Genomic DNA, 72,089 nt, shown 5'->3' on the forward strand with positions numbered 1-72,089 from the left:
CCTATGTCTCTGTACTGTAAATCATTTCGTAATTTGTCAGAGATGGATGACATTGAAATGTTTTGACAACAAATAGAAAAAAAAACAAAAGAGAGATAATGGTGGGTGTGAGAGAAAAAAAAAGAGATAAAATAAGTACCATCAGATGTGACATATAATGCATTATCACAATTACAGTATTTTATCTGAACTTGTTTATTTAACTATACATCTTAACAACTTCAAACCATAAGTAAGGATTGCTTAAAGTAATCCTTGTAATGTGCATATATTGCATATATGCTTAGTCCAGTTATACAGATTAAATTAAAAACGGCATTTATGCCACTTCTGTTGAAATTAAATTATGTAAAATATTTTAAATGATTTTACTATATATTTGCTACTTGCGGTATTTGAACCCACAATGTCTGACTACAGTATTACACTTGACTTCTACAGTTGGCTTGTGTTACAGACTGAAGCATGCATGCTTGCTTTTACAGTTAAGATATGCATGCTTACTTTGCTACAACTGCATAGAAAAGAAATACATTAGCTAAAATAATAATATTGTTGAGCTGCATACATACCAGTTGTTTCCCTCAGTCTGTTTAGAGCTCAGCATGGGCATCTGTATTCACTATAATATCTGTATTGGCTGTGGAATAAAGAGAAGAGTACACGAGAAGAGCAGCTACAGTATCTACTGTAAATTCTGTTTATCAGTATACGTATACAACTGTGGGATGTCACCAGTGCTGATCTCATCCAGCCATGCTTTTGTGTTTATCCCTCTTGCAATTTTTTTCAGGTCATTAAAATGATGACTACACCAGTGCATAGAATGCCAGTCAAATTGGAGACAGTCTTGGCCAGACTATCCAAGCCTCAGACTTGTACTGGGAGCCAGTATAGTCCCATTGCAAGAGCCTTCAGCTCTGGTACTTTACAAGGAGGCCAGTGAAGATTCTGGACTTCTCAACACCCCACCACTGCACCCTAAATTGGGTATTTTCCCTTGTACCACCAGCATGTCTGAGCAGAGAAAACAGCAATAGTTAAGAATGATTTCCCACCAATGCTTTTTATTGCATTAACTGTTATGGTGCAAACCTGAGCAAAGTTGCCAATCGGGTTTCAGAATGTTACACAGAGAGCAACAGTACCAAACAGAGAGGACAGCAGTTTTTGAAATTGGAAGGTTAACTTGACACTTGGCATTAGTTTGAGGGTTGTTTGCTGCTGAACCTGATAGGTGATTTAACTTTGCAGACATGCACTGGGGGCATAAATTTTATGACCTGACATATTTTTTGTGTGTCTTTACACACCGATAAAATTAAATTTTACAATGTGGGATTCAAACTTGTGCATAAGGGACAAAATATTTTTTTCCACAGCGTGATTTCTCATCCTGTCTACAGAAGAAGTGTTTTAAAGACATGCTCATTATTTACATATAAATACACATGACAGAATGAGGGGTTAACCATGAATGTGTTTGACCTGACAAGGTCATGGTTTATACATCTTTGTGTGCATAACATCCAAGGCCAGAGAGCACAATTATGATTACAGAAACATATTAGTCAGTATACCCTCACTCACACAAATAATTCATATGAGTTTAATAAAACTGAATGTGCAACCTTTAATAAAATTAGAAGTGTGTAATAAATTTTTTTTGTGAATTTTAATATAAGCTATAAGGTAAATTGGAGCAACAGTAAAAAATATTTGACATTTGCTGTATTAGACCCTAGAACCATCTGTACTGCAGTCCTACACTTACACCTGCTGCTACAGAAATAGTTAAAAAACAGCTGGATATGTTCATATGCATTATTAACTTCTGTGTGTTAACCATCACTCAAAAGCACTTAAAGTGTTTGCGTGATGCCCAACATAACTGATAGAAAGCATCGATTTTGAAATTGTTTACTGTTTGCTTCTTCTCTGCAATTGTTCTAGTTCTGCAGATATTGAGGAAGGTTGCTAACAGCCATGCAACTCTGCTTAGCTCATTTGCATGGTGGAAAGCAAAAGATGAATCAATGTATCCTTTTTTGAACACAAGAATGTCTGCATCCTGTTTGTAGACATTCTATATGCTTTATGCTTGGGGCATTAGTCCAGGTTTGCACAATGGTAGGCAAAGAACAAACATAACAATCAAAGTTAAACTTGTTTTTTCTAGGTGAGCAGTGTTTCTTAGGTTTCATCCTTAAAAGGACAAATGGGGGACTTAAACTGTGATCTACAGGTAGTATATAATGTGTGGATCACCATTTTTAGCAGATGTGCTGCACACAGACATGATTTGTGGGTGTATTTTATGTATTGATTATCATATAACTGCATTCCATGACATTTATTGTATTTATCCATTTCCCGTGTTTGTGCAAAGCCACACATCGTGCAAATGCTGTTACTAAAAAATTCTATAAAATAAACAATAGTACAAAATAAATGTTAGTACACATGAAAGAGTTTTTACACAAGTCTGGTTTGAACTCTCACACCAATGAATCTACAAAACACAGTAAGGGTGTCTTATCCCTCTTTGCCACAGAAACAACTTTGCAGAAGAAGTGAAAATCATTGTACATACATGCAAGTCCAAAATAATCCACAGTGCTAACAAGACATATGGCACTTCTGAGTTGATTGTACATGTGTTAATTTCAGATGTAGTGCAATCAGTGGTCATGCAACCACTTATGACTACTGTTTAAAGAAATGCAGCTCTGTCTTATCTTTGTATGCTGTTCACTCTTCTCTTGTCTGAGCATTAATCTGAGACATACAGTTTGTAAGGCATTTTGTATCATTTTCTTTAAAATGTGTGAGAATATTAGATGAAAATAATATACAGTTTTCAGCAAATGCAGGGGAGGTGGAATATTACTGAACTGAAACTGTGAAGTGTGTGCTGCTTACTTATGTTTAAACCCTTGATACAATTACTCCTAAACTTTGTAAGTCTAACCTGGCTGACACACCCACTGAAAGTAATGAAGTCTGAATTGTTGCTGTGTTTTCCTTCTCCCTACCACTTAGCATTCACAGTTGCAATCCATTAGCAACAAACACTGAGGGAGTGCTGCATTATGTTTGTATTTGCTACATGGAGACAAGAATTTGGGATTCAATGGTTCTTTTTTTATAGTGTAGATTTAGGTCTGTGAGCAAAGTGAAGATACACATGCGGTGTGAACTCGTTAGCTAGGGAACTGAAGATTAGGAGACTTGTTTATGTGAGTAACACTGAAGAAGATTGCTATTACTTTGGATTTATCTGCACAGAAAACTACTGATCTTGATAAGGTATGATTGCATTTTTCAGTTATATACTGGATTTGCTCACATGTCACTAGGACTATATATATATATATATATATATATATATATATATATATATATATATATATATATATATATATATATATATATATATCTATTACTGCATTTCTTAGACGTTTACTGATGGCATAGGCATTTTTGTCAGGGCATTTTACTTTCTCAGATGCACAACCTTATTAACTTTCATTACAAGTGTTATTGTTGCCACTGTTTCTCTTTACACTCTTATATTGTTATTCAAGTGACATGTAAATGTCCTATATTGTCAATGATATAAGGGTGTTAGCCTTCTTGGATGGCCCATAGACATCTCTAGGGAGTGAGGCCACAGGTTCAGATGACTGGCAATTGCATAAAAATGTATTTTCTGTAGTAAATGTGTACCCATGTTTTGGGACAGTTTGATAGAACTTCTAACAATTCACTGATGTTTTATTCCTTTGTTTGGTAAAAAATATAATTTGCCTGTTGTTTTGAGGTGGGGTAGCCAAGGTCCATTTCTGTGTTTGCACAATCAAAATGTTTCTACAGAGGTTTGCTTTGCTATCGTTACTCCTTGTTTTGGATCAGACCTTGGTTTGTATGTGACTGTGATATGCTACAACCACATAACCCTTTTTTATATTTGAATAACGTGAACATTTTTTGTTTCTCCAGTGGGTAATATTGCAAAACTTATAAATATGTGTCTCATCTAAGCAGAACTATTACTTATGTGATATTTATATAAAGTATCCTTTTCTGTTTTGGTCACCTGGGACTATGGCATCTAAGCATTCCAATCCCTGCAACCATACCTTCAGTGACTCTGAAAACTGACATAATCATTTAAGCATTTGGCAATGTGGTGCCTTTCTGCCTGAGAGAGGATTTGAGGATATGTCTGGAAGAATGCAAATTTGAAACCAGATAGTGAAGGATGTGAATGCTGTTGGGGGACACAGCAGGATATATGATCAAGTGCATCATAGGACCGCTAACATGATTTCATCAGGCCAGAGGAGAACAGCTGCAGTGGCCCATGGACACCTAGCTACTGGGGTGGGGTCTGCCACTATCTGAGAGCTCACTGGAATGTGCACAACAGCATATGATTAATGCTGGTGCTGCTGTTTCAGGGAGGACAAATATGTTATAGGATGAGCTTCCAGGTAAACTTACATATGTAAATTTTAAATATGTCTTGTATAGTAAAATATGAAAGCAATACTTCAGTTGGATTAAGACATTTTTTGTGTGTGGGGGGAATAGTTATAGAGTGATACAGTTAACAACGCATTCTGGTTCATTACACATGGGCTTGGGATGAGAGTGTCATCCAAGATTCAGTTAAATTTATTGTTAATGGCCATATAAAGCCCCACAAATTTTCCCCTGTGTTATTGTTATTGTGATGATGGTATCCTTCCATTTTGCTTAACTTTTCCAGGATCATACTCCCTAGCAAGTGTGCAGTCATCTGTACATGGTAAGCCAAACATTTTTTATTTCAGTACTTCACAGAAATATTCATTTATCCACATGTGTGAGGTGGATGTCAGGACTGTGTGTGTATTGCTGTACCGTCTGTGGTATTGGAACCAGTGGTAGTTTGTTAGCATATGCTGAACTGCAGTAGTGTAGCTATTAATTTCTTTCCTGTGTTTGTTGCTTATTATCATAGGTGATCCTGATGGTGGAAGTGTAGGACTCTTACCACCTGATGTAAGAGTATCGTCAGACTGTGATGATAATGGTTGTTAAACACAGGTACATTTGGGGGTGCAGAGGTTGAATCTAACACTGAGGTTGATGTTCAGCTATCCCCTGTAATTCCATCAGACATAGTTGGTAGGCCTATGCAAATCCATTCCAGTGAGGCCACAGATTTTGGACAGGTGGAGGGTGAGACACTCAGTCAGGGTAGTATAGTTACTGTGGCTTCAGTGCTTGTTGACTCTGGCTGTAGCCAAAGTGTGGGAGAGGTGTTACACAGGAGAATTGTTAGGCTTACTGGGAGGAGGTCTCCTGTCCATTCTCTACCTGATCCTGGTATGTCTTTCTGTGCCACTTTATGTATGTTAACGTCCATCGTGGAGATGCAAGCATGTTCTAATAGGGCCTACAAGGAAATGCTTAGGATTGCAGATGAGTCACAGGCTGACATTTATGACTGCCTCCACTGTGTTGCCGAATCAATGGATTGGATGAATGACACTTTGGAATGGGCAGTGTCTGTGATGGAATGTCTGCTGGGGGAGGGACGGCATCAATGTAGGTGTAGGTCAGCCACATCATCGCATGTTATCTGATGTAGCCATGACTGATAACACTCCCATAGTGGCACTACTTTCGCTGCTCTGTGAGTGGTTGAGGTGTCCACACCCAGATGTGGCCGGTCAAGGAGTCGTGGTCCTGGTTGTAGTTGTGAGAAGTATTCATCCAGCAGAAATCAGTCACATTCAGTTCAGAACAGTGCATCTGACAGTGGATTTGGTTGGTCCAGTGCAACTCCTGGCTGTGCTGGTTCTCAATGTCGAGGACGACAACAATGTACTGTCATTCCTACCATGCACAGCTCACACCTGTTTGATATACTAAGATGTACAGCTAGCACAGAGCTTGGCTGTGTTAGTGCAGACACTCACAGACCAATTTTACCTGCAATGCCTATACAAACACACACACACACACACACACACACACACACACACACACACACACACACACACACACACACACGCACACACAAACATACACACACATACACACACACACATAACAGTTACACATTTGTCAGTCATGAGGCTTAAAGCTCATTCTCTTTATCCAAATGTCTGCCTGTTTCTCTTACTTATTCACACACACTCACTACCTTTTTTGTCAACCTAGCCCCCCACCCCCACAAACAACACCCTGAGCAAATGATAATTGTGACATATCCTTGTTTTCCAGCTTTTGGATTCAGGGATATGTAAGTATTTTGTCTGATGCTCAGGGTGTATAGCTGACTTATTGCTTAGTATATCTGTTTTTGTGATGCTGTTTTGTAAACTGTACTGCTTTCTTATGGGGGTTTTGTAATGTGTACATCCTTGCCTAACTGTTAGACCTACAAAACTGGACCAAGTCCTAATAGTGTGACAAAGGCCCAGCCAGGGGTAGAGTTTTTAAACATTGTGCTCTTACAAACTTAGTCGATGGAAAAACAGGTTTTGCATTACTATTTTTAATTTTTTTTCTGAGGGATATGAAGTGTTCACCAATCGTGTATTGTTATTTTTTAACTTCACTCTTTAATGATTTGCCATTACAAAGACATGAGGCCAAAATGAAAATAGTAAAATATGTACATTTTAGATGTAAGGCCTATTACTTGATAGAGGACACTTGTATTCACATAAGTCAGTGCTGTCACATCTTGATGTAATTGTCGTAAAAATCACTCACCTTATACTTATTTACTTAACCAAGTAACAGTATGCAAGAATATGCCATTCATTTGTATTCCTAGATATTTATGTTTCTGTTCCAGGTTCAGCACTTACCTTGGAAGTCTAGCAGTTGCAAGAGTTTTAGTTCAGGGCTGACTCTGTCTGATGCTAGCAGTACACAACCATACATGGGTAACTAGGAAGAAAGAAATATAAACACAGCCTGAAATAAGTGCATAAAGCATGCATCTTACATTCTTACATACACACACACACACACACACACACACACACACACACACACACACACACACACACACACACACACACACACACACACACACACAAATGTACAAGCCCACATGCACACTAGTACACACAGAAAATATCATTATAAGTAGCTACCTTCAGACTGTTATAGGTAAATTACTTAATTTACCATTATGCCTTATGGACAACAAGTTTCATTTCTGATAAGTGATAGTAAAAAGCAAATTCAGCTAATGTCAAATGTATTCCTTGCACTAACCAACTACTAAAATACCACAGTGGTGGTGAAAATTGCATAAAGATAATCATATTCAGTGCTTGTATGCACTAATATATATAAATGATTTAAATAGATGCAATGCATTGAACGTGAATGTCTGCTTGACAAATATAGGGTTAGATCGCATGTTCATGTTCACTCTAGTAAAGGAGCTTATTTGATAGTTATGTAATGTGCATACGACTCAGTAGTGCACACACTGCAAAATGTTTGAAAGTAACAAGGTATGCTTCTAATAATGAGTTTAGATATTGAAATATGTTTTTTGGATGCAGTTCTGCTTCATTTTGATAATTTGAAACATTTATTGACGCATAAGAAAATACGATCAGCAAGAAATGCATTTTTAATGTATATCGCAGTCAGGGTTTTATGGATTTTACTTTATTCATTTTTAAATTAAAACGTTTTATATTTTTGCACAAGATGTCATGTAAAAGGGCATAGTATATTTTTAGAGTGTATAAATGTATACTGTATATTGCAGTCAGAAGGGACAATGATTGGGGACCCTAAGGTATGACAAAAAATTTAATATGTATGTGTCTTTAAGGCAGAGCTGTTGAGCATGTACTCACTTAATAATGCAATGAGCAGATATACAGTTTCATTGGATGATGGAGCTTTTAATTATATTTAATTATATTTAAATGTTGTGTTATCAGTATTGTGGTTTGGTCTGAAGAAGCAAGAATTATACTTGTGAAAGTGCTTACAGTTCATTAAAAAGGAACGTTTTACCCTGGCCATGTTTCGGTTCATTTGTTATTGTTTTTACTTTTATGATATTTGCTCGCATTAGTGAGTATTCATTATGAACCATTCATCTTAGTTGCTGGTGTAGTTTTGTGTTTGTCGATTATTTAATTTTATATGAAATTGCCAAAGCATTGTGAATTTATCTTCATCAATTATTGCCCGTGACACTCATACATACACACCTACATTCTGCTTTGTGTATCCTGTTTGGGACTTCTGGTGTAAGAGAGAAATTTGCTGTTAAAAAAATACTAATCCCATAGTTACAAACAAACATGCTTGGATTTGTAAGCAGTGGATTCCAATAATTAACTTTGTTACAGTCCTTATCTTTATCTGAAGGCACCTTTCCTTAACTTATGTCATCTTATTGGCCTTGTGTGCCTAGTATCATTTGTCTATTTGAGGTTGGGTTTCTAACTCTGGGAGTCTCAGAGTCTTATATCAAACCTGAAAATGTATTTATTGCATTCTTAGTTGACCAGTTTGAAAGAATATCAAAAAGTTAATAGTAATAATATAGACAGCTCTATTGCTGATGGAGGATAAGGCCTTGCCTATGATACAGATAAATCTAGCTTAATTAGCAGCAATGGTAATGAAGAAGTTGGCAAAATGAAAGACTGGAAAGATGAGTGTATATGGTAGACCACATAGAAGTGACACTGAAACTGTATACCCCTGAAGTACTTAATTTAAGGGGAGCAGGGATTTTGTAGAGATTACATCCTTTGCACAAGTGAATGACAGACCCTTGCTAAGTCAAATTACGTGTCAAAACCTGAAGTGCTACTGCCATACACACTGACGGTATTGTAGCTTCAATGCTAGTTCACAAATTGTAGTGCTAATTTGAAGAAGATTGGGCTGAAATTTGTAAGATTATAGGTCCATTTGTACTTGTGTTCTTTAACATGATGGGTGATAAATCTATGACTGTTAAGGGGGAAAATGTTCACTAAAGGTATCTTCAAGGGTTCCAGGAGGTGGTGCATTTTTTTATTTATTTACCCTTTGATGACCGGGTTAGTCCCATGAGGCTAGTAGCCTTTTTTCAGGGGAGAACTTGAGGTGGTATTCATATTACTAAGGGAAATTTGGACAGGGAACTTCCCCTTCTCTTTTCTGAGAATACTGGGGCAAGATTCTGTGTTACACTTCCTGTCTTCTGGTCTGGGCATGGAGGTGGCTCAGAAAAGCAGGAAGTCTGAAGATGGAGGAAAAATAAAGTTTTTTTTTGTATTTGTGAGGTGAAAAAAGCTGTTAACCAAACAGGTAAGATGTTAAATGTGGTAGAAGAGGAGTCAGAAGTGAAGCGGAGTGAGATGGATGGAGAGGAGAGTAAAGAGAACAGTGCAGTAGTGAGTAAGAGGCAACATGAGAGAATTGAGGTAGATATGGTAGATTCAGAAGTGCTTTTCCAGCAAAATTTGTTTGTATCTGAGTCTGTAACACCAGAATGTGTTGTTACAACCCTCCAGTCAGGAGGGTTGTGGGATGTCTACTTAAAATAATTAATTGAACAGAGTGATCCAGAGAACAAGAAGGCAGTGCCATGGGGAGAGATAATGGAGAATCCAAGAAGAAGTTAAGGAATTAAAGAAGGAGGAGGAGAAGAAATCCTATGCAGAGATGGTGAAAGAAGGCAAAAAATGAAAATAGAGAAAGGCAGAAGTAAGAAGAAAACATAGGGTAAGAATTAGCAGTAAGAGAGAGAGAGAAGGAACTGGACAAATATGACATTTGGGATAGTATCACTGCACCACTGGGTGTTGAACACAAAGAGGTAAGAGCATTTATATGTATTGATAAGGATACTTTCTGTGACATTTTCTTAGAGGAGGTGCAATATATGAAAAACTTTTAGACCAGTATGAAAAAAAGAAAGGATGAAAAATCCTTGGAAAATGTATGTGGTACAGACATTTAACAGAAGCCAAGAAAAGAATATTTATACAATTTTTAACTGAAATTGAAAGAGATGAGTTAAAAGACTATTTGGAAACTGTGTCTAGAGATGTTTTGGATGTTACAAAATTCTATGACAACAGAAGTTTATGGACTCAGGGTTGGGAATGTGGTGTTATATTGAAAATGCAAAATGAAAAAATAATGCACTTGCCAAGTATAGTTAATGTGGAAGGAAATAAGGGATTGGTTAGATACTGGGGACAACCAAAGACATGTTTTTGTGTGGTAAAGATGACCATTTAATTAGCAATTGTGATAAAATAAAGTGTTTCATTTGTGATACAATAGGTCATGAAGCACAAAAAATGTGAGCAAAACTGTATAAAGTGTGAATAAATAGGGCATTTATGGATGGACTGTATTGCTACAGAAAAGACTACACAGGTACCAATAGCAGAACATAATAGAGAGGGTGCATTAGCAGATAATACAGAAGAAACACAACAGGAAAAAATGATTGTGACTGATATAGAAATAGAAGTAAATGAAAATATAAAGGAATTAAAATGAAAATATAAAGGAATTAAAAAGTAAAGAAGGAGAGATAGAGGAAGAAGTAAGTAATTAAAGTGATGAAAGGGACGATAAATGGATAAAAGTCAAAGGTAAAAGAAGTTATATTGGAAAAAGAGTGAAATACAGAAAACATAAATTCAAAAATATATGTATTAGCAGAAATAAGAAAGGGAAAGGATAAAAGTAACAAACACTGTTTCACAAAGTGAGAATCCTAGCCATTAATATAAATAATTCAAAGAATGTTCAGCTGAGACTAGGAATTTTGGAATGGTGCAGAAGGTTGGAAATGGATATCATAGTACTAATAGATATAAGAATAACAACAGAATGCAAGTTAATGGGTTATGGAAAGGCAAAGTTATATAGAGCATAGAATGTGAAAATTTGTTTGAATATAGCAATTGTATGCAAATAATGTATAGAGATTCTGGATTATACACTAGTAGTATTAGGAAGAATAGTAAAATTAGATATAAAATGGAGAAATCAAATATATAGGATAATTGCACTCTATGCATATATTATACAAAAACAAAGAGAGATCATGTTTAAGAAAATACTTGATTATAAGAGCATAAATATGCAAGTAATACTAGTGGGAAACTTTAATTGTGATCCAACACATAATTGAAAAGAAAGGGTGGATATAAAAGTTATTTCTGATATGATTAAAACTGTAAAATGTTTTTGTAGAAAAGTAAACACTGGATAAACAGGAGCATACCTCTCAACTGTCCCTAATTTTTAGGGACGCCCCTGATTTTGACCCACAATTTAGCTCTGTCCCTCTGAATCCCTCTTAAAACTAGTGACTTTGGGCAGAATGGTGGTGAATTACACTTAATGAATAATGACAATGATTAAGAGTTATACACTTCTTTTATTTCATAGAAGGTGTATGAATTCATATGCTCTGATTCTCTCAATGATTCAACTTAATGGCACTAATATTTTAAAGGTGTCCCTGATTGTCCCTGAGTTTTTCTTGACTTTTCCCTGATTCTGTTCACGTGTACCTGACTGGTTGAGAGGTCTGAACAGGAGTAATCTGAGAATTGAAACTGATTACTTTATAGTGCCAGACAGCTTAACTATATTACATCAAGGAGTTAAAATTACAGGTTTCTCCGATCATGCTGCAATCTGAATAGAAATTCAAGAAAGAATAGGTTACATAAGAATAGGCAGAGGGATAAAAAGAATTAAGGAATCAGATCTAAATGAGCAAGTAAAGGAAATAATACATCAGTTATGGCTGGATCGTATAAACATGAGAGGATTTTATAAAGACTGGTCAAGTTGGTGGATCAGTTTAAAAGAAAAGTATAAAAAAGTGATGTTAGAATATCAAATGACAAAAAGAATACAAGATAATCACAAACATAAAGAAATTAGTAATCAAGTCTTTAGATGTATAGTATTCAATAAAGAAAAGTTTCTAGAAAAAGAAAGAATGTGATAGGAAATGAACCAAGAAAAAATAAAAACAAATGTTATTTAAATATATTTTTTTACAAGGAAGAAAAGAAGAAGTAGTACCCTATCTAATTAAAATTGTTAAAAAATAAGAATAATAAGGGAGTTAAGGAATGAAGAAGGATGTATAGTGAATACATAAAAAGAAATTATGCAGACAGTTAAAAGACATAGCCCTGGATTCACTAAACTTCCATGCAGGACTAGCTTAGTCCTGCACGGAAGCGACCGTTTAGGAGCAGCATGGCAGCACGCCATGCATAATAATGAAGGCGCACGGAGCGTGTATGGGTGCAGGGGGTGTGTCTGAGAGAAGAGCTCTCAGAATATACATGCCTCTGCAATCAAGAACACCAGTTTAGCAATAAGAATGAGCGAAACTGCTCATAAGTGGTTGAATACCCCCAGCAACAATCCCCAAGTGTATAAGAGCAATAGCTAAAATATAATAATATAAACAAGTTAATTTTTGTTATCAAACAGATAAAATTTAACCATAGGTGCGCGGGTTTGCCCATTGCTTAGCTACATATAATACAGCTTAAATGGCACAAGAGGATAAATATCAAGATATATGCAAATGAAGCAGTACTGCAATAGTGTAGTGGGCAGAGCATTTACCTTGCAAGCAGTCATTCCCAGTTTAAGTCTCACTCCGGTACATTCAATTTTCCAAGTCAAATCACTTTATGAACAATATTTTTGTTGCATAACCTACTAAATAACATACATTTGTGAACTGGAGGACTGCATTAAATGCAGATGTGAGGTGTCATTGTCATAATGTTGTAAAATCCACAGATAAACACAAATGCCCCATACAGTATATGTACACATGGATCAGGGATACAAATCGAAGGTATAATGTGTAATGAATGATAAATCCATAGAGTGTCCAAATCCACTATCTTCCCAAGACCCATTTTACATTTCTGTCTAAATTAATGCGGGGGTAAGCGTGAGTAAGCATTATTAAGCAGTAGTAAGTGGGAGTAAGCATATTTAAGCAGTAGTAAGTGGGTTTAAACCCATTTGCATGAGGGTAAGCAATGCACACACAGGTTAAGCAATATTGAAGCTAACTCTCTGTAAGCATATTTAACTGGAAGTTGGCATTGCTTACCTTTGCACAAAGCCTCGCAAATCAGCTTACAATTGCTTAAAAGTGCCTTAATCACTCTGTATGCAACAACCGCTGTTCTGGCCAGAAACAAAATAAACAGCCCTTGCAGGTTATGAACCCAAGACCCTATACATTTTAATCACAATAGTTAACCATTAAGCCACCACAGCAGTATATAACAATGAGGTATCAGAAAACAGATCCTCACTATAGGAATATTACACTTAACATGTGAAGGGAATGTATATACAGTTTTATGTTGTACAACCTGCTACATAACATAAATATGTGAACTGGAGTACTGCATTAAGTCCAGATGTGAGGTGTCATTGTGATAAAGTGCTGAAATCCCCTAATAAACACAAGGACCCTATACAGTGTACTTACACATGAATCATGGATACCAAACACATATATAACATGTAATGAATAATAAATCAATGCCAAACAGCAAATAGTATGCAAATTAAAATTTAAGCAATGCTAAGCTTTGCACAGCCCTGCTTACTAGGTGTAAGCAATGTGTAGGCCAGCTAAATCAGTTTGCCCATTGGTATACCCCTTTAAGCAATGCCAACCTTAGTTAAGCAGGTTTTCCCATAGCTTAGCATTTTCAAAATCGTCCTATCATGGCAAAGTGTGGAAATCAGCCCTATTTAAACCCAACAGGTGGGAATACATCTCATAACTGGTTGCAGCTTCCTCCTGTAGGCACTATGACTGGTATGGGAGAGGGAGTGCACTTTCGGGCACAGCGCTGGGGCATCCAGGAGTCCAAAGTCATGGCAGGACTCCTTGTTAAAGACCATGACCAGAGACTGCTGCAGGGCCAGTACCAGGGTTCCTAATATAAAGCAGAAGCCTGGGACCGTCTCGCCCATGACCTCACCAGTGCCACTGGCATACCTCAAACTGGTAAGGAGGTCAGGCATCACAATGCCAACCTGAAGTGGAGAAAGAGGGATCTCTTGGATCAGTGGATCCAAGAGGCTAGGAGGATCACACAGCCGTGTGTAAGTATCAGTCCAATACCTGCTTAATAATTACCAGCTCATGTATATTATGTATAGGTATGGTTAAATATTCCTCTTAAGTCTTTGGCAGTGGCAGATGAGTAGGCTGCGAACCAGGAAGCCCACGCCTGTAGATTGCAGAGGTTGCATTGTGAGGCAGGTTAGTAATACTCTTGCATGTACTGTCATAAGAAATAAATCTAAAAGTAGTAGTAAGTTAATTGCCAGTATAAAACCTGTATTGTTTAATCCATGTACTGAATACACCAGAGGATATGGCAGGAAGAGTCTCATATAGGTTGTCTGTAAATAAAAGGTTAACAGCCTGACAATAAAGGTCTAACTGCTGGACTACATGTGTTTACTCTGGTGTCATATGGTAATGTAGAGTTGCAATCTCTTAATAGTACTGTTGTATTAAGCAATGTTACCCACACTGTGATACATAAATAAAATGTGTAGGAATGTCTGTATATGACTGTTGTAAACACAAGAGATCATATTGTACAACTGGGAGATACTTAGACAAAAGCAATGAAAAGATAAACACCATAATCCAAATAGCGCACTCAACTGAGGTGTAAACTGCTGTATTTTAAGCACACATAGCCATGGTTCAAATCCTGGGAGTGGTAGTAAGTTGTATGCAGAATCATAACCCACAACTGTACAGATATGTCCAGAATGTCCAGTTAATTGGCCCATATCCACTGCCTGTCACCCTGTCCCCCTGGCAAATCAGTGGGATGATCCCAGACATTTAGGCAGCAAATAATGACATACAACTGATTGACAGACATCTATAAGAACAAACCTGTCACTCTAGCAACTCCCTAAAATGTTATGGGAGTAATAAGCCAAGTATGTCCCATCTCCACCCCAATGTTGTGAAGCTGTGACCAGAGTGCGTACAGTAACAGAGTGAGACGTATGTGTACTAATGTGAAATCTGGTAATATGTGTGGCAACATTCAGGTAGTGCTAACAAACATTGCCCCCACAGGTCTGTCAGATATGAAAACTGTGCCTAGAAATAAAAGAGTGAAATACTGGACTGGTGCTGTTTACTCTGGTATTGTATGGCATTGTTAGTATTGCAGTTGCTCTGAATAATGAGGTATTACTCATCACTGTCATCCACACCGTGCTACATAATAAAACTGTCTAGGAAACCCTGTATAAGAGTATTGTAATTACAAGGTCAGATTGTAAAACCATGGGAGACTTATAGACAGAAATCAGAGAAGAGATACACAGCAATATCTATATAGCACACTCAACTGTGATGGACACTGTTTTATTTTTAGCAGACGCAGCCATGGTTCAAATCCTGGGAGTAGTAGTAGTAAGCAGTATGCAGAATCATACCCCACAAGTGTACAGAATTGTCCAGAATGTCCAGTTACTTGACCCATATCTGCTGGCTGTCACCCAATCCCCCTGGCATATCAGCGTGCTTATCTCTGACATGTAGGCAGTATTTAATATCATATAACTGACTGTCAGGCCTGTACATATTTGGAAAATGTCAATGAAAACAAACCTGTCATTGTACAACTCACCAAAGTTTTATGAGGGCAACTGTCAAAATATGTCCCAGTTTCACCTGCATGTTGTCAAGACATGTCCAGAGTGTGTGCAATAAGAGATGGACAGATATGTGCATAACATCAACCTGGAATCTGAAAATATGTGTAGAAACAGTCAGGTAGTGTTAACAAATAATACCGCCACAGGTATACCAGGTAAGAGGTGTATACTGCAGGTAAAACTCAGTTCATGTATATAGTTGTCTACATCCATACCACTGTCCAAACTAAGGCCATAAGGTAGTATAATAATACCTGTAAGGTACAGATCACAGCACTGACTAGGAAAGTAATGAGAACTACAGGAATATACTAATTGTTAATTGACATATTTCTCTCACCCCCACCATATCTGCAACAAAAAACTAAATACAGAACTCAATTGGTATGTGCTCCATTTAATCTACTGTTGGGATATATGTCTTATTGTTCGATAAATATTTAAATTTGTTTCTATGCATGTGCTATGTTGAAATACTTCCACATTGGTGGCATGCTGCCATCAATGTACCTGCATGCTGTTGTAATGGCCACTGTGGTTATATATATGCATGTGTTCTGCTTGCTATGCAACTGTTCCATATCTGATGTTTCGGGTTAATGGGAATATCTATGCATGCTGTTATACCTAAACCTGGAATGTGTTGACTATTATTAACCCACATATGTTGTAAAATTGAATCACCATAGCACATTTGGGAAGGCCGGTCCCAGCGGGCCCACCTGTCCCATCTCATCTAGCCATGGCACAGGGCAACAGCACATCTGGGGCCCACCCCAGGACCTCCTTGTCCACTGATCCTGCACCACCTTAGGGTGGAACTGCCTCAGGGGTGGGGCTCGCCCCCCCTGGGAGTGGGTGTGGACAGGACATTGTCACCCATCACCAGGTCTGGGGCATGGTGCATAGCGAGCTCCACAGGGAGTTTGAAGATCTGCTATGCCAGCTTGAGGGCCGCATGGCACAACTAGAGGGTCAGCCTGGCCTTCCTACTCAGCCCACAGCACAGACACCTTCGGGGCTGTGAAGGTGCAGTAGTGACTGCCCATGAGTAGGGACCTCAGTCCCGTTGTTTCCACTAGGGGGCTCATGGGCTTCTGACTTCCAAACATCCCTCCCCATCCAAGGTGTTTACCCCCACATGTGTCATATACCACCCCTGTATGCTGTCTTGTCTGTTATCCTACCCAGCCTACCTCCCCAAATATACCTACTATCCCTTCCCAACATCCCACTCTCACCTGAAAAAATAAAAAAGGGCAATCTGTTCCCAAAAAAAAAAATCTTGCCTCATACATAGCTGTCCATTTCACATACGTGTCCACTGGACACATACAATCTGGTCTAATTGGCTTCCACAGCATATTATTGTTGTCATCACCCCTCTTTCAGGGGTATGAGTGTCCAAATCTACCTCCAAATCAGTGTATATGCACAGCTGTTGCTGTAGAAGAAATGGGGAGCTATAGACCTTCCCTACACCCGTCCTGCACAGCCCTAGCTATTTTCCCTACTGTCTTTCCCTCTTTGTGCCCCTTTTTCACCACTTTCCTATCAACCCTTTTCATTTCTTTTAAAGAAATTAGTGCGGGGGTAAGTGTGAGTAAGCACTTATAAGCAGCAGTAAGCAGGTTTAAGCTTGTTTGCATGGGGGTAAGCAATGCATACACAGGTTAAGCAATTGAGAAGCTAAATCAGTATAAAAAACTGTAACAGGAAGTTAGCAGTGCTTACCTCCATGCAAACCTGCATAAACCCACTCACAACTGCTTAAAAGTGCCTTAATCATTCTGTACCCTACGGCCCTTGTTCTGCCCAGCAACAAAATAAACCGCCTCTAAAAGGCTCGAGCCCAATACCATGGGCACCTTTGCCAAAGTGAATTACCACTACCATGTCAGATATACATACCCCTGATGTTTTCACAAACATATCATCCAGCACAGTCATTCAACAGTACAGAAAATGTATTTAAACATGTAGATGTATGTGTGTGTGTGTGTGTGTGTGTGTGTGTGTGTGTGTGTGTGTGTGTGTGTATATATACATATATATATATAAATATATACACATATATCTACATATGCATACATCTATAGATATATATGTCTACAGATATATATATATATATATATATATATATATATATATATATATATATATATATGTAAGCAGATAAATATATATATATATATATATATATATATATGTATGGGTCTACTTCTAATGACCGAAACGCCGATTCGCCGACAGTGAAATCACCGACACGAAACGACCGACAACGCAGTTGACCGACACGTTCGAATCCCGACAGACGGAAGACCGACAAGGGGAATGTGTAAGCGTGACCTGGTAAGTATGCGATAGTGAGGGATTTAGGAGTAGGGAGCGGACAGGTAAGTGTGCAATACTCAGGGATGTAGGGTTAGGGTGTGTGATAGGTGAGTGTGCGGTAGTGTCGGAGCTTGGGGTTCAGGGTGTGTAAGTGAGTTAGGGTTAGGGTGCAGGTAGGGAGAGTGTGCGGTAGTGTCGGAGCTTGGGGTTCGGGGTGTGTAAGTGAGTTAGGGTTAGGGTGCAGGTAGGGAGAGTGTGCGGTAGTGTCGGACCTTAGGGTTAGGGTTTGGGTTAGGGCTAGTGGATATGTGTTGTAGTGTACTGTGTTGTTTACGTGTAGTGTGTCGGTGTTATGGTGTTCGGTGTTTCGCGTTGTCGGGTTTGTGTGTTGTCGGTTTTCTGGCATCGGTGATTTCTGTGTCGGGGAATCGTTGGTTCGGTCTTTAGAAGTAGACCCATATATATATGTATGTATGTGTGTGTATAATATCTATAGATATAAAAGAGAACATAACAAATACGTATATGACCAAAGGCACCATTAATGAGCATGAGGGGGCCCAAGCTAAATACGTCTTGTAAGTATTGATATCACCCCCTCTCCCACAGTGAAACAGATCTGCCCTGCAACACAATACCAACTGTTACAAGTCCCATAAACAGGACCCTGCACAACATGGGCACAAGATGGTAACAGTAATCCATCCCACCTGTTTGATGTCAGGATGGTATCAATAATATATCATGCAGTACAGTCTGGCTACCATAGGGAATGTACAATGTGGAAGCAATAAACATTCCAAAGACACATATATACACACACACACACACACACACACACACATATATGCATATATATATATATATATATATATATATATATATATATAAAAGTAACTACACATACACACACAGAAATATGTATAAGAAGATACATATTTAGAGGGTGCACAGCATACTGAACAGCCAGTATTTCTATAGGTGCCACCTTATCAAATGGACAGTGTATGAGTCACCCATACAAAAGACAATTGTTGCCTGAAACATATATCTACAGAGAAGTAAAAGGATATGATACCACACACAGGTTTTAATATATGAGAAAGTTGTATGTGTGTACTATTACAGTTGTATATGCCATGTCATATAGCTGTTTAGCCTTTGAAATACATACTAACTGATTAATGCAACTCTCAAGCAGATCATTTTATATAGTAATCCGAAAGCAGAACATATGTTGCTGGTCAGGCCAAGGCCTTCAAGTAGTACAACAGTAAAGACAGACTGGGCCACAGGATAACAATCAATCAACAGTAAGTAATGCAGATGTATAGTACAGCAGCCTCTAACTACACTCTATACTCAATCCCTAGGGGGAAAAGACTTAAGTTGACACAATGGGATGTATCTGTTATATAACAATGCATAACTGAAAACATCATAATCGCACTGACAAACAAAACAGTCTGTATGGCAGTATGCAGTAGGCCAGCAATGTCCCAAGGTGAAATGTATGGTAATATACAGCCATATACCTTAAGGCTGCTTACTATTGATATCCCTCACATGTTGTAACAGCCTAGGTTATTTATGGTGCATACCCCCCAATAGACTGACTTACAGGGGCATATAACAGTGTTACATATACTGACCTCTGGACTGCAGAAGGGCACACATGTTTTGTGCAGCTGAAGTCCACATATATATGGACCCTACCCCACAATATGTGTGGCGGCCACTACAGCACTGGAATGATGGCAGGAATGGCAGCACGACATAATCACAGGCCACTACATAACAACCCCTTACTGCATGTCATATGGACAAAGCCTGGTATGTTGGTGGAGGACAGAGGCTGGAGCACAGGCCCATATGTGAAATAGTCTTGTCATACACTGAGTAAGTTGCTGGTGTTACAGGACAGTCTGCAACATATCCTTAGTCAGGAATATGAAGTCAGAAACACAAATGGATGTAGCCATGTACTGATAGCACTCAACACATACTGACAGTGATATATCTGACACAAGACCTGTGTGGTGGACAGAAAAAAACATAACAGACATGCCTCTGGCCATCATGTGGATAGGCCCACAGTTGAGAGCTATAGAGACAGTCTGCATTCCATGTTAACTTAGTATGTACACACAAACCCTGTAACACTCGTGCTATACAATGCATATAACAACACTACTCACACTCTGTCTGTAGTTCTGGAAACTTATACAAATATGTAGCTGGCCTGAGTCTGCAAGTCCTCTTGTAAGAGGTGTTGCTACCTGCTGTCTGTAACACTGCTGCCCACACACAGGAAGGATGTCCACCATACAGGAAAGGTAAAGGGACCATGCCCACATGATGTAGAGATTTATAGTAGTTGGTTGCCATGACAGTGGTAATTTGAAGTACTACACAGGATTCTGCATGCAGGTAGCAAGTGGAGGACACTGACTGGTGCAGAGGCCATCGGCTGATCGTGTGCATCACCTAAAAAATCCATGCTGAAATCTATTCAAATCAGCTCAATCGTTTTACTGGAGAGAGACTGAGATAGAGAGAGAGAGAGCATGAAAGCCAAAGACAAAGACAAAGCAAAAAAAAAAATTAAATTAAAAAATAATACATCCAGCAAACTATCCAGAACAGACATTTTTGCCACATTAGGTATGTGAGGTATATATGCATGTAATTCAATGAATTACTTAGTCCATAATAATGGGATAAATGATGGTGAATGATTTATATGTGCCATCAGGCATTGCTGTTGTGATGATGTCCTGCTGAACCGCTGCTATGGACAATAGTGTATGTCCCTGTGGGTAGTGGGCCATACCCATCAACTGTGCAGATTAGCACTGACTGACAAGATGTAAGCCATCATAGTGTGTGTTGTGTAATGGAAAAATTGTATAATAGAGTGAACAATAGCTGGTGGTGGAAGTAATGCCATTATGATGGAAATGTGGGTTCCAGAGCCCACCACTTGCAGGACACTCAAGTTAACATGAAATGTAGTACACAGAAATGCCATAGCAGTGTAATAGGCTTACCTGCTATCTGTCCCTATATATACCCCCATAATGTTAGGCTGTGTTCACATGTGACACCTGCCTGTGTTGTAGTAAGGCAGAACAGTGCAGCTAGGCAGGAAGGAGGGCTAGAGAGTGTGGACCTGATGTCTGAATATATATATATATATATATATATATATATATATATATATATATACATATATACATATATATATATATATATATATATATATATATATATATATACATATATATATATATACATATGTATGTCTACAGATATACAGACACCTATATGTATTTATATATATATATATATATATATATATATATATATATATATATATATATATATATATATATATATATATATATGTGTGTGTGTGTGTGTGTGTGTGTGTGTGTGTGTGTGTGTGTGTGTATGTGTATGTCTGCATATATACCAACACGCACACACACACACACACACACACACACACACACACACACACACACACACACACATATATGTATATAAATACATGTCCCCTAGTTTTGCATCACAGTGCTGCATTCTATGTTTTAGGGAACATTACACATATCAGTACACACACACACACACACACACATATATATATATATATATATATATATATATATATATATATATATATATATATATATATATATATATATATATATATATATATATATATATAGAGAGAGAGAGAGAGAGAGCAGTATGTGTGTGCAACATGGATGTTTATGTCATGTGTGAACCCCTTGTTGTGACCACATTGATTTTGTCTGTGAAGGTGCGATTGGGAATTTAGGGAAGGATGGCAGGTATATTTGTGGAGGTGGGGTGGGTTGGTAGATAGAGAATACAGCTTACAGGGGTGGTATATGACACATGTGGTGGGTAAACACCCTGGATGGGGAGTGTTGTCTGCGATGTGGAAGCCCAATGAGCCCCCATATGGAAACAATGGGAACAAGGCCCCAACCCATTGCCAGTCACAACATCAGCTTCATGGCCCTGAACATGCCTGGGCTGGAGGCTGAGCAGGAGGAGCATGTGGACCCTGTGAGTGTGTACTGAGGGCCTCTAGGTGCTGTAGCACATTCCCCAAGTCTCTGTGGAGCTCCCTATGCACCAGACCCTGGACCTGACCTTTGGTGACAGGATCTTGTCTGTATGTGCTCCCGGGGGGAGACACCATCCCCTGAGATTGTTCCACCTGAAGGTAGTGCAAGACCAGTGGATGAGGGGGCCCCAGGGTAGGTCCCACATGTGATGTGGCCTGGTAATATGGCCAGATGAGGTGGGAGAGGTGGTTCTGCTGGCAACTGTTCCCTAAACATGCTGTTGTGTCACTGTTATAGGACATATGTGAGTAGTAATAGTCCACACATTCCCGGATCATGTCCCACAGCATGCATAGATATCCCCAATAACACAAAACAACAGAAGTGCAGCAATCACATTGCAAACAGACTGTATGCATATATGGAACCATACTGGCCCTCACAATGGCATGCAGGTGACATTGTCCATAACAGGCCTGCAATGATAGTGTCCCCACAGGGAACATGGCTACAAACACATAGCACAAAGTGTGGTACAATACGATATATGTCCCAATGGTAGGTATTCTGTAGCCATACCTATTGAGTTGTGTGATTAGATTGTTGTTGCAGATATGGTGGGGGAAGACAGAGATGTGTATTAAGAGCTATGGTAACCTTGTTGTATGAGTTGCTCAGACGTGTTTCCATCTTTCTGTCTTTCAGGTAGATGTCATGTGAAGGACTACCTGTTTATACAGCAGATGAAAATGAGGTCATCATTACACACCTGGTGCAGCACTACCAGGTGTTGTTCGGCAGAAAAGCCCATGAGCAGTAGGAGCAGACTGCCCTGTGGAATGATCTTGTCCACAGGGTAAATTATGTTGGCCTGCATAACCACAGTTATGAGCAGGTCCTGCATCATTGCAGTGACCTACTTTACAATGCCCATCAGTGTGCTGCTGCAGTCAGGGGGATCACCTCGGAATGGGGGGGGGGATCATGTCATCCATCCTCCCCTGACATGTGTTGAGGAGCTCCTTGCCAGCCTCGAGGCACCTGCCTGCTGCACACACAATAACTGGCAGAGAGTATAGTGGAGGTGGGTGCTACCCACACACTAACAGAGAAGCGTGCAGGTAAGGCCACAGGGCACATCAGTAGACAAGTGTTGTGTATCCATCTGCATCTGTACAGGTACTTCATGCATATGTGAGGTGACATATATATATATATATATATATATATATATATATATATATATATATATATAGTCTGTTCTTGCTTAGTAGTAATAAACAGATGTGCATAAGCTGTAGTATTGTGAGCTTGTGCTGTTGATGTACTGTAATGCTGCTCCCACCCTGTACCAATGCCACAACTGTGGCTAACGACATTACATCTCTCACACACTTATGTAAGTCCCTCTGGAATACCTCCAAGCAAGTAGCCTGTAGCTGGTGAGTATGGTTTTTGTTCAGGCTTGCCAATACACCGGTCATGTTATGGCTACGGTATATTCCATGCACACATTTAACACACCTACAGATAATGCATGCCATACATGTTCACGTATTGTTGCTGTTAACTGCACTGCATCACAGTGGTGACCATGATGGTGTATCTGAAGGGCATGTCAGATTCCTGTAATATAACTAACATCCTGTAATTGCAAAATGTGTCCACAGGGATGAACATAATGGTGGGACAAATGGCCTACAGTAGGGACACGTGTGAAACATCACCCTTATACAGTGCTATAGCAGTGTATATACCAGTAATACAATGGCAATTGTTACAGATCTACACTATGGCATATCATAATACTGTGGTTCACAACCCTTACAACCTGCAATGTGGTCCCAACATGAGCAATGAGTGTGTAATATGGAATCATAGGTTAGGCCAGCAAATATGGGGAATACATACCTTCACAAATACTGGAAGCATATGTGCACACACACTGCAGATAAAATATAGTCGAAGCAGCTGTTGAGGTACTGACTGCAGGCATTTGTCATGGAAATGCACCTTCCAGCAAGTACACGTTCCCAGTGTCACACCAAGTATTGGTCTGCTGTCCAAGATGTTTGGCCATCAAATGTGCACACTTATCTGCAACAGAGGCAGCCATGGCTTGCACGCATCTTACATGACATGGCGGAGCCCCATACCCAACAGTTACCACCCATGAGCTGGACATGCAGCCATACCTCCCCACTACATATACCATGGCAAACAGTCATTTATGTGGCAAGGATGTATGGGACAGGAATGATGTAGGAAATAAACAGATGGCCATCCAAGACAGATGATGCCACATGTAGCAAACTGGTCATACGAGCTGCCTAGTAACATGCCACAACACTGAGGGGGTGGCAGGAATGTCTAGCAGGTACTGACTGTGCAGTACCCATGTCAACAATTGCCTGAACTCTGCAAATGTGTGGCCTATGGGTTAGGGTAATCAGATCTGATAGTTGTACCGCAGAAAACATCAGCCAGGCCTCGCTACAGGTAGCGTATGCATAACAGAAGAGGTCCCCAAAAGGCATGCATTGCAATCTGTACTGGTGTACCAAGACCACATTGGAAACCTACAGACAGTATCATGTAAGATACATGTGCTGCACTACCAACGCCTCACCCCAACTCAGGCCCACCATCCCCATCTGTATTGTGCTAGTGCCAGTGTACACCTGTAAGTTTCCATTCAGTAGGCTGTTATACATGGTGTTCAGTGTTTGGGACACTGCAAACTGACAAACATGTGTAGGCCATAGCTGTCAAGCATCTGCAAAAAGGCTGAATGTAGGGAGGGTGTGTCATCAAGACACAACAGTGCACTGCAGCAAGGATGCTATGAATGGCTGTATCTGCAAACAGTCAGGGTCAGGAACTGTGACAGACATAACCCTGACTCCACAGCAATAGTGAGGGCAGTGTGTGAACTCCAAGGGATGTGTACATGATTTGACCTTGCAATCATGCAGAGTTAGGGGACATGAGTAGGGTAGAATGACCATATACTGCCAAATGCAGATGGCCCATGCTAGTATACCCCTGCCAGGAATAGTGACTGCTGTAGTACACATAACAGTAGGTGCAACAAACCATCATGATATGGGAGTGCACACATATGCACCCATGAATGCAGCTCAATCAGCATCAGCACAACTAAAACATTTGTTTGATACTGCATTTGATTGTACAGGACTTATGTCACATATCAGGCTCATGTAGTGTTAACATATGCAGAAATGTGGTCCCATGGCATATCAAGGAAGAGGGCGTCATATCAATAAGGGTGTGTACACTCCCCATAGCCATGGTAAGGTTTGACGGTTGTCAGTACAATAGTATCATATTGGTCATACATGCACCGCTGATGATGACATCTGTAAATCAGACATCAGGCATTCACAAATGACATCTGTCCACATATCATCCCAGGTATGTGTCGGACAAACACATAGGGGCTGTGAGCATTAGATCAGATATAACTGACACAGTAATACACATTTAGCAATAGTGTGTACACCTGTGAGGTGTGGTGCACAGTACATGTCAGGGTGATGAACAGGTGCATAGCAATACTGTGTACATGGGTGCAATGTTTTCCAGGGGAAGGAGCATCACCTACTAACACAGCCCATGCATCACACACATGTATACTGTTGCTAGCATGATATGACTATAGCTGCACTGCATGCTGCTGAGTACCATATGTTATGCATGTTGACAGATGGGTAATGGGAGGTATGTGTGTACTATCTTTGTGCAACTTCACCTGTAAGTGTGTGTGTGTGGGGTGGGTGGGTTATTATGTCTGTAAGTGCAATATGGTGGAGTGGCGGGGGGTTGATGCATGTAGGATGTGTGTGTGTATGTGTGTGTTTGTGTGAGTGTCCATGTATGCACATGTGTGAATGTGGGGTTGTTCATACGTCGGTACTTCCCTTTGGAATCGTGCAGTACATGGACATGGACTGACACATGAGACACCAGGAATACTTGTCTGATATGTAATCTCAGGACAGCTGATAGTATAATAAGGTCTGTAGCATGGAACATGCATTGGGAGAGAAACTAGACACCAGGTATACTGTTAAAATTGCAATAAGCAGAAAGGAGAAAGACTACCCATGTATGCAGCACTACAGATGCATTGGGGAATTACTAGACAACACCAGTGAGTGTATCCAAATATTACTGTTGTCCACATAATAAGTTGATTGAGCAACAGATCTTGCCTCTACTGAGCAATAGGTACATATGACACTCCAGTGCGTGACATCATTGAGTGACCGTAGTAGCCCCTAACATATTGGGGCCATGCTCACGATGTCTGGACATACCCAGGATGAGCACTGGATAACAGCAGTGAGTCCTTGTAAAACCTACTCCAATCAAGTCAAAGAGGTAATGGAGTAATAGGTCATGTTTTGTGATCACTTGTCTAGGCAATTAGAAGAATGATACCTTAATGATTGGTATTAATGAGTGTACATTTCCAAGTGTGATGCAGGATGGGGAACTTACATGAATAAACTTGGGACAGTCTGTAAACTCAGGGACAGGTAGGTATTATGGTGGAATGTCAGGGTGTGTGTGTGTGTGTGTGTGTGTGTGTGTGTGTGTGTGTGTGTGTGTGTGTGTGTGTGTGTGTGTGTGTGTGTGTGTGTGTGTGTGTGTGCGTGTGTGTGCATGTGTGTGTGTGTATGTGTGTGTGTATATGTATGTACTAATAAGCAATGACATACAGGTCTTAAAGTGCTTTTCTTGTTTTCCCCTCACAGGTGGTGAGGTGGGTCTTGGTCCCTCCTGCATGCAGTCTGATGTCAGTGTCCATACAGACACTGAAAGTGATGATAGGTGTGTTGAGTCCCAGGCGGGCTTGTCAGAGGCCAAAACTGTGCCATCGTTTGACATCCCCCTGTTATCCACCCCATCCCCGCAAACAGTCACAGTACCTATACATACCCCATTACCAGTAGCCATAGCAGAGGGATAGTTCGTGGTTGGTGGCAGTGCACAGGACAGTGTGGTATCTATGGCTGCTGTTTCTGGACACAGCAGACATAACCGGATGTCCAGCAGGGCACCATATAGGCAGATGTACCGGGGTGCTCGATGGAGTGCCGCTGGTCATCGTGCCCCTGGCAGAAGTGCCACATCTGGTACCACCAGACACATGTTCCAGGCTGTCATGGAGGCGCAGGCATATATGAAATGGTACACCAGACAGGGTCTGAGGCTGCAGATGGCTGCTTTTTCATCTGTAAATGACATCTATGATCTTGCAGGTGCCCACCATGAATATACAGAGGTCATGGATAGATGGTTGAGTGAGATGGTGGGCCTCATCGACTATGGATTGTCCTTTCTAGAGCATGTGGAGGGAGTGGTGTGATGGCCATGTGCATGTAGGCCAGCAACACCATCTGGCAGTCGATGTGGACATGCAAGGACACCAAGCCGCTCCCATTGTGGCAGTACCAGCCCCAGCAGTGCAGTGGGGTACTGTCCACACCACACCACAGCAGGCCACGTGCACATGCCCCTGGCCAGTCCCAGGAGGGACCTGGTTCCAGCGGATATATGTCATCATCAGGGGAGAGTAGCATATCGAGGCTAGTACCTGGACATACCTGTGGACCCCCTGGCAGCCACAGTTCTTATGTCTGTGGCCGGAGGTAGTGAACTGCACACCCTGCCAGGTATGGTCTGCAGGTGTCCAAGAAACACCTGTATAGGGCAGCCACATGGCAAAACTGTGTGCATGCATACCCACACACAATACAAATACACCTAGGGCAACCCCATAACTACACACACCACATCACCACATCACCACACCCATATCAGTAACTTACACCCCTCACTCACACACATGGTGTCAAATGTATGGCCCATCCTAGGTCTCTGGCAAACCAACAACACACCCTGCACACATGATACCTGTGCCACATCCCTGTCATCCATAACATTGATGCAGGTACAGGCTTATATGGTTCTGATACCCATGGTCACTGTACTACAGTGTACCAATGTACTTCTGTGTAACATGCTGTCAGCAGTAATGTTTAATGTTTATATGTCAGGTAGTGTAGCTGTCCAGCCGTGATGCATTATAGCTGTTAGTAACACTGAGTGACTGTGGTTTCCATAATGTTATCCATTTGTGTTGTAGGTGTACATGTGTCAGCAGGAGGATGGTCTGCTGTCATATCTCACAAGGGGTATGGCACTGTGGTGACACCATGGCTGTGCCATATCCTGGGTACAGTTGAACACATGTCACAGGTCTGTATAACAATTACTGCCTGTACCACATGGACACATGATCCCCTGGGACATGTATATTCAGCAACATGAAGTAGATCCCTCCATATATACACACAATCTTACTTGGCAACACTGGGACTAGACCCCTACCTAGGTATGTAATGCTACTGATGTGTGGCTTTAATTGCACACACCACACAACATTTAGGATGAGGTGTGTTCCAGGTTACACGTTACATGCAGAACATCCCCAGGCATGTACCATTATGGTAATGGGGGATGTAATGGTTGTATATGGACAATACATAGTGTGACATACCATCATATACACATTAACAAACACATAACAGTCAGACACACACCCAAGAGACCTGGGCCTATCAGTGCTAACTAACTTGTCAGTGTGTCCAATGTGTTACATGTAGGCTGCACACAGCACATGCATAACTGTGCTAGTTAGTTTTATCAGTTACCTGTATGGTTGATGGTGACAGTTGTCACCATACAGTGGTACATGGGACATGTACCGGGGGTACCATGGTGTAATGACAGTATACCCAGCACCCACACCACACTGTGGATATTGTATGCACTGGAACCCATGCTGACACTGTGACATACCCACCATCACACATTGACCAGGACTGCAATGCAACCCCTTGTCCATCCCAAGAGTGCTACTACAGAGATATGCATCTAATGCACATGCCACAGGCATAGTAGGGTGATGCATGTAATGCCTCTCCTATGGGCAGCAACATCACTATCCCCAATACTGTGTGACAGTGTGTATTGTAATATAAGCATGTGGCCTCAAATGCTGTACCCTACATATATACACACATGTGTACAACCTATATGGGAGAAAGTAAATTCACCCCAGGGATCACGTCAGTCACCCTGCTAGATAGGGGTCCAGGGAAGTAAATAGTGTGGGAAGAAATAGCCAGGGAATTGTTATGGCTAGGCTTGTATAGGCCCTAGGGCCGATAGCATAGTACCCACCTATGAACCTATGAACCTATGAACATGCACACATACACACACTTGACAGGAGGGAGAGGAGCATTACATGGTACATGTAATGTCCGGTACAGCAGCAGTAACATCTAACTATGGCAATGGGTGTTGCGGTGTGTGTGAAGGGCCTCAGGGTATTTGCAACTACAGGTGTACTAACACGCAGACACTGATATCCTCAGTAATGCACACATACACATTTGTCAGTACTGGGGTGCATTGCTGCAGGTGTTCATAGGTGTGTACCTGGCTATTGTCCATGGAGAGATTGGAAGTGTAGGGGATGTGTGTACAGTGATATCATGCCAGCTGCCATGTACCAGCAGGCAATCTATCTACAAACACCACTGTGGTGACCCACAGGGTGAGAGTGACATGCATCAGCCAATCCTCTGGGTGCCTCTTACAAATGGCCGGTGAGGTGCTCCAGTTGACATGTGTGCAACATGTATTACATAACATGGCTAGTGTCTGTCTTGGAGACCTGTACCCAAGCATGTTCTGTTTACTGTGGTAGTGTAGTGGAGGTACCCGTGGCATGTGGTGCGTACAGGGTGTTGCAGCCCTCACTGACATGTGCTATACAGACAGTAGTCTACAGTTAGTTTCCACATGTCAGATCATTATCCAGTTGGAAGTATATAATGTGACACAACTCACACACCAGGAACATGACAGTGAGGACTCAAAGTCAATCTATGCATGCAGGGGTGTTTGGTACCAGTACTACAATTAGCAATCTACTCTTGCTTGGGAAAGCACTGTCAACAGTAGTAATGTCATGATACACTACATGCCAGTGTGATTGCACATAACCTGGGATACTACCCTTGTATGTAACACATTCACACGGATAAGAGTGTTGTACAGGTCATATATACTCAAGTGTCCTAGACAGGAGACTCACACCACTTGCTACTGTAATGAGAGCACATAGATGCATGTTATGTACATGGCATTACATACACCTATTACAGATGTAATTACCCTACTATGTTATCAGCCTGGGATGTGAGCACAGGTTACCAGGGCTGAGCCATGCTTAGCAGGTGTTGGCATTGCTGCAATTTTACAGCTAAGCAGATTTGCACACTGGTAAGCGAAGCTTACACTTTGTAAGCACCTGTACGTTTAATTGTAGCTTAGCACTGCTTAGCTTCATGCAAGTCCGCACAAACGTGCTTAAAGCTGCTCAAAACTACCTTAACCACTCTGTATCCAACAGACCTTGTTCTGCCCAGCAACAGAATAGACAGCCCTTGCAGGTCTTTAAGCCAGGACCCTATATACTATAGTCATAACAGTTAACCACTACGCCCTAACAGCTGTGAAGATATTTGCTGTTTTTCCAATACATTTGTCAGTAGACATATTGAATAGTAGTGAACAATTGCTGTGATATCTACAATTGTATAGTACATGTTAATGATATTACTGTTGCATCACATATGTTGTTATATCAAAATATACACATATCAGATAGATACGGTGTGATACATCTGGGAAAGTATACACAAAAGTAATGTTTACACATGACAAGGATATGTATATATACATATACATATGTAGATATATGTCTACATGTACATGCACATATATATTCATAGATATGTGTTTTTACACATCTGTAAGAGAGTATACAGAGAAAGAGGTTGGCAAAGAAGAAGTGGGATTATCAGAGAGATGAAGAAAGTAGACAGGAGTATACGGAGATGAGGTGCATGGCAAAGAGAGAGGTGGCAAAGGCTAAGGATAAGGCATATGAAGAGTTGTATTAAAGGTTGGACACTAAGGAGGGAGAAAAGGACTTGTACTGGTTGGCAAGAGAGAGGGACCGAGCTAGGAAAGATGTGCAGCAGGTAAAGGTGATAAAGGATAATGAGGGAAACATACTCACAAGCAAGGAGAGTGTGTTGAGGAGATGGAAAGAGAACTTTGAGGGGTTGATGAATGAAGAGAATGAGAGAGAGAGAAGGTTGGATGATGTGGGGATAGTGAATCATGAAGTACAATGGATTAGCAAGGAGGAAGTAAGTCTAGCTATGAAGAGGATGAAGAATGGAAAGGCTGTTGGTCCAGATGGCATACCTGTGGAAGCATAGAGGTTTTTAGGTGAAATGGCAGTGGAGTTTTTAACAAGATTGTTTAATGAAATCTTGGAAAGTGAGAGAATGCCTGAGGAATGGAGAAAAAGTGTTTTGGTACCGATTTTTAATAATAAGGGTGATGTGCAGAGCTGTAGTAACTACAGCGGGATTAAACTGATCAGTCACAGCATGAAGTTATGGGAAAGAGTATTGGAAGCTAGGTTAAGAAGGGATGTGATGATTAGTGATCAGCAGTATGGTTTCATGCCGGGAAAGAGCACTACAGATGTGATGTTTGCTCTGAGAGTGTTGATGGAGAAGTACAGAGATGGTCAGAAGGAGTTGCATTGTGTTTTTGTAGACTTAGAGAAAGCATATGACAGGGTGCCTAGAGAGGAGTTGTGGTATTGTATGAGGAAGTTGGGAGTGCCAGAGACGTATGTAAGAGTGGTACAGGATATGTGCAAGGGTAGTGTGACAGCGATGAGATCTACGGTGGGAGTGATGGATTCATTTAAGGTGGAGGTGGGGTTACATCAAGGATCAGCTCTGAGTCCTTTCTTATTTGCAATGGTGATGGACAGGTTGACAGACGAGATCAGACAGGAGTCCCCATGGAATATGATGTTTGCAGATGACATTGTGATCTGTAGTGATAGTAGGGACAGGTGGAGGAGACCCTGGAGAGATGGAGATATACTCTAGAGAGAAGAGGAATGAAGGTCAGCAGGACTAAGACAGAATATATGTGTGTGAATGAGAGGGAGGATAGCGGAATGGTGAGGATGCAAGGAGTAGAGGTGGCGGAGGTGGATGAGTTTAAGTACATGGGATCAGTAGTTCAGAGTAATGGTTAGTGTGGAAGAGAGGTGAAGAAGAGAGTACAGGCAGGATGGAGGGGGTGGAGAAGAGTGTCAGGAGGGATTTGTGACAGATGAGTACCAGTAAGAGTGAAAGGGAAGGTCTACAAGAGGGTGGTGAGACCAGCTATGTTTTATGGGTTGGAGACAGTGGCATTGACAAAAAGGCAGGAGTTTGAGCTTGATGTGGCAGAGTTAAAGATGCTAAGATTTGCAATGGGTGTGACGAGGGTGGACAAGATTAGGAACACGTATATTAGAGGTTCAGCCCAGGTTGGAAGGTTTGGAGCCAAAGTCAGAGAGGCAAGATTATGTTGGTTTGGACATGTGCTGAGGAGGGATGCTGAGTGTATTGGGAAAAAGATGCTAAGGATGAAGCTACCAGGTAACAGGAAAAGAGGAAGGCCTAAGATAAGGTTTATGGATGTGGTGAGAGAGGACATGCAGGTGGTTGGTGTGATAGAGCAAGATGCAGAGGACAGAAAGAAATGGAAACAGATGATCCGCTGTGGTGACCCCTAACAGGAGCAGCCGAAAGAAGATGATGATGATGTATAGTGTATCATATATATGGCCATTTATAGATGTGTCTGTATATATATATATATATATATATATATATATATATATATATATATATATATATATATATATAAACACATACATCATATATGTACATATATATCTATGTCAATATATATGTGGATATATTTAACTATATGTGCATATATATCTATATATCTATATCTATATCGCTGTATATGTGTACAGATATACAGATGTGTATATATGTATATATGTGTATGTATATATATGTACATATGTATATGTATATATATATATATATATATATATATATATATATATTTATATATATATATGTTTACCATATGTTTAGAACATGGAGTGGAGTCATACCTCAGCACCAATAGTCTCAGCCTCTTAGTGCAAGGGGATGTCATGTATGTATAGCAGGTATATATGTAGACTGTTGCTACTGTAACATGGTTTGTCTTAACAGATATGTTGTGTGATGGAGGTCACATCTGCTATTGACATGTATGCCATCAGTTACTGACAGACATCCTAAGGACATCATAGTACAGTGCCACTGATAGCACAGTAATGATCCTGTGGACTACAGCAGAGATATGACCAATACATGTGGACAGTCTGGCAAACTCTGGTCAGTCCAGAGGTATACACAGATCCCCTTAGTGTGAGACATGTGGACCAAGCCTGACAATGTGGATGTTAACAGCCATGTACATGGGTATATCATGTATATACTGGACTGCATATGCCCACAAAGTTTAAGCATTCACACACTCCTGTCTGTCCTGAGACATAATAACTGGTGGTGCAGAGGTCACATGGCCACATAGTACCCAGTAGTTAGTGATATACATCTGTACAGCATGCCACAGCTTTGTCTGAAATACACAACAGTTATGGTGGCCCAGCAGCAGTACATATTGCAAATATCTGGACATAACATCCACACTGGGTAATTACACTAAGTTGTTAGGCATGTAACAGAGCACTGTGCAAACTACAGGCAGACTGCCACAACACTGGCCTACATTTCATATGGGGGAATACACATATACCTGCAAATATAACAGGCTCTACAGGCATGTCACAGCACAGAGTAACAGACACCTGTGAGAAAGTGCATACCCACAACCATTGTGAATACAGCCACAGCCACATATGATATGCAGGCTTAATATTACACTATATGGACTGTCTGATCAACACCATTCTCATATGTGCCACTCACACACTAACCCTACATATACTGGGTCATAACACAGTGTGGTCCAATGCCTGTCTGTGGTATGGGACACGTGTGTGTTTGGCCCTACAAATATGTGCACCGATAGGGTACCATACACTGGAGCAGCATATGACATCAAATAGAACAGGACCAAGAACAATGACATCTACAACAGTCTGTACACAGGCTAAGGTACATATTCGCAATACACATACTGTCAACAATCACCATATATACACAGACCTCACTACTGTACACACAACCACAGAATGCCCAGATTATGTCCTCAGAAATAGCCCCTACTATGCATAACATGTCTAGCAGTCTGATATCTTACTGGCTTGTTATCAGGTATGATGTAAATGCATAATGGTGTGCAGAGCATATGCACCTCTTACTGCACGACATATGTACAAAGGTTGACAGACTTGTGCTGTAGCCACAAACACTGGGCCAATATTGGCATGTTGCTGTGATATCTTCATACATTTACTGTTGTAACAGTGTTTGTTGTGACATATGTCCTATGAGGGATATGAAGTCAGTAACAATCATGGCTGTCACCATGTACTGACTGCAGTCCTCAGACTATGCTCCTGCAGTTCTAAGATAGGTGAACTGTGAGTACCACAAGACACATAAGACTCCAAACACTGGCCAGTCTGCAGATAATCCTACAAGTGGGTGTTTCCTCAAACACATAACACTGTAATGACAGGTATTAAATCATGTAGACCAGCTATATCCACACAAACCCTGTTAAACAACATTACTCCAAAGGCAGAAAAGCAATACTTACATTCTGTAGTCATGTCTGGAACACCCCCCTCCTGTTTGTTGACCTGTCTACAAAGTGCATGTTGTTAGATGTATATCCCACTGTAATGCTGTTTGCCAAACACTAACATGAAGTCCTGCTCACAGTGAATGAAAAGGGCCATCACCCACATGATGTTCCTAGTTATAGGAGTGTGCTTCCATGCAATTGGCTATGGGTAGGTTACCACAGCTGTCCCACATGCAATCAGCTAGTGTGGGACTGCAATTCATGCAGAGGCCATCAGCTGATCATGAGCATCCCTTACAAAACACAAGCTGCTGCATAAGCTAAGCAGGTGTACTTCTCCACACACACCAGAGAGGAAGTGAGAGAGACAGAAAGAGATAAAGTAAGACAGGGAGGGGGTGGGAGAGTAAAACCTAAGCATGTTTGTGTCACACACTTACCAATACAGGGTTTCAAACCCCTGCTTGAATATGTATTGCTATCACATGTCTATGCAGTTATTGCATGCAGCACAGAGCTTATATGATGGGGAGCTGTCCAAAGGTATATTCAATGGTGAGTGACATCCGCAAGAGTGATAAAGGAGGCATAAGGTAGGTGTAGTATATGTGTCTGTCCAGATGAACAGGTGTTAAGGTTGACACAGCCACAATCTCTCAGGGACTCACACACATTATCACAGTTGGCAGAGTCAGGCTTAGACTTCCTAACTAGCTAGTTTGGCACAATACAGTAAAACACAGGAATCACATGCACCACAGGCGTTATCAAGATGATATATGGGCAAAGGATATGCCAGGGTGTCTGGCATCAGAAGGTATGCTTCAGTAGGCCAATGGGAGGTGTAGTGAGTGTGAATGGTGTCCAAATCATTTACTCCAAACACACACAGACACAGGTTGGCAGTACTGACATGCATGGGTGCATTGCTTCATGGGTGTGCAGTTGTTGACTGTGCTAGAAGGCTGTACAAGGCTAGGTAAAGGGTAAACCATGGCATCAGGCCACATGACAATGGTCTGCTGTGTGGCTCAGGGGTGAAGTGTCTGAATTGGCCCACACAGGTGGGTATTGCATTCACTATCCAGTCATCTGGGTTACTATTGTTGGTGGCCAGTGCTGTGCAATGCTTGCCATGTATGTGTTCTATAGTCCATGACATGGACGGTGTCTGGGATGTGCACACATCCCACATGCATGTTCTGTGACATGTGGAAGTGCAGCTGGGGTGTCTGGAGCATGTTGTGTACACAAATTATCATCAGATGTGCCATTCCTGGCATCATGTGGTGAGAACTGGCAATGGACACCAGGTTGACCCTGTACCTACATTGACAGCATGATACAGGTATTCACTGGTGTCAGTGGCATCTGTCCATACAGGGCATGTGTATAAGGCATGATATGTCCTTTGTGGGTTACATTTGCTGGCTCTACATTTGTTGCAGGCGTCCAGTGGGGGACATAGTGAAAGAGCACTGTATGCAATTATGTGCCTATTGTAGGGATGGGAAAGGGTGCCATGCCCTCTTAAGTCCACTGCAATCACACCGTGGTTACTATCTGTGGGCAATATGCAGGGAACTACCAACATAGTGGTTGTTGCCTAGCCGAGTGTGTTTGTGTATGAGACATGGGTTGAGAGTGTTCTCTGGCTAATACAAGAGTTGTCTATGTTGTTCTCCAGGCCTTGATGTTACATGTAGGGGTACGGATTGTTTACCCCAGCCTGTCTTTTGTTTGACATCTGTTATCCTTGCAAGGTAGACATTGTGACATATATAATAGGACCACCATATAAGAAATTTGCAAAACCCACTCCACAATGAGGCCACTTGTTACACACTCACGGCCACCTCCACACAGGACACGAATAACAAACACACAAGCAATAAGTCTCACAGTTGCCATGTCTGGGATTAGAACTCTTACCTAACTAGTATATCACACTACAGCATTACACAGTTATAGCATGCACCACAAAGATTATTGGGCTACGCCTTCCCCAAAGGTGTATTTCAAAGTGAGTGACATCAGCAAGCTTAACAAAGAAGGGCAATGGAGGTTGTAGTGACTGTGAATGGCCTCAAAAGCATTGCTGCCTACACAGACAAACACACATCTACACTTGCCATGTCTGGGAATAGAACTCCTACCTAAGTATATTGCACTACAGCATTATGTAGTTATAGTACATGCCACGGAGATTAGTGGGCTACTCTTTCCCCAAAGGTGTATTTCAAAGTGAATGACATAAGCAGGTTTGCCAAAGTAGGGCAATGGAAGTTGTAGTGACTGTGAATGGCCTCAAAAGCATTGCTCCCTACACAGACAGATAAAAACACACACAAACACCTACACTTTCCATGCCTGAGAATAGAACTCCTACCTAACTAGCATGACACAGTTATAGGACATTCCACGGAGATTACCAGGTGTCTTTTTCCCCAAAGATATATTTCAAAGTCAGTGACATCAGCAGGCTTGCCAAAGAAGGGCAATGGAGGTCGTAGTAACTGTGAATGGCCTTAAAAGCATTACTCCCTACACAAACAAACATACACACACACACAAACTTCGACACTTGCCATGTTTGGAAATTGAACGCCCACCTAAGTAATATATTACACTACAACCTTACGCAGTTACAGGATGCCCACAAAGATTATTGGGCTACTCTTTTTCCCCAATGTGTATTACAAAGTGAATGACACCAGCAGGCTTGCCAAAGAAGGGCAATGGAGGTTGTAGTGACTGTGAATGGTCTCAAAAGCATTGCTCCCTACACAGACAAACACACACACATCTACACTTGCGATGTCTGGGAAAATAACTCCTACCTAAATAGTATATCACACTACAGCATTATGCAGTCATAGGATGCACCACAGAGATTACTGGTCTGCTCTTTCCCCAAAGGTGTATTACAAAGTGAATGACATCAGCAGGATTTCCAAAGAAGGGCAATGGAGGTTGTAGTGACTGTGAATGGCCTCAAAAGCATTGCTCCCTACCCATATACTTGCCATGTCTGGGAATAGAACTCCTACCTAAATAGTATATCACACTACAGTATTACACAGTTATAGGATGCGCCACGGAGATTATTGGGCTACTCTTTTCCCAAAGATGTATTTCAAAGTGAATGACATCAGCAGGCTTGGAAAAGTAGGGTAATGAAGGGGTTATAGTGACTGTGAATGGCCTCAAAAGCATTGCTCCCTACACAAACAAACACACAAACATCTACACTTGCCATATCAGGGACTAGAACTCCTACCTAAATAGTATATCACACTACAGCATTACACAGCTATAGGACACGCCATGGAGATTACTGGGTTGATTACTGGGTTATTATTTCCCCAAAGGTGTATTTCAAAGTGAATGACATCAGCATCCTTGCCAAGTTTGGGCAATGGAAAGTGTAATTCATAGGTTCATAGGTTCATACGTTGATACTAGGCTATCAGCCCTAGGGCCTATACATGCCTAGACATGACAATTTCCTGGCTATGACTTCCCCCAATTATGACTTCCCTGCACCCCTGTCTAGCAGGGAAGCTGACATAATCCCCAGGGTCATTTGCCTATCTCCCATCCAATCGTCCAGGTTCCTTTTGAAGAGGGCCAAAGAGGCTCTCTGCTTGACATGTATGGGCAGTCTATTCCAGAGTCTTGGGAATCTCTGGGTCAGGAACACATCCCTGCAGCATGTATTGTTCATTGTGATGACAAGATTTGGATCCCTGGTGCATGTGTCTGTAAGGGTTGGAATTCATTAAGTGTAGCAGGTCCAACAGCTGTGGGTTTGATATGGCATGGTATGTTTAGCAGAGATCACCTCTGAGAACACAATACAGGACAGAGTATAGCTGGATGATTTTCAGACAGTCAGCATAGGGCATCTGGTTTAGGCCTGTGATTCATTTTGTGAGGTATGTCTGCAGCCTCTCTAGTTTTTGCAGATGTCTTGGAGGTACAAACATAATGGGCTATTGTAGTCTGTACTGGGTCTACTGAGAGATGACTACAGTGGGACAATGGCCTTCTTTTCCTGGATGTAAAGCCCTAAGTGGGAGGTGTGTCACATTGGTGGGTTTCCTGACTGTTGTGGCAATGTGGTTATTAAAGGTGAGACCACTGTCCTCCTGTGTTCCTAAGTCTGTTATCACACTTTAGGTGTTTAGTGTACTGCCACCTATGTGGTACTTCGCAGGTACATGTCCCTTCCCAATGGGGATAACTATATATTTCTTTGCATTGATCTTGAGGCCATGGCTCAAGCACCAAGCATGTCTTTCTGTAAGGTTCTTCTGTAGAATATCCATATCATGTGGGGATTCTATATTGGCTCCCAGTGTGCAGTCATCTGTGACCTTTGTTTGCCAGTGTCCCTTACTGTTGGACTGTACTACAGAGCAGTTGATGCCAAACAAGGGCAGTGCCAGGACTGAATCCTAAGGTACTCCAACTGTCACTTTTCTGGGGCTGGGGTTGGTGTCACCTACATCTACAGTGTGGATTCTGTCAGTACAGCAGTTGGCACCCCATCGGGTGACATAGGGATTAATGGCCAGCTTGATACATTTATCTATGATTCCAGACTGGGGCATGGTGTCGTAGGCCTTGGCAAGGTCCAGATAGGCTCTGTGAACCACCTTACCCTTGTCCATAGCTCTGGAGATGGATTCACAGTTGTCATTCAGGTTTAGGTGACATGATCGACCTTTCACAAACCCTTACCTGGTTAGGGTCCAGTATTTGCAGGTTGCCAATGTCTTTATTTTAATTTCCATGATAATACATTCCATGGCCTTGCAGATCAGGCACGTCATACTGCTGGGGCTGTAGTTCCAAGTATCCAAGGTGGATCCCCCTTGTGAACTGGGATAACTGTAGCTGTGTGCCACACAATTGGCATAAAGCCTGAGGTGTGGCTATGATTAGACATGGCACGTAGGTGAGGTGCCAGTTCAGTTTGTGGCTCATGTAGTACACAACCCGGGACGTTGACTGGTCCCATGGCTGCTGCTGTCATAGCTCTGGAGAGTGTGGTATTTACCTATGTGGCCATTATTAATGGAATATGGCAATCTTTCCATGTTGAGCCCTTTGGGGGTTGGTAGGGGGGTGCAGTTGGCACTGAATAGATCTGCCAGGATATTGGCACTATCCCTGGGAGCAGCATATTTAATACCATCCTGTTGTAGCTCAGAGCAGTTCTGAGCATTGCCATTTAGATTCCTCACATAGCTATGGAACGGCTTGCAGTTGTCTTTGACATCTTTGGCTATATTATGTTCATAACTAGCTTTGGTGGATGTTATGAGGGATCTCTGCCTCTTACTGTAGCTGGTAATGGAGTATTTTGCATCCTGAAAATTTCCCCGTTTTGGCAACAGTCTCCTCCTTTTGTTGTACATTATGTTTATGGCAGGGGGCCACCACATTGGCTTCCTTTTCTTGGTGGGGAGCATCTTGGTTCTATATTGGATGGCACGATTCATGCACGAGTGGATGTGCTCGTACAGTGCCTTCATGTATGATTCAGTGGTTGTCCTTTCAGTTCCCATCTGCATGGCTGTCATGACATTAGTCACATCTGACATGTATAGCATGACATTGGCTTTGTAGATGTGTGCTATGGAGGTTTCCTTACTGGAGTGTGGGAGAGGGATATTGATGTTAAGGGTGATTAGCTCATGGGCAGCCCTGACCACTGATGGGGTGACCATAGGTTTGGAGCATTGATTTACCATGTAATGACCAGGTCTAGGATATTTGAGCCCCTGGTTGGACTATGGGATACTTGATCCAGGGCATTGGGAATTATGTCTTCCAAGAACCGTTGGGCACATGTGTTAGTACACAAGAAGTTTTCCCATTTAATGGCAGGGTAATGTAAGTCACCCAGTATTAGGGTGTTTGCTTGTATCATAATATTTCACAGTATGTTTCAAAAGGTGTAGTGAGTATCATGGGGCATAGTGGGGGATCTGTCGCAAGCTATACAATTTGGAACACAGTCTAACCTACTGTTGGTTGCACCGGGGTATTTCAGACACATTCTGTTGGGCAAGTAGCTTGGTGGTGTGAATATCCTTGATGAATGGTGACACTCCTCCACCTTTATTGTTTTGGTCCTGGTTTGGTGGCCAACAGGTGTGGTGACAGCTGCACCTCTTATTGCAGGGGTGCTCTCTGGAGCCTTGGGTCAGGTCTCTGTTACCGTACAGTTATTGATGTTCTCCATTTTTAGGTGTGCGTAGTGACTGAGAATGGCCAATAAAACATTGATTTCTATACACACGCAGAGTTTCACAGTTGCTATGTCTGAGAATAGAACTCCTACTAACTTGTTTATCATACTATAGCATTACGTAGTTATAGGACATGCCACAGAGATTACTGGGTTATTCTTTCCCCAAAGGTGTATTTCAAAGTGAATGACATCAGCAGCCCTGCCAAAGTAGGGTATTTGAAATTGTAGTGAGTGTGACTGCCCTAAAAAACTCTGATCCCTACACAGACAGCAAACACACACACAGAGTTTCACAGTTGATATGTCTGGGAATAGAACTCCTACCAAACTAGTATATCATACTATAGCATTAAGCACTTGTAGGACATGCTGTGGAAACTACTGGGTTACTCTTTCCCCAAAGGTGTATTTCAAAGTGAATGACATCAGCAGCCCTGCCAAAGTAGGGCATTTGAAATTGTAGTGAGTGTGACTGGCCTAAAAAGCATTGACCCCTACACAGACAAATGCACACACACACACACACACACACACACACACACACACACACACACACACACACACACACACACACACACACAGTTGCCACATCTGGGATTAGAACTCCTACCTACCTAAGACATCATACTACAGCATTACACAGTTATAGGATGTGCCACAGAGATTACTGGACTGCTATTTCCTCAAAGGTGTATTTTAAGATGAAGACATCAGCAGGCTTGCCATAGTAGGGCAATGGGGAGTGCAATGTGTGTGTGCATGGGCCATAACATATTCATCTAGAGGCAGACACACAACACTCAGGCACACACAGGTTTTTATTCCACATGTATGATGCTAGATGACTACTGACTTGTACAGTTATGTTACACAGCACAAGCACCACAGACACTATAGTCCTGAGGGATACCAGAGGCAAATGTCTACGGTGATTGACATTTGTACATCATGTTGTTTTAGCCAATTGGATGTGTACTGGGTGGGACAGGCCTCATGATGGGAGGTTCTTTGTCACTGTCACTGTCTTCCACACATCTATGTATGTGTATTTTTGGCCTATTATAGTGTGTTGTCCTTGGATATATGTGTGTATTCCTATCCAATGTGTGTGCAAATCATGACTGGTTTGTACTGAGGAGTGTATGCACTAACATCTGTGACTGTCAGATATGTATAGTCCACTTTTGTTGCCAGACATGAGCTTAATTTCTGTAAGTGTGTGAGCATGCCTAGTATAACCTTTTAGTTTTTTGTTGTCTGACATGGCCTTCATTTCTCTAAGTATGGGAGCATGCCCAGTATGACCTTCTGTAATGAATTTGTGAATCCATTCCAGGTAGATTGTACTCCAGTGCAGACTTTTGTGTTCTACACCTACAGCTAGCATACTGTTTCTGTGGGATAGCTGTAGATTGGTTGACAATATGAGGTCAAAATGGGCAAAAGATAGTGGCTTACTGTAGGTAATTGTATCTGTGCTGCTTCTGCTACATGGTCCTGGTGTTAGCAGAGATACTCAGAAATATGTACTGTTTTACACTGTGATGTTTTATGTCATCAAGTACTGTCAGGTATACATATTTGCTTGCAATGATGTCCTGGGGAACACAGGGTGAATGCAGCTGTGTCCAGTATTGTGGTCAGCAGCCTACATATTCTTGCACATGCATGCCATTCTGGAGGGAAGCTGCAGACACTTGCTGCTGTGTCTTTGTAAATGGTTCAGCACCTTGGTACAGTGGTGGAAGAGGATCCCACGCTTGTACATCCATCGACGTGACAGTATGGCCATATCCTGCTGTGGCCATACCTCACAGCTGTACAGATTCACACAGGTTACCTAGAGGCAGAGGTTATAATTCTGGACATTACCTCCTTCACATTGTGGTTTATGAGCAGGTTTGTAACCACCCATTCTTTTGTTTGCAGCCAGGGATAGTATGTGCAAATGGCTGAGTTTCGGACTTCACACACTCCATGCCACCCATGTTCCTACCCCCCCCCGATTATTCTGTCCTCTTCCATACATTATGCAAACATTATCTGATATGTTCCCTATAGCTATCACCTCATCTCAGCAGTAATTTGGTGTTGGTCCACATTTCATGCAGTAGGACATGGTGGACATGTTACTGTGATTTGTCCACATGGCCTTGCATTTGGGTTCTGTGGACTGTGTTATGTTGTTATTTGGGAGTCCATGACATAAAATACATTGGCAGTACAGGTGAGACACAAGCCTTTGGCAGATGGCTGTAGGCCATTTGGTAGTGATGCAGGCCAGCTGTTGCAGGCCATTGAATTTTGTCACTCCTACAGTCCCAGACATCAATACACTATATTCCCCTGGGTTGACAGGGTAGGTGTGCAAGGTGTTCATGCCAATACTTTCTGTCATTGTTGATCCAGTGGTGTCAATGCTGGCAGGGTGCTGCTTACAGCTAGGGACACACCTGTATGGGACACCTGTTCTGCATTATGCATTCTTTAGCTATTGCCATACGGAGGTGGTGGTCATATTGTGCTCATTCCCAACACCAGGGAAAAGACCGGAGAGGTACCTGTGGGTGGTGGTGGGTTGAGCTGGGTGCATGTGTGCTATGGACACTACTTGCATCTGACTCACAGATATGCATGGGGCATTCCACTTATGCTGGCTTGTGCAGGGACATCAGCTGTTTCTCAATACTTCATTCCTATGACCTTTGTGGTCTGTCAGTGTTTGGCCAGATGACATTGGTATTCCCTACTACAAGCCCAAATAATGTGCTGCTAAACTGTATGTACAATTCCAAGGGTGTGTCCATTTGAGAGTTACATATTATACACTGTCTGTCTGGGGTACTTCCCCGTGTGTGCTGCTTTTATGTCTGGGCCCACATTCATGTCATACCCATATTTCAGATGGTGACACATATTACTTCCAAACATTTACTATGGCTTACTGCTGGAATGTGTTTTGCTGGGAAGCATTGTGTTTGACACTGCAGTTGTGAGAACTTGGCCCTGTCTTTGGCAGTACTGGGCAATGGCCACCAGGACAAACCTCACCATGCATACATACTGACCACTCTCACCCAATATACGACACATACCAACTTAACACACACAGCCCTGCATATTGTACACATGCTACAATCTATCCTGCTACCTTGGCCAGCTCAGGTAATCTGTGCTCACCTGTCATGATACCTACACATACATGTTACTACATTTCTACATAGGATTGGAGGGCCACACCTGACTGTTACTACATTTCTACATAAGATTGGGGGGGCACACCTGACAGTTGCTACATTTCTACATAGGATTGGGGGGACACGCCTGACTGTTACTACATTTCTACATGGGATTCGGGGAGCGCACCTGACTGTTACTACTTTTCTACATAGGATTGGGGGGCACACCTGACTGTTACTACATTTCTACATAGTATTAGGGGGGCACACCTGATACTTGTACACAGTTGCTATGACTGTACTGGTATTTCAGGTACTCCATTTCATTCTGTATTCTAACCTATCATGCTGACTTCAGGCATATCAGTGTACTACAGGTCTTTGGTTTGATTGACCTACATTTCAGTTTCTGACTTTTTACCCTTCAAAACTAACATCCCACTGCCTGACCTGTTGCAATCTGTCTCTGTAGGTCTGGAGGGATGTTCTCCATAGCCATCAATCAGAGGCCTTAGCACAGCCTTTGTTTGTGTTTTTCAACACCTGTCCTGCTGGCTGAGACTGTTGTTGGGTATGTGAGCCTCCCTGACTGGCATGTGTGTGTCCTATGGACACACATGTGGCCCAGCAAATTTCCTGCAGTGGGTTTTGTCACCCTGTCTAGTACTAGCTACTATGGTGACACCAGTATTTGTTGCAGATCTCACGCTGCCACTATAGGTGTCTACTATCTGCTGGCATCCCATTCAGCCATCCAATTCCCTTGCATGCTCGCATCCATACCAGAGATACAAGTAACAACTTTACTACTCCATTCGGCAATTGGTAGGAAGAGTGACTTACCTTGTGGCTGTGCCAGTATTAAGGATGGTGCTGGAGGGCTGACTATGTCAAATGTACATAGTACACTCCCTATACATGTTTAAGCACAGGTAGTGCCATGTTTGGCATCCCTTTTACTGTATGTGCAAGTCAGAGAGAGGTGTCATTCCCTGGGTCCCTACCATGTCAGTGTATGTGCTATGCATTGCCTCTTTGCCAAGGCCTGGTTATACTGGGCACGCCTCTTTCTGCCAAATGGGGAAGGGTCAGGTTGTTCCTCCTCTGAGTCACTCTGTGCCTGTGCAGGCCTTGCCCCATGCTGTTCCTGCTGCAGCTGTTTCCGCAGGATCATATTGTGTAGCATGGCACATACGATGACAATTTGGGTACATGTAGCTGATGAGTACTGCAAGGCTCCACCAGATGTGTCCAGACACTGGAACCGTGACTTGAGCATTCCAAACACACACACTATTATGATTCTGGTCTGTGCGTGTGCTTCATTGTGGAGTTCTGGTTTGGGTGTGTGTGCATTTCTGATGGGTGTCATCAGCCATGGCTCCAGTGTGTAACCAGCATCCCCCACTATGTGACTGTAAGGGATGTCCCCATTGGCAAATCTCTGGTACAGCTGCATCAGATGCCAGATGTGGGAGTCGTGATAGCTTCCAGGGCATCCAGCACACACATTCATTATAATGCCATGGGCATCACACACGACCTGGCAGTTGATGGAGGGGAAACCTTTGCGGTTGATGTAGACCCTACCCCACTCACTGGGTGGTGCTTTGATAAATATGTGCATGCAGTCTATAGCACCCACTATCTCAGGGTATTCTGCTATTTGGTGGAAGAGACACATATTGCTGGCCAACGCCTCATGGGTGTTGTGGAAATATATGTGTTCACTGGCATGTGCTGATATGGCATCCAGGAACTGATGGAGTATCCTGGATGCTGATGCCTGTGAGATCCCCATGATATCCCCAATTGGCCTTTGGAAGGTACCTGTGGCTAGTATTCTTAGTCCTGCACATACTTTGGTATCCACTGGGATGGGTTCCCCTCTGTTGGTTCTGGGTGTGAGGTGTGGCCAGCACAGCTCAACAATTTGCTGTAGGAGGACCCTGCCCACCCTATAGCACTCCACTATCTCCGGCTCATGTAGCCCCTGATATATTACCCTGGGTCTGTACACTCTTCTCCTCACTGTGGGTTGGTCAAGAGCATGCTCAGCCTCACCACCCTCAGCCTCTTCCACATGTTGATTTATGATAGCTGCTACAGCCCCTATCATTTTGTTGCTTTTGATTGGCAAAATTTCCCCACTTGTGTACAGCGGTGGTGTAGAGTTTGTGGGAAAACCATAAGGAAAGCTGTTTGCATAGTTTATAATGGTATGCTGGGCTGGGCTGGTCTGCTGCCCGTGTAATTGGCTGATTCTGATACATTGCACCTGCCAGCTATAATAGTTCTCCTTGATTACCTTCCTACTGCTGTTTTCCCTTCCCATTGCCTTCCTGTTTAAGCCCAGAGGTGCACCACGCAAACACAGTGTTCAGATGTGCACGGAGCTGCTATTTCCTAGTTTACTTTTTTTTTCCCTTTAAAACCCGGTGCATGGCACACACACCTGCTTAGGCAATGTAAGGAGTACTAGGCAGCCTCAGACACACACCTTTGCTTATCTCTGCTAAGCTCAGGTAAACCCGAGCCACAGAGCTCCAGTAAGCTTACAGTATGCCTGACACACCCCTCTATGATGTCAGCTAGCTCTTAGGCTTGCACCATGGTCTTCCTGTACCGACATGGCTGGGTGCTGGCTAGCCATGTGGGAGAATCTGGGATTCAGTATCATTCCCCTCATTTGCATAGGATTGCCTGCTAATGCCTAGTTACAAGTCCCACACTGAGCCTTCCCCCTTAGCAATCAATATTCACTGGCCATGTTGTCTTCTGCCTGCCATTGAGTATAATGGTAAAATTGTGATTTTGGATACAATGCTTATTTCAGGTTATTTATTTTATTTTCGGCCCGATCCTGTTTGAGTGCCGCTGACCTATTCTTAAACAGCCAAAATCGGCTAAAAAAATAAAAGTTATTATTTTTATTTTTGCAACTGTTTTCCATGCCAGTGGCCATATATTTGGCCATTGGCATGCTTTCAACATAATATACACCCTTTATTTGGAGCTGTCATGGCTCCGTACTGTAGTTTACAGAAATGTATTCGGTTACTAACCGAGAACATTTATGCAGACTACACTAGTCCTGCACAGCCGGCTGCCAGCTTCCTGGATCACAAATTCACCTCAGTTGCATGGTTTTCACCTGCAAATGGGGTAATTTGCATACAGAAGCTGTATCCATGCAGGAATAGTGCAGAAGCACTCATGCACATCCTGGGAGCTTATTCCTGGATTGCACGGGGGCCATATTACCTCCAGCGGCTCCTGCACTATTCCTGTATGCCGTGCAGAGCTTTCTGAATTCAGGGGATATTCTTAAAACCTTCCCTATAGGTGAGACTATAAGGAAAGAAGAATGGAACTTAAAAAAAAAAAACTAACTGAGGAAGATAATAAGTGAATGGAAGAAAATATTACAATGACAGAACTTAAAAATTCCTGAAAATGCTAAACGTTGAAGCAGCCACAGCTTTAGATGGATTTAAATATGTAATGTATAAGGACATGCAAGACTGACAAAAGGAGTATTATTTAGAGGTATTGAATGAATGGTTTGAAAAGGGTGTAAATGATGAAATATATGTATAGGTACAATGAAATTTATATTTAAAAAGGAAGACATAACAAATGGAGACCATTAGTATTAAATAATGTGGATTTTAAGATCTTAATAAAATAACAGAAACAAGAATAATAAGTAAGATTAATAAATAAATGACTGAAACAATATGTGGGATAAAATAAAAAGGAAGCCAAGAACTGTTAATGTTAATAAGAGAACTGGTTGATGATGTAATAAATAGGGAAACAGAACTGAAAATATAAGTAGGTGATGTAACTAAAGCATTTGACAAGATCCAGCATGCAGCATTACAGGACATCTTCACAGAACATAACACCAGTGATAAAATAATCAATGCGGTGAAATCTGTATATAGCAAAAATAAAGTGAGATTAGTGATAAACAGTTGCTTAAGTGAGATAATAGAAATTAAGAGTGGTATTAAGCAAGGGTGTCCAGCAAACAGTATACTATTTGCATTGATTATGAATGTGGTAGTTTCTGAGATAAATTGGACATTAGAGGAAACTAAATATTGTTTGCCAGAGGAATTCAGATTCCAGTGATGTTCTCTTATGTGGACAATTTAGTACTAGTGAAAAATAAATAATGGATGGGTATAGCTATTCAGACACTTAACAAAAAACTAAATGTGTTAGGGTAAGTATTAATGAAGAAAAAATTAAAGAACTGGAGTTCTCTGGAAAAAAATAAATGATATTCAATTTAATAAAGAACAAATAAAAATGTAGGGAATAAAGTTTGGTAGTGAACAACAGAGAGTCACACAATGGAATGGTATAATACTTAAAATAAGAAGTATGTGTATATTCTGGAGAACGTTCAAACTTTCATACAAGAAAAAAAGTATAGTTAATTAATTCTGTGATATTAGGTTAGATGGCACATCTAGCAAATATGTTTAGATACTACCAGAATGCGAAAAAGAATTATTGAATATTATTCAAATTCATATGGAGATCTAGGTTCAACTTTATTAAAAGAAGAATTCTGTATGTTAACAAAAAAGAAGGTTTGGGTTTAGTAAACCCAACTGTATATATAACTTTATTAAATTTATCTAAAGTACTAACAAGAATACTAGAAAAAAAAGGAAATTTGTTAATAAAGATTATAGAGGAAAAATATAGATCAATATGGGAGACACTTAAAGATTTAAAAAGAAGTAAAGGGATCACATGTACGGAAATGAAATTATATGAAGAAAAAATATTATTCTGGAAGACTGATTTAGGAAACAGACGAGAATAGGAAAATATGGTATGAAAATATCATGGGACAATTTCATTATCTGTATCCTTGGAAACAGAAGATAAAAAAGTGAAAGCGGTAAAAGTAAGGATGAAAAGATGCAAAAAATATATAGCATGTACAGATCTTTTATGGAGGTATCTATAAATAACCTACCAGTAAAAGTGAAAATCCATATAAATCAATAAAAGATAGAATTTGTATACATTGTAGAGAACTAGAGAGTACGGAACATGTTTTTCTGAAATGTGAAAGAGTGAGTCAATTATGGAAAGAAATATGTGAATGTGTGACAAACACTCCCCGTGATTCAGGAAGCTGTATTTTCCATGCAGGAATAGTGTAGGAGCTCCTGCATGGAATATGGCCACTGAGCGATTCAGGATAGTGCCATTTTCACGTGCACAAGTGGTCCTACACTGTTCTAACACAGAAAACTGGCAAATATGCAAATCACCTCATTTGCTAGTGAAAACCATGCACATTAGGTGATATTGCGATCCACCAAGCTGCCAGGTCTCCATGCTAGAACAGTGTCAGTGTAGAAATGTATTCAGAAAATAACTGAGCACATTTCTGCAACTAACAAAATGGAGACATGACAGTTCATGGCAAAGCATTTATTATCAACATTAGACATGACAAAGGCCAAATGTGAGGCCATTGGTATTGAAAAGTGATTCATTATTATGAAAATTAAACTTTTTTATTTTTGACCGATCTCAGACATTTAAGCAGAGGGCAGTGGCATGCAAATGGGATCGTGCCGAAAATAAAATGGGAAAACTGAATTTTAAGATAAATCTGCATTTCGCCATTATAGTCAATGGCATGCAGAATGTAAACACTATCAGGGAGCACAGGTTGTACCTAATGACCTATACACTGGGGTATGCAAATGAGGAGAGTTATACTGAATCACAGATTTCTTCAAAGTGTCAGATTGTACCGAACCATGTAGGTGCGGCAATACAACAGTGCAAGTATAAGAGCTGAATGACTTCATAAGGGTGTGTGTCATGCTTGCTGTAAGCTCAATGTAGCTCTGTGGCCTGTGTTTACCCTTAGCTAAACACAGCTAAGAAAGGGGACATGTCAGATGTGCCTGAGCACTGTGTACATAGCCTGAAAGAAAAAAAAAAAGGAAATGGCAGCACTGTTTACATTCGAACACTGGGTATGGGTGGCGTGCCTCAGGGCTTAAATAGGGAGAACTGGGAAGGGGAAACAGCACTAGGAAGGCAATCATGGAGAACTAGCATAGGTGGCAGGTGGAATGTATCAGAATCAGACAATTACACATGCAGCAGTCCAGCACACTAATATAAACTATGCAAACACCCTACAGACTGTTTTTTCCCATAAACTCTACACCACCTGTGTACACAGACAGGGGATTTTTAACTGGCAGAACTAACTAAAAATATTAGAGGCTGCTGCTTTACTCCATCAATATGTGCTAGAGACTGAGGGTGGTGAGGAAGAGAATGCTGGCAACCGACTCACAGTGAGGAAAAGGAGAAGAGTGTACAGACCCAGGGTAACCTACCAGGCCCTACATGAGCTGGAGATAGTAGAGCACTATAGATTGGACAGGGACATTCTACAGCAAATTGTTGAGCTGTGCCTGCCACGCCTCACACACAGAACTAATAGAGGGGAATCCATCCCAGTGGATACCAAGGTATGTCTAGGCTTAAAAATATTAGCCACAGGTATCTTTCAAAGACCAACTGGAGATATCATGGGGGTCACACAGGCATCAGCATCCAGGGTACGGCACCAGTTCTTGGATGCCATGACACAACATGCCAATGAGCACATATATTTTCCCAATACCCATGAGGCGTTGACCAGACATATGCATCTCTTCCACCATATGGCAGAATATCCTTAGGTAGCTGGTGCTATAGACTGCATGCACATCACATCAAAGCACCACCCGTTGAGTGGGGTAGGGTCTACATAACCCACAAGGGCTTCCTCTCCATCAACTGACAGGTTGTGTGCAATGTCCAGGGCATTATTATGAATGTGTGTGCTGGCAGCCCTGGAAGCTATTACAACTTCCACATTGCTCACAGCTGTATCAGGCATTTGCCGGGAGGGGGGGTCATCCCATATAGCCATCAAGTGGGGGATGCTGGCTATGCACTGGAGCTGTGGCTGATGACACCTATCAGAAATGCACACACACCTGAACAAGAACACCATAATGAGGCACACACACAAACCAGGATCATTGTAGAGCATGTGTTTGGGATGCTCAAGTCCCTGTTCCACTGCCTTGACATATCCGGTGGAGCCTTGCAGTACTCTTAAGTTACATTTACACAAATGTTCACAGTATGTGCCATGCTACACAATATGATGCTGTGAAAACAGCTGCAGCAGGAACAGCATGGGGCAGGGCCACACAGACCCTCACCATTGCCAAGGCCATCACAAGCACAGAGGGACCTGGAGGAGGAACATCCTGAGCCTGCCCCTGTAGGCAGAAGTAGGTGTGCCAGTATGCCCAGGTCTTGGCAAAGAGGCAACACACAGCACACACACTGACACTGTAGGGACCAGGGACTGATATCTCTCTCCAACTCGCACATACAGTAAAAGGGATGCCAATGATGACACTACCTGAGCTTTACTATGTATAGGGAGTGTACTATGTGCAACCAACATAGTCATCCCTCCAGCACCGTCCTCAATACTGACCCAGCAACAAGGTAAGTCACCCTCCCTATCAATTACTGAATGGAGTGGTATGTTCTCATACTTGTATGTATGATATGGATGCAAGCATGCAAGGGAATTGGGTGGCTGAATGGGATAGCAGCAGACAGCCATATGGGACAACAGGAAATTCATAACAAATACTGGTGTCAACATACTAGGCAGCGCTACACAAGGTGACAGCCCCCACCGAAGTACATGTGATGGCCCAAAGAACTGTGGGTGTCAATAGGTCACACACATGGATGTCAAAGAGGGTCACATACCCACCACCAGTCTCACTCAGCAGGACAGGTGTAGATGACCATAAAGAAAGACCAGGCTAAGGCCCCCAAATGATGGTGAACAGACCCCCACCGGACCTATACAGACATACTACAACAGGTCTGGCAGTTGCATTCTAGTTCTGAAGGGTAAGAAGTCTGAAAATGAAATATATGCCATTAAGATCTAACATGTGTACTCTACTGATATGCCTCCTTTCTGCATGATAGGTCACAATACAGTATGAAATGGAAGCCAACAAAGTAACCGAAATACCAGTACAGTCATTTCAAATGTTTAAAGTATGTAGGTGTACACCCTGCCCACAGAATCCCATGCAGAAATGGCAGTAACAAATGGCCTGCAGCACTCTCAAATGGCCTACATTCCTCTGGGAAAGGCCCATGCCTCACCCATAGTGCCAATGTATGTTATGTCGGGGGTCCCAACTAACAACCTAACACAGTAAATAGAAAACAAATGCAAGGCCATGTTGACAATTGTCAGTAGCATGCCTCCCCATGTCCTACTGCAAGGAATGTGGATCAGGCCATAAATACTACTGGGATAAAGGCCCAACTATAGGGATACCTCTGAGACATTGCTTACACAATGTTAGGAGGAGAGAATAAGAGAGGGGGGTGTACAAGCATGGATCTCATAGAGTGTGTGACGTCTGAAACTCTGTCTGCCCATACTACTCCCGACTGCAAACCCATGAATTAATAGCCACAAAACAGCTTGTAAACCACAATGTGAAGGTAAACTGACCAGATATATGAGTCCTGCCTCTGAATAACCTGGGCATATCTGTACAGCTGGGAGGTATGTCCCCAGCAGGAAATGGCCATTCCATGAAGTTGAGAAAAGCACAAGGAGGGGATCCTCAGCTAGCATACTAACAGGGTGCTGGACTATTTACACAGAACCAGCAGTCTATTGTCTGTAGCTACACCTCCACAATGGCAGGTGTGTGCTAGAATGTGTAGTCTATATGCCTCAGAATATTGGTCTCAGCTTCATTCATCTTGTTTCCTGGTAAATAACTGTGAGCAAAGAATGATAACTGTCCGTAGTTGATGACATGACATATCACAGTGTAAAACAGCACATACATCAGAAAATCTATGCTACAACCAAACATGTCACACAAGAGCAAAGACAGAAATTGTTACAGTATCCCCCATATGTTAAGCCCATTGTGTCTCCATATTGGCAACCTATCTACAGATATCCTGCAGAAAGAGTTTGCTAGGTGTAGCTGTAGCATACAAAACCCTGAACTGGAGTCCAACTCTCCCTGGAATGGATGCACACACTCAATATAGGTCATACTGGGCATGCTAATATAATATCTCAAACATACACACACACAGATGTGGGGAAGAGAAAGACAGATGGCAACAGAGAGAATCCCATTATGAGGCTTGTCCCAACCACTACACATCTCAGTGGCCTATATCACATGATGTGCTGATGTCATTCACTGTAGAAATACCTTTGGTTAGCCTTCAGCCCTATAGTCTCAGTGGTGCTTGTGATAACTGTGTAACACTACAGTACAAATAAGTATCCAAGTAGCAGTTGTAATCTAAGTGCTGTCAAATGTAAAGTTGTGTGTGAATGTGTGTGTGTTTCTAGATGAATGTGGTTGAGGCCATTCACTCTCACTAAACTTCCCTTACCACTCATTCAGCACTGCTGCTGATGTCACTCACCTTCAAAGATACCTTTGGACAGTTCTCCAGCATATAAGTTCTGGGGTGCTTGCTATAACTGTGTAATACTATAGTGTAGCAAACTAGTTAGGTAGGTGTTCCAATTCTGATCCTGGAAATTGTGAAAATGTGAGTGTTTGTATGAGAGAGTATGTGTATCCCTGTATAGACCTGATTTTGTGGTCATTCACACTTACAACACTTCCCTTACCCCTCCTTTAGAACTGCTGCTGATGTCACTCACCTTCGAAGATACCTTTGCACAGCTTTTTCAACATGTAAGCTCCATGGTGCATGCGATAACTGCATAATAGTATAGTGTAGCAAACTAGTTAGGTAGGAGTTCTAATCTTGGGCTTGGCAAATGTGTAAATGTGAGAGTGTGTGTATCCTTGTAAAGAACTGATTTTGTGGTCATTCACACTTACAACACCTCCCTTACCCCATCCTTTAGCACTGCTGTTGATGGTACTCCTTTTCAAAGATACCTTTGCACAATTCTCCAACATGCAAACTCAGTGGCACATGTGATAACTGCTTAATATTATAGTGTAGCAAACTAGTTAAGTAGGAGTTCTAATTTTGGTTCTGGCAGCTGTGTAAATGTGAGTGATTGTGTGTGAGAGAGAGTGTGTGTATCCTTGTACAGACCACTTACAACACTTCCCTTACCCCTCCTTTAGCACTGCTGCTGATGTCACTCACCTTCAAAGATACCTTTGCATAGCTCTTCAACATGTACGCTCCATGGCCCGTGCAATAAATGTGGAGGTGTGGTGTGGTCCATGTTTGAGGGTTGACAGCTGTGGAATGTGTCATAGCCTGATACTGCATGTCTGCTGTCTGCTGCTGTGAACCACCTCTCCATTACAGCAGACATGTGTCCTCCACTCCAATGACTGATATGAGTGACTGCAACCTGACAGTTAGATGTCTACTTTTGAGCAGCATAACCATCAGATTGCATAGATGTGTAGCTGTTATGGTGGTAATAACATTAGGAACACTGCCTAATAAGACACCATAGGGGTGACAAGACACTTAGCCAGTACCTGGCAACCCAGCAGTGACAGTTGTAGGACATCCATGGCAAGTCATTGGGTTCTGTCAATCATGTCATCCCAAGCAGACAGGTTCTAGATTCCCTGAGAATGACACATAACACATAAGCCAATGTTGCAGTCAATCAACTGTTGATACTACCGCAGCATCATTCTGGGTGACAGCAGTACATTACCCAGGGCTACTGTCACACCTGCCTAGACCACATAATCAGAGAGTTCAACCATGTCTCTTGTCATGTAGTCTGGGGAAGTGTGTCCCAAGTCATTCACACCAACATGGATACGTAGTGATACTTGTATTTGTTGAGGAGTGACATGACTGGCTATGTCATGTGTTAGATGCTAGCATGTGATAGATATGTGGCTGTTACCTGCTCCATTTCCAACTTAGTGAGTGGGATGTGTGTGCCTCAGTATTGAGTTACCCATGATCACTGCATTGTGCAAGGTGGTTAGCCTTAGGAGCTTAGGTTGGGGGCACACTATGTAGGTTAAATATGTGTCCCTTGGCATGTGCCATGTCACAGTGTCTGAGTGGGTGTCTGCTTTGCTGGTCTATGCTGTTTGGGTAACTGTCCATTGAGTGCTACTGGGAAGGTGGGTGTGTGGCTTTTCACTCTATGTCATGGCTGTCAAAGTGGGTGTCATGATGAGATACGTGTCCCACATGGTGTGGTGCAGGTGTTGATGAGGTGTTGTCCTCTTGACCTGCTAGTCCAGTCTTTGCTGGAGAGTGCATATGTCCTAATTGGGTGATATATGGGTTACCCTCACAGGTCTGAGTGTTTGGAGTTTATAGGGTTGGGTTGACTGTGTACATGAGGCAGTTGCAACAATGCCCCAGAATGGACAAGTGAATCAAGTTAATGGGTGAAAGCACAGATAACCACCCTTCAAACATGCCAGGAGGGGTGGACATAACTAGTAAGTACTGGGGCTACATCTGTGATGAATGAGTACTGCTGACAGCTCCCAGGTGTGCCACACTTCCTGATACAATAACCTGGTGAAGCGCCAAGCCATAATGCTAGTTGAAATGCAAGACAGAAAGAACTAGCATGATGTACAGGTGAAACAGAAGGAAGACTGTCTGCCACCTGTAATACTTTACCACAGTTGTGCAGTTATCAGCAGCTTTAGCCATATGAAAGTTCAGTATGCTTTGTAGCACATGCATAACTATGTAACACTACAGTAGAAATACCAAGATAGGCAGGAGTTCTAATCCCAATACTGGCAAGTGTGCGCGTGTGTGTGTTTGTATGTGTGCATGAATCACGTACTGTTTGGCTCATACCATTTTTGACCTGTGTACTACCCTTTACACTTCCCTTCATTCCAATTTAGTAGGCCTGTTGATTTCAACCACCTTAGAAGTACCTTTGGAAGAGATAGAAATGTATAAGCTCTGTGGTGCATCTGATAAATGCATAGCAGTATAGTAGGAATACCTAGACAGGCAGGAGTTCTAATCTCAATACTGGTATGTGTGTGTGAATCATGTACTGCCTGGATCATACCATTTTTGACCTGTGTACTACCCTTTAAACTTCCCTTCACTCCAATTTAGTAGACCTGTTGATGTCATCCACCTTAGAAGTACCTTTGGAAGAGGTGGACATGAATAACTTCTGTGGTGCATCTCATAACTGTGTAGAACTATATTAGGAATACCTATACAGGCAGGAGTTGTAATCCTAATGCTGGCAACTGCTTGTGTGTGAGGAACATATCTTGTGTGGCTTATACCATTTTGATGTGTATACCATACATAGCTGGTGACCACCTCCCACTGCCATTACTTTATATAGCGTGATAACAGCATCTGCCTCACATACAGCATGTTAAACCATTGTACAGTCCTCTGTACAGATGCGTCTGGAATATCCATAAGTTTGAAACCTGTACATGGTCGGAAGTGGTCTGTGTGCCTTAACAATGCACACGTATGTGATATTATAGCCATATAGGCCACAGTGAGTGTACTGACACATATGGCAGCATGAGGTAACATACCTGACTAAAACATCATGCTGATAGGACATCTGCCACCCTCATAGGTGGCCAGCCTTGTAGGTGCAATACATGAGTACAGATGCTTGGTATTACAAGTGAACTGTACATGTTATGGGTCACATTAAAGGCTGGAAGAGGTGTGGACTGTCATATCATGGTCTTAATTAGTCTGTAAGAGGAACATCTTGCATCTTAAGAGGGGTGTGTACACAATTTATATCCACTATATACCAATAATGTGTCATGTATGACCCTTCCTTAGGCAGTTTGTCCAACACAATTTGCTGTCCTCTGTCCAGATATCTTGGCACTGACATGTTGTGAGGTATGCAACAGGAATGTTGAATTCAGATCAAATAGGCCCCAGTGGTGACCACTGTGATCTAATACAGTTATCCCCAGCACAAGTGAACATGCACAACAAGCAATATAGCTATTACATAAAGGAATATAGCTATTACTGATGGTTGTGTGCATGGTAAAATGCATGCACTTCACATGCTTGGGGTATTGCCAGGCAACAACAGAACAATGTCATACTCACCAGCTTCAGGCTGCTGTCCCATATACTGACCAGAGGGTCCTAGATAGTTGTGAGAGGGAGTTATTGTCAGCAGACACACATGTGGCCTTGGTACAGGATGGATGCAGCATGTCTGCACATCAACAGTACTAACCCTAATAATACACAATCTCCTGTCCTCACCATAGATGTGCACCTCTGTGCATTAGAAAACCCCATCCACAACTGCAATCGGAGCTGACACATGCATGTAGAAACAATACAGATACGTGTATGTGTGACACATTAGTGTACTAATCCCCACTGGACCCTTACCTGCACACTCCTCATCCAGTGTGTGTGTGTGCAACCCACCTCCACAATGCTTCCCTCAGCTTCATGGCTTGAGAGTTTGGCATGTGACCAAAGTGTGGTGAGGAACTTCTCGGTGGGTGTCAGTGTTGGCTGGATGGCTGGGCCCCCACCTGTGGCTAGCCGGTCCCTTGCTACAGCAGCATCCCATTGATGGGCATGGCAGTTGAGGTCAGTGGCCTGATGCTGCACATGGTTATAAGTTCTGCTGTGCAGGCTGGCATCATTTACCCTGTAGATCACACTGTTCCACAGGACAGTCCGCTCCTGTACATTTACTGCTCTCTGTCCAAATAACAGGGCATAATGTCCAGTCACATATTGGGTGATGATGTCTGTTTCCCCAACAGAGAATGCTGGTAGGCAAGCACTCTGTATGTTACCTGGAAGACATAAAGAGGAAAAAGGTCACAGGACCTCATACGGTTGTCAAAATGCACATCAGCAGTGGATATTACTTGCAAATGATCCACACTACACTGAAACCCTCCAAGCTAACATGGCTATAGCAGTTTGCATTACACACCTGTCCCTGAGCTATCTTATTCCCACCAGTGTTGGACACTTGATTGCATAATCCTCTATCCTCCATACATTTCTGTGTAGAGGGTTGGCAGCAGGCATCTTCCATGTGGATGTTGGCAGGTCTGTGTTTGACTGCGGTGTGTGATGGAGCTCTGAGCATATGCCTGAGTTCATGTAGGAGGCAGACTCTGATGTTATTATGCCCCATGGAGATATGTTGCTGTTGCCATCAGTAGGCAATATGTACATGCTCTCCATTGCTGAGGGGAGGAGTGTGGCTGATGTGCATATCCCATTGTACAACTGAGGTGGACAGGGTGGTGATGTTCCCACCTAACCTGTGTAATGCTGGTTGCCTATATCCACAGCATGTGTGTATGAAGTGTTCTTTATGCTCAGTACAGGGTGAATTGTGTTATTTCATCTGAGACTTACAACATATGTGGAGAGATGGTTGCAATTGTCTTTGGTGGTGTGGATATGTCCGAATCATAGTCATAGTCAGCCTTACAGGAAGTCACCTGTAAACTTACATGCTTACTCAGATATAGGTGGACTTGGTTCCAAGTTGCTGCCTGCAGCAATGTGTCCCTGTACAGCCAATGTAGCAACCTATTATGTGGTTTGTGCATTGCTGCTGTCCAACAAAGGGGATTACTCTACCTTGGTGGAGGCTGGATATACAAGTCAGGTACTGCTGTGTCAATATAGCTGAAGTGGATATAAAGGGTACTCACCCTTGATACACTGCCTGGTATTTGTCATTTGGAACATGACACCACAATAACTCATTTCAGAACAATTCCCACTTGTAGTGTGACCTATAGCCTGTACAATTCAATTGAAAATATAACAATCTGGTCTGTGAAAATATATGAAAATAATACTCAGTACAATAAGTCAGTTGAATGAGTGTCCATGCCCTTAAACTGATATGTTGTGTATGCACCTCTTGAGATGGTTACAGCATTCATCCATCTTGGTCTGGACTCTAACATCATTACACATCTTCACTTGGCAATAGTTGGTCACCTTCCTAGAAACACCTCTGATTGTATTTCAGTGGAATTGTAGAGGTTAGAGGTCACATAAAGATGAGAAACATTAAGAATGATCTTCTGTGGTCTGATTGTCATACAGTACACATACCTGGCATTCTAACAGGGGTATGTGGACTTGTGATATCCACTGTATATAGGTGTGGATATAGCTGGTAGTGGTAGGCATGGACAGAGGGTCATAACATAGGTGGACACTTCTCTGATTAATAGCTGAATATCATGCCTACTCTAGTATCCATATCAGTGTCAGGTCACTGCAACAACCAGCAGCTGTACACATTTATGTCTATTGTATGCACTGACACTGATATTACTCACATGTGCAACATGCACAACCTATGTACCTGAATGCATGAAACCCATGTGATTTAATTTTTGTGGCTTCTAGCTGAACATAAGCATATATACATGTGCTCAGGGTATACCTGGTATACATTGCTTTTGTATGCTACTATGGCACACTGTATTTACAGTCTTGCCACTTGATCATACTTCTCAACCTGTTACAACAGTACATCTGGACAATGGCACACATAAATGGGTGTCAAAGGGGACAGCAATATTGATATTGTATTAATATAGCTGCACAATACATTAGTACATTGATGGCACAGTAGGGTTTGACATCACTATGATAACCTGGAAGATGTCCAACAGTCATAAGTAGGCTACTATGTTACAGTGTCATTGCTCACAGACTTGCCAGTGGTCTAGCTAACATAACACGGGTATATGTGTATGTGACTACAGATATCAAGTCACAAATGTGCTTATTGTCCAGCAGAACACTGTCCAGTTGAATGTTATTAATTCAATATATTACATGCAGTTCAACACACATGTCTGCAACAGTACTTTATTTTGCACCTGCCCACTATAGTTCTCTTAGTTTTATAAAACAAACGTGTCGTACTCATAATCACAGGTAACATGGCTATGGAATACATCCCTTTAACTGGCCTAGCAGTGGCACAGTCACAACTGTTTGACAGACACCCCTGTGGTTGTCATATATGAGCTGTCCTTTCCCAGGGTGAGTCAGGCTCCTGAGCTGTCATCCGACCTCACAACCTCTCAGAGCATCACATCTGGAGAACGCCTAAAATGATGTGGGGATAAATAGGGACAGACTTTAAATATTCCTGTTACAAACATAGGAAGTTCATAGAATGATACATTTTGCATTTTGGTGAATATTCTGAAGGATGTGGAGTCTTAAACACAAGTGTTTGTCATTCCCTGATGACTTCAGTCTTCAGCTATTTGTCAGAAAATTACAGATCTCAAGTGGAACAGACAAAAATACATGATGGTAAAATGTTCACATTCTGTAAAGATCTGTACAGTTGAGAGGTATGTCTGTGATATCTCCCACTGCAGAGAGGGCCAGATGCTATGGCCATAACAGCTGTTTAGCAGGACATTAGTACAGCATGTCTTTTTAGGACATATATTCCTCCAAATCACATTTGCCATTATTAAAGACCAAGTAATACATTCAATCGCTTGCTTACATGTTCCACTTACCTTTTTTCTTTCTTCTCTTTTCCACTTTATGTTTCATTTGTTATTTCACTCTCTCTCTTTCTGTGCACTACAAGGATAGAACTGGTTTGAATAGGTGGCAGCATGGCTTTTGTAGGTGATGCTCATGACCAGGTGATGGCCTGTGCACCTGTTGGGGTTCCCCACTTGCTAATTGCATGCAAAGCAGCTGTGTAGTTCTTCCAATAGCTAGTGTCATGGCAACACACTCCTATAAATTAGTGCTCCATGTGGACATTGGACCTTTACCTTACTTGTGAGGAAGACATCCTGGAGTTGTGTGAGCTACTACCTCTTACAACAAGACTTGTGGAGACAAGCCAACTAAATGGTGGGGAAGGCTCAATACCTAGGGGCAGAATGTGAGTATTGCTGTTATATGTTTGGAATACTGCTAGTTTAACAGGGTTTGTCTGCACATGCTACTTCTGTATGGGTTTCAGACTGACAAAGTTCTGTCTCTGCATAGCTCTCAACTGTAGCGCCATCCACATAATGGCCACAGGTTAGCCTGTTATGTATGGGCTGTTCCGCAGGCAGGTGTTGTCCTTAGCAAGTCAGTAGCATACTCTGGTGATTGCATTATGTAGATGGTAACATCCATTTGTTTTTCTGACTTTATATCCCTCAGAAAAGATATGTTACAACAAACCATGTAACACCAGCAACTTTCTCAGTATATATGTTATATGGCAGTGTTTCAAGTATGGCCACGTATTTGAGCTTCTGTCCACCAATTATGTCAGGCTTTGTCCAGATGTCATACAGTAGTAGGTAGACAGGTATACTGGTCTTTCATTATTTACTGCTGTAATTCCTGCTGAGGGGAATGGCTGGGAAACATGTTGAAGTCTGTACATTCAAGAGGTTGGTGCATAGAGAATGCTCTTAGATGGCCTTGTAATATATTTTATGTGGGGGACAGTAACACATGTTTTAGAACTAGATGGTTAGAACATGTCAGATATATTACTGATAAGAAATATGCCAGTTCCATAGCTGTACATTGAATAAATCTCAGCATGAGGACAGTAGTGGGTCTCAAAGTACTGTTTCTGAAAACGTCTGTTCCTCAGTGTGATGAAACATTCATAAAAGGAAAATTGTTATGTACAGACAATGTATTAGTATTAACTTTGATACATTATCCCGCAGGGGGTTAAATGCCAAGTATACTTTGTGGCTGTGTATTCAATTATGTAATTAGGTGTTAATTGTTTCTTGTGATTAAGGCATGCATTTCTGGTAATGTTTACACCTTGAAGGCTTTGGCAAAGACATCAGAGTATAATAAACATGTGTGAATTACTGGCTAGTTGCGTTTTTCTTTGCTATATTCAGACATTTTATTTGTTTTGCTAAGATGTTGTTGTATGTCAGGCCACTGTGTATGGCCTATCATGATTTTGTAGCAGTGTACTGTTCACTTATTTATTTGGACTGGGGGGGGGGGGGCAGACGTGAGTGTCACGGCTGCTTTTCTATCCAACTGTGCATGCTGGCCCAGTTGTGTGTGGTCTATCTGCAGCATATGTTTGTATGGGCATTTTGACACATTTATGCATATATATATATATATATATATATATATATATATATATATATATATATATATATATATATATATATATATATATATATATATATGTTTTTGTGTGTGTGTGTGTGTGTGTGTGTGTGTGTGTGTGTATATATATATATATATATATACATGTGTGTATGTGTGTGTGTGTGTGTGTGTGTGTGTGTGTGTGTGTGTGTGTGTGTGTGTGTGTATACATATATATATATATATATATATATATATATATGTGTGTGTGTGTGTGTGTGTGTGTGTGTGTGTATATATATATATATATATATATATACACACGCACACACACACACACACATATATATATATATAACCTTAGTATTTATTGGTAATATATCTATATATTGTTGTACACATATATGGATCTCCCTAAATATCTCACTCTCTCTTTATGTATGTTTCTTTTCAGATATATATATATATATATATATATATATATATATATATATATATATATATATATATATATATTTATAGATACCAATCCTTCCTAATTGCACACTTGTCTCTTTCTTATTGTAAACTGTCTGTAAAGAAGAGTATGTTTGAGAAAACATCCTCAGACAATATAGTGGAGGTGGCTTACTGATAAATTGCATAAGCTATGGTGGGCAGTGTCTTCGGTTCAAGACCTGCAAGGGCTTCATATTTTGTTGCTAGGCAGGACAAAGACTGTTGGATACAGAGTGATTAAAGCAGTTTTGAGCAGCTTTAAGTGTGTTTGCATGGGTTTGCGTGACTGTAAGCAGTGGTAACATATGGTTAAAAGAATAGGAGCTTACATTATGTAGGCTTCGGTTATCAGTGCGCAAATCTACTTAGCATTTACATTTAAGCAATGCTGAAACCTGCTTAGCATAGCTCAGCCCTGGTAACTAGTGTTCACATTCCAGTCTGATAAAATAGCAGGGTAATGACATCTTTAATAAGAGTATTAAACTTCCTGTACATCACATGCTTCAATGTGCTCATTGCAGTAGCAAGGTGTGTGAGTTTATTGTATGGGACACATGGGTATACATGGGTAGTACCACAATCTTTTCTCTTTGGATTTGTTTCCTACATGGGTAGCATCCCAGGTTATATGAAGTCACACTTGCATGCTACATCAGTTACAGTGCATTGGTTGACCGAAAAAATACTTTAACACATTTTGTATCATTACATTAGTACTTTTAACAGTGCTTTTTCAAGTAAGAATAGATTGCAGAGTGTTGTACTGGAACCATACACCCCTGCATGCATAGCTGGACTCTGATTACTGAGTACCTTGTTCTTGGTGTTTGAGCTGTATGTTTATATGTATCTCCTATTGGATATTGATCTGATATGTTGATATTAACTGTAGACTACTATGTTTTTACGATATGTCATTGAGGACTGCTGTCATGTAGTAATGACATACCTTTCAGTTTCAGACATGTATCTTTCAAAACATTCATTCCAATGCATAACCTGTTGGCTATCTACTTTGTGCCTGTCCTCTGTACAGATGTGCAGATGTCAGGTATTGCTACGGCCATACCACTATGTAGGTGCCCACATTATATTGTGCTGTGGGCCTGGACACTGCTGCGAGTTCTGACATATTGGACATTCCTTAATGTGGGCCGTGCCCCATTTCCTTGCCTGTGTGAGGGACATTACAGAGGTGCTGACCTACAGATTTGCATACAGTGGGTGGCAATAAAGCACAGGACAGGACATGTGGAGACAGCCAACCAACATAGGGGACATATCCCCAGATTTGTGAAAAGATTTGATGTCATCACTGCTGTTATACACCTGGTGGACTGCTAGATTGACAGGGTTTGTGTGGACATGCATTTAGTGTGTGACATCACAACTCACAGTGATATGTCTCTGACATACCTCTCCACTGGCACGCTGTCCTCAGAGTGGCCACATGTCTGCCTGTTATGTTTTGTGCGTTCACCAGACAGTTGGTGTCCTTTGTAAATCAGTTGTGGACTCTGGGGAATGCAGTTAGTAAATACTCGAATCTATTGGTATTTTCGACATCATATTCCTCATAAAGGATGTTACAACAAACCCAGTGACATCTGCAACTGTCTGAATGTATGACAACAGTATGTCCAGTCTACCCCTGTGTTTGTGCCTTTGTTCCCACCTAGTGATATAGGGGTTGATGCAGAGCTTAGTGAGTGGGGAATGTTATCAAAGGCTTTGGCCAGATCAATGTAGGCTGCATGTGTCACCTTTCCTTCATCCACAGCTCAGGTGACTGACACCAGGAAGTTGACCAGGTTGAATGAGCAGGTACGACCTACCCTTCACAAAAGTAAACTGTGTGGGATCCTATGTCTGTAGATTCACATACCCCTGTTTATTAGGTGCATGATGATGCAGTCCATAGCTTCGCATAACAGACTTGTCAGGCAGTTGGAGTGGTATTTCCCAGGGTCTGTAGTCACATCTCATTTGTGGAGAGGGGTGACTGTAGCAGTGCACAATTCAGTAGGGACAAAGTCTGTGATGAGGCTGTGCTTAAACAGGGCACAAAGGTAAGGTGCCAGGTCACTCTGTAGTTCATGTAGAACACAGCCCGGGATATTCTCAGGTCCCATAGAAGCTGTAGTCTTGGCCTTGGACAGTTGTGTTTTAACCTGTGCTTGCAGTAATACTGGGTGCCTGGCAATGTACTGTATTGTGACTGGTCCTTGGGGTGTGTGAGGGTTAATGTTTGCATTCAAGATGCCAGCCAGTATATTGGCATTTTTGTTGGCTCAGTCTGGGATGTACCATTGTCTAGTAGCTCAGAACAAATCTTGGTATTGCCATGGAGATTCTTTACATAACTGTATGATTCCTTGTAGTTGTCTTTACTATATGCTACAAATCTGTTTTCACAGCTGACTTTGTAGTATTTGATGAGGGATCTCAACTTTTCATTGAGGCTGATGTGTTTATTTCCTGTCTTGGGACTTCACCTTATTCCATATCAGTTCCCTCCTTCTGTTGTACAGTTTCTTTATAGCAGGGGACCACCAGATCAGCTTCCTTTTTTTGGAGGTGAGGGTCCTGGTTGTATTGGATAAGGTGGTATCCATGCAATTGTGTACATGTTCATAGTGCATTGTTGTTTGATTCAGCTGTCATGCAACTAGTATCCATTTGCAAGGCTGCCATGAGGTTAGCCACCTCTGATTTTATAAGGCCATAGATAGCGTTGGAAAGGCTTTTCATGGTGGTTACTTGTGCAGGGGAGGTAGAAAGGCTGTGGATTTCCAAAGATGATTAATTTGCGTTCAGATATAACAAGGGAGGAGTTTACTATTGGTGCAGAGCAACAGTCACCCATGTGAGGAAGGGCCAGGTTGATGTGATGGGCATGTGCATCGGTACATTAGTAGCTTTCCCAGTTAATGGTTGGGTAGTTGAAGTCAACCAGTATGAAAGTGTTATGTTGGACACAAATATTCTCCAGGGTGTTTATGGACATGGAGCATGAGTCTTGGGACATGTATGGGGATCTATAGCAGGCTACAACCTGAACCACTGTCTTACCCAATGTCAGCTACTCCTGCAGGATCTGTAATGCATAATGTTGGTCTACCATTCTGGAGGTGTGTGCATTGTTTATGAATATGAAAATACCACCACCTTTGGAGCTTCAGTCCACGTTCTGCAGCAAAAAGTTGGGGAATTAATTATAGGCTGATACTGCAGGAGTGCTTCCTGTTGCCTTTAACCAGGTCTGTGTTACATCACAGATGTTATTGTTCCCCATTTTAAGGAATACATCCAGTAAGTACATTTTCAGATTTAGAATTCCAGTCTGAGGAGCATGGCTCTCTGATTTCATGTCTTTGTAGAAGTAATATATTTCTGTATAATTCTGTATACATATACATATATTTATGTATTATGTATACATTTGTCCAAATATATGCATCTCCATACATATATACATGTATACATAGACTACCTGACTGATTCTGCAGATTCCTTTTCCTGCTGTTGTATGACTGTACTAACTGATATGTTTGGAATGTTATCACTATTTTGTAGAGCTCAGATCGTTTAATGATACATTGCTTTGATCATAGTTTAAAAGGCCCTGGTTCCAGGACTTGGCAGGCCTTATTATTTTGTTGCAAGGCAGAGCAGTTCTGCTGTGGAGGAAAGGATAAGGGCAATAATTACAAGAGGCCCCTAGTTTCGGCCCCTTCACCCCCATTTACACAGCCTTTGGTCAGATTTGTTGCAGTAAGAGGTTCAGAGTGTGGATCCGATGTTTGACTGCACTACATACACACACACACATATATATATATATATATATATATATATATATATATATATATATATATATATATGTGGATTCACTTTAGAAGCTCAAAATGCTGAAATATTGAATTTCAGAACTTTGAGCCCATAAACTGGAAACCTCAAAAGCACGAAAACCCAGAAGCATTAAATTCAAAATCTCGCCTAGCCGAGATTTTGAACTAGCACTTCTGCTATACACAAACCTTCCTCCTCACACACAAACACACACTCTGTCCTACAAGAAAGCAGGGGGGGCAAGCCCCCCTGCACCCCCATATGCATATATATATATATATATATATATATATATATATATATATATATATATATATATATAGGTCCCCTTCAAAACATCTAAAACCCATAACATCTATCTTCATAACACTGACACCAGAACATCTAAAACCCAAAACATCTAAAACCCATAACATTAAATTTCATAACATCTAACAGTACAAATCACATGAAAATAACATTCCCTTCACATATAATGACATAGAATGATACCAAACTACCAAACACATTTTTTACTATGTTTCTACTGGGGGGCTTGATACAGTGGGGTTAAGAAATTAACTTTTTCCCACTGTAATACGATCTTGGAGATGGTATATTTAATTTATGGGGGGGGGGGCTACAGCTCTCCCACATGGGGGGTGCAGGGGGGCTTGCCCCACCCAGAAATATAGTAAAAAGTGTGTTTGGTAGTTTGGTATTGTTATATGTGGAGAGCATGTTATTTTCTTAAGATTTGTAGTGTTAGATGTTATAAAATTAGATGCTATGGTTTTTAGATGTTTCAAAGTATCTGTGTATATATATATATATATATATATATATATATATATATATATATATATATATATATATATATATATATATATATATATATATATATATATATATATATATATATATATATATATATATATATATATATATATATATATATATATACCGTATTTCTTCATAAATAAGACCTAACCAGAGAATAAGGCCTAGCATGGTTTTCCAGAGTGGTCATGATATAAGCCCTATACCGGATGACAAAATGGTCATGATATAAGCCCTATACCCAAAAATCAGCCCCTGTTAAGATTTTCAACAACACACAATGGACGTGTTAAATTATAAAATAATATTATTAACACCCATTGACTGAGGTTATTGTACTCTGCTCACCTTTTTTGGACCATTCAGACACCCAGCTTCTTCTCTTTGCAGAAACTCATAAGATTCTTTCCCTGGGAGTCCTTCATGATTCTTACCATAAACCTAATCATTACTCACACTTGACGGTTGAGATCCTTGGCCCATAAACACTGGCAGGTGTACTTTGATCGGTCAAAGTACAGACAAAGTGCGTAAAGCGTGCGCATGTGATATTGAATGGCTGTGGTTGTGTCTTCTTAACCGTCTCCATTTTGTGTTGCCACTCCAGTCTCATAAGTCTTCAATCAATCCCGCCCCAGACAAGATGTGTGCAAAAAGAAAGAGCTATTCTGTTGAGTATAAGAAAGGAATTGTAGAGGACTACCGGGGAAAGAATCTGATGGCTTTCTGCAAAGAGAAGAAGTTGGGTGTTTGAATGGTTCGAAAATGGTATGCAGCATATGATAACCTCAGTCAACAGGCCGACAAAGGCAATGCTAAGAAGTACAAGTGTAGATTAGGTCAGCAACCATTATTTCCTGAGCTGGAAGACATCATCTGTGACTGGATGGCTAACAGGAGAGCAAAGGCTTTGGTTGTGCACAGGGCTGATATTCAAGCATTTGCCTTTGCAATGGCACCACAGTTAGAAATGTCCCCAGAAGAAGTCAAAGCATTACAACATTGGCTGGATGGCTTCCTTCAGCGATATGAACTGTCTGTAAGAAGATCAACAACACTGTTCAAGCTGGAAGATACTGAAGTTATTAAATGTGCACTTGCGTTCAAGTCCTTTGTTGATGACATTGGGTTTTCTTAATACCAACTCTCCAAAATGATTGCTATGGATGAAACTGCAGTGTTTATGGGCCAAGAATCTCAAACAACAATTGATCAGAGGGGTGCCTCGTCAATCTACATTCCCTCCACTAGTTATGAGAGTGCATGTGTTACCTGTGATGAGGGTTTGAGGGATAAAAAAGGTGCTGAGCCTAGTTTCATTTTTAAGTGTAATAGCAATTTAAAGGATTTACTTTGCCATGAACACGGTATTCTAAGTAAACAGAATGTACCAGCATCTAGCAGGCTAGGCATCCTTCCATGTAAACACTGTAAGGTGTGTCAATACATAAATAATCATAACTATTTCATACACCCCATGACTCGGAAAAGGTACATTTTTAAATTCTATGCTGATTGCCACACTGAAAACCTGATTTATTTGGCACAATGTAAGCTCTGCCCAAGTTTTTATGTGAGCAAAACTAATTTCAAACTAAAGACTAGGATTTTACATCATCTTTCTTCCATCAGGTTAAAGGATCAACATAATACTCTGTACCAGCACATAGCACCTTTTCTGGATCATTCATTTTCTTTTCTGAGGTCCCCATCCATGGGCAGTCACCACTGCACCTTCATGGCCCAAAGGTAGCTGTGCTGGGGCTGTGCAGGAATGGCAGGCTGACCCTCTAAATGCACCATGCAGCTTTCAAGCTGGCATAGCAGATCTCCAAATTCCTTGCGGAGCTTGCTACACACTAGACCCCAGACATGGCTTCGGTTGACAGGATCCTGTCCGTGCCCATTCCCGGGGGGGGGGGGCAAGCTCCATCCCCTGAGGCAGTTCCACCCAAAGGTGGTGCAGGACCAGCAGATGAGGAGGTCCTGGGGTGAGTCCCAGATGTGATGGGGCCTGGTGCCTTGGCCAGATGAGGCAGGAGAGGCGGATCTGCAAGCATCGGCCTTCCCTGATGTGCTATGGTGTTGCAGTTTTAGAGCATGTGTTGGTTAGTAATGGTTAACACATTCCAGGATTAGTTATAACAGCATGCATGAGTATTCCCATTAACCCAATATAACACATGTGGAACATTTGCATATCAGACAGAACACATGCATATATGGAACCACAGTGGGCATTATACCAGCATGCAGGTTACATTGATAGCAACAGGCCACCAATGATGGTATTTGAATAGGGAACATTAATTGGAATACATTTCAATGTTTTTAGAACAACATGACACATGTCCTAACAATAGGTTTGGTGGAAAACATACCCATTCATTTATGTGTTTAGATTATTGGTAAAGATAAGGTGGGGGAGAGAGAGAGATGTCAGTTAACAAATGTAGATTCTTGCAGTGGTCACAGCTTTAATGATCGTTGCTCTACTCATTACTCTACAGGTATTATTACAACAACTATAGCCTTGGGTTGGGCAGTGGTACGTTTGTACACTGTATAATTATAGCCTTCTTATGACTACTTTGAACTTTATCTTACCTGGTAGACCTGTGGAGGGAATGTTTGTTAATACTACATGACTGTTCTACACATCTTCCCATAGTCAGGGTTACATATATGCACTCATACTGTGTGTGTGTGTGTGTGTGTGTGTGTGTGTGTGTGTGTGTGTGTGTGTGTGTGTGTGTGTGTGTGTGTGTGTGTGTGTGTGTGTGTGTGCTACTGACACACTCTGCCTTGATTTCTATCAGTCACCCTGGTTGTTGTTAGCAGGGACCTGTATCTGTGACAGCATGACACTTTTAAATATTCCTTGGGGAGACCACTTGGTGTATGTACTTATCTTGCTGTCATTTGCAGCCTTGGTATTGGACTATGGGTGTTAGACACAGTATAACTACAGCTTTCTTATAGCTACTTTATACCTTATCTTACCTGGGAGACCTGTGAAGGGAATATTTGCTAATACTATCTGACTGTTTCTACACATTTTCACAAAATCCTAATTGAAATTATCGATACAGCTTACCACCACTCCCGGCATTCAAACCATGACTGTTTCTGCTAAAAACATGACAAGTGCATGTTTCATCACAGTGAGCTATTGAGAAATTGTGGTTTCTTTTTTGAATGATTTCGTTCTCATTCTCTCTTTCTTGTACAATCTGAGCTTGTATTTACATCATTACATACCTGTTCACATAGCACAGTGTGGAAAACAGTGGTTAACACAACATTACTATTCACATATCAGATCTTGGTTTGTGACATTTGTAATATCAGTTAATCTCATGTGTAAAAGAGGCACTAACTTTGACAGATGATACTTGATTGTTTAATGCTTCCAGAGCTATAATTGCTATGTATAACCTGTACACATTTCAAATCATACCATACCAGAGTAAACGCAAACATTCCATGGTTTAGATTTTTATTTACAGGCAATTACATTTTATTAATATTTGACCTATATGAGACTATTACTGTAATATTGTCTGATTTATTCAATTTAAACCATACCCAGTTTTAATAATGCCAGGTGACATTCTACTCCTTTATGTTTATTTGGTATGAATAATACAAGCTAGATTGTTACTCACCAGCCTCGTGATGCAGCATTTGCAACCTGTTGGCATGGGCTTCCTGGTTCACAACCCGCTCAACTGGAGCTGTAATGAAAATAGAGAAACATTTATGCATACCTATCCATCACATACACAGACTGGACTTTGATAAACAGTTATTGCTCTGAATACTTACACACTGCTGGGACATCACCCCTCTGTCTTGCTTCTTGGACCCACTGTTCTAAGAGCTCCCTCTTCCTATGCTTCAAGTCGGCATAGTGGTGCTGGACCTGCTCACCAGTCCAAGGGATACCAGTGGCACTGGTGAGATCATGGGTGAGACTTTCCCCGGCTTCTGCTTTGTATTGGGAGCCTTGGTACTGGTCTTGCAGCAGTCTCACATCATGTTTTTTTACAAGGAATCCTACCATTACCTTGGACTCCTGTATGCCCTAGTGCTGCACCCAAAAGCACTTGCCCTCTCCAACACCTGCCGTACAGTTTACAGTGGGGAGCTATAACCAGATATGAGCTGTATTCCCACCTGCAAGGTTTAAATATGGCCAATTTCCTGCCCTTTGCCATGATTGGGTGATTTTGAGTATGCTGAGCTAAGCTACAGGCAAACCTGCTCAGCTAAGGTTGGCAG

Source organism: Protopterus annectens, chromosome 11.part0 (assembly GCF_019279795.1).
Source record: "Protopterus annectens isolate FY-2018-M chromosome 11.part0, PAN1.0, whole genome shotgun sequence".
Classification (NCBI taxonomy): domain Eukaryota; kingdom Metazoa; phylum Chordata; order Ceratodontiformes; family Protopteridae; genus Protopterus; species Protopterus annectens.